This window comes from Osmerus eperlanus, chromosome 5 (genome assembly GCF_963692335.1).
Source record: "Osmerus eperlanus chromosome 5, fOsmEpe2.1, whole genome shotgun sequence".
Classification (NCBI taxonomy): domain Eukaryota; kingdom Metazoa; phylum Chordata; class Actinopteri; order Osmeriformes; family Osmeridae; genus Osmerus; species Osmerus eperlanus.
The window spans coordinates 1,659,590-1,730,694 of NC_085022.1; the positions used below are offsets into that span (position 1 = coordinate 1,659,590).

General features: G+C 47.3%; 3 protein-coding genes and 1 long non-coding RNA gene across 4 annotated transcripts in view; 2 read left to right on the forward strand and 2 right to left on the reverse strand.

Annotated features, from left to right (window-relative positions):
- Window positions 1–3,055: 3,055 nt before the first annotated feature.
- On the reverse strand, window positions 3,056–28,670 carry LOC134020772 (Golgi apparatus protein 1-like). The gene is made up of 26 exons (XM_062461004.1): window positions 28,116–28,670; window positions 25,036–25,065; window positions 24,653–24,739; window positions 24,345–24,560; window positions 22,557–22,760; window positions 22,025–22,096; window positions 21,736–21,922; window positions 20,808–21,022; window positions 20,570–20,691; window positions 20,347–20,448; window positions 20,058–20,211; window positions 18,099–18,236; window positions 17,491–17,577; window positions 17,111–17,173; window positions 16,837–16,950; window positions 16,163–16,251; window positions 13,850–13,967; window positions 13,657–13,749; window positions 13,389–13,526; window positions 8,125–8,248; window positions 7,899–8,041; window positions 7,642–7,743; window positions 7,277–7,384; window positions 7,050–7,170; window positions 6,524–6,630; window positions 3,056–6,346 (listed from the first exon to the last, which is right to left on the reverse strand). Exons 1-26 carry the CDS (start codon window positions 28,554–28,556, stop codon window positions 6,179–6,181), a joined length of 3,543 nt encoding a protein of 1,180 aa, XP_062316988.1. The 5' UTR covers window positions 28,557–28,670; the 3' UTR covers window positions 3,056–6,178.
- A 3,165-nt stretch (window positions 28,671–31,835) lies between these two features.
- Window positions 31,836–52,048, reverse strand: tdrd12 (tudor domain containing 12). Its single transcript, XM_062461036.1, has 36 exons — window positions 51,885–52,048; window positions 51,313–51,366; window positions 51,013–51,177; window positions 50,704–50,840; window positions 50,343–50,462; window positions 50,168–50,223; window positions 49,904–49,989; window positions 49,578–49,797; window positions 49,326–49,399; window positions 49,138–49,235; window positions 48,960–49,022; window positions 48,822–48,873; window positions 47,589–47,728; window positions 47,420–47,500; window positions 47,242–47,325; window positions 47,048–47,108; window positions 46,591–46,770; window positions 45,671–45,853; window positions 45,007–45,160; window positions 44,663–44,790; window positions 43,206–43,397; window positions 42,742–42,870; window positions 42,502–42,619; window positions 41,961–42,100; window positions 41,171–41,385; window positions 40,623–40,704; window positions 40,113–40,294; window positions 35,296–35,503; window positions 34,811–34,903; window positions 34,348–34,559; window positions 33,318–33,379; window positions 33,093–33,186; window positions 32,905–33,018; window positions 32,574–32,727; window positions 32,340–32,412; window positions 31,836–32,242 (listed from the first exon to the last, which is right to left on the reverse strand). The coding sequence occupies exons 2-36, from the start codon at window positions 51,349–51,351 to the stop codon at window positions 32,169–32,171; spliced, it is 4,263 nt and encodes a 1,420-aa protein (XP_062317020.1). The 5' UTR covers window positions 51,352–51,366; window positions 51,885–52,048; the 3' UTR covers window positions 31,836–32,168.
- Window positions 52,049–52,459: 411 nt separating this feature from the next.
- Window positions 52,460–53,724, forward strand: LOC134021746 (uncharacterized). The gene is made up of 2 exons (XR_009930551.1): window positions 52,460–52,621; window positions 53,236–53,724. It is a non-coding gene; the product is annotated as an uncharacterized LOC134021746 (long non-coding RNA).
- Window positions 53,725–59,373: 5,649 nt separating this feature from the next.
- LOC134020750 (ankyrin repeat and BTB/POZ domain-containing protein 3-B-like) overlaps window positions 59,374–71,105 on the forward strand; it is a 60,899-nt gene continuing 49,167 nt past the window's right edge. The window contains 1 exon segment of the mRNA XM_062460963.1: window positions 59,374–60,472. Coding sequence (XP_062316947.1) covers window positions 59,608–60,472 — 865 coding nt within the window. The 5' untranslated portion in view covers window positions 59,374–59,607.

The following is a 71,105-nucleotide window of genomic DNA, read 5'->3' on the forward strand; positions in this document are numbered from 1 at the left end:
AGGGCTGGAGGGTGCCATGGAGAGCAGTCACTCTGCCAATGCAGCCTGTAAATACCAGCTTTTTAAACATGTTTTTCTTTGCATAAGTTTGAGATAGTATTGAGTGAACAGAATAGCGTATAGTGCAATTAAGGCAGCATCAAGGAATCTTTTTTTTTGGGACCACAAACATAAATCACTTTCACAAACTGCTCGGCTCATGACTATATTTATTGTTTTGTGTCTATGGTGTTTGTGTACACATACTAGTTTGTTTCCATTGTACCCTAAAGTGGCACCACTACACAATAAACATGTATCCACCAACTAAGTTGTAATTAAAGGTTATTATACCAAATACTTGTGTCTTCCAAGTCATCATTTTGTAAAGAACCACAACAGATGCCTTTAAATTAACAAAATGCTGTGCTGTTTGACAAACTGTACAGCATTTAACAGCTTTAATGTCGAACCTGATTGTTGTTCCTAACAGTTGGGTTGGCCCCATTTCTCTGGATGACGTTCTGTGCTGAAGATCCTTTCACACAGACAGCTAAAACACGTTGAAAAGCGGTCAGGGTTGACGAGCGGGAAGAAATGTATCACTACAGTGTCACACACACGCACGCACAGACACACACACACACAGGAGCTGCCTCACTATCTGACAGATGTCTGGAGAGTGGCTTACACACACACACACACACACACACGATCTAGACATCTAGAATGTCACAGGTCTGCACTTCACATGGCTACCTCTGGAGTGTGGATATTTTGAGCCACATGCATAAAGCCATCCTTTGTGTATTCATAAGGATCCACACACGGGGCTGTCCAGTACTGAACGTGATCAAGGTAGAGCTGAACATCTACAGAGGCCCTGTGAGGCCCTGTGTCCTGAGACCCACATGAGCTCTACAGAGGCCCTGTGAGGCCCTGTGTCCTGAGACCCACATGAGCTCTACAGAGGCCCTGTGAGGCCCTGTGTCCTGAGACCCACATGAGCTCTACAGAGGCCCTGTGAGGCCCTGTGTCCTGAGACCCACATGAGCTCTACAGAGGCCCTGTGAGGCCCTGTGTCCTGAGACCCACATGAGCTCTACAGAGGCCCTGTGAGGCCCTGTGTCCTGAGACCCACATGAGCTCTACAGAGGCCCTGTGAGGCCCTGTGTCCTGAGACCCACATGAGCTCTACAGAGGCCCTGTGAGGCCCTGTGTCCTGAGACCCACATGAGCTCTACAGAGGCCCTGTGAGGCCCTGTGTCCTGAGACCCACATGAGCTCTACAGAGGCCCTGTGAGGCCCTGTGTCCTGAGACCCACATGAGCTCTACAGAGGCCCTGTGAGGCCCTGTGTCCTGAGACCCACATGAGCTCTACAGAGGCCCTGTGAGGCCCTGTGTCCTGAGACCCACATGAGCTCTACAGAGGCCCTGTGAGGCCCTGTGTCCTGAGACCCACATGAGCTCTACAGAGGCCCTGTGAGGCCCTGTGTCCTGAGACCCACATGAGCTCTACAGAGGCCCTGTGAGGCCCTGTGTCCTGAGACCCACATGAGCTCTACAGAGGCCCTGTGAGGCCCTGTGTCCTGAGACCCACATGAGCTCTACAGAGGCCCTGTGAGGCCCTGTGAGGCCCTGTGAGGCCCTGTGTCCTGAGACCCACATGAGCTCTACGGCGGCACCAGGGACCCCAGTAGTAATGTAGTGCTGTCGCTTGGGTTGAGACTCCATAAATCCATGCTACTAAGGTATCTTGGTGGACAATCCCCGCACACAAAATATATGGTTGTTAGTTCTCTGCTGTAAACACAGACGTTCCTTAACTCAAGACCGCTAAAACCCAGTTAGGACTCCACACTTCTGATCCTCCTGCTGCACCGTAAATGCTGTTTGTACCTCGCTTTGGAGAAAACCAACCAGTCAAATGAACCATGTGAGGCGAAGTTACACACTTTCACCCCCGACAGTAAGGTGAGTACATTGGTGTAGGTTCGCACAAAACTGTCAAAGGAGCAGGCAGAACAACACCATGAAAAACAGCAGCCTAGTCTCATCCTCCTGTGGTTCACCCTGACCTCCACAGGCAGGGTCAGGATGGTAGGACATGCTGATTCCAGAGACATACAGTGGGATGTTTTACAAATATCATACTTCTCACAGCTACAGTGCAGAGTACTTCACAAGGCAAGAACCACTCTCATGTATAATGGATCTGCTATAATACAAAAAATGGCTTTCACACACGAGAGACTGTGCTGTGAAGGGACTGTGCTGTGAAGGACTGTGCTGTGAGGGACTGTGCTGTTAGGGACTGTGCTGTGAGAGACTGTGCTGTGAGGGACTGTGCTGTGCTGTGAGGGACTGTGTTGTGCTGTTAAGGACTGTGCTGTGCTGTGAGGGACTGTGCTGTGCTGTGAGGGACTGTGCTGTGCTGTGAGGGACTGTGCTGTGCTGTGAGGGACTGTGTTGTGCTGTGAGGGACTGTGTTGTGTTGTGAGGGACTGTGTTGTGCTGTGAGGGACTGTGCTGTGCGGGACTGTGCTGTGTTGTGAGGGACTGTGTTGTGCTGTGCGGGACTGTGCTGTGTTGTGAGGGACTGTGTTGTGCTGTGCGGGACTGTGCTGTGTTGTGAGGGACTGTGTTGTGCTGTGCGGGACTGTGTTGTGTTGTGAGGGACTGTGTTGTGCTGTGAGGGACTGTGTTGTGTTGTGAGGGACTGTGTTGTGCTGTGAGGGACTGTGCTGTGCGGGACTGTGCTGTGTTGTGAGGGACTGTGTTGTGCTGTGCGGGACTGTGCTGTGTTGTGAGGGACTGTGTTGTGCTGTGCGGGACTGTGCTGTGTTGTGAGGGACTGTGTTGTGCTGTGCGGGACTGTGTTGTGTTGTGAGGGACTGTGTTGTGCTGTGAAGGACTGTGCTGTGCGGGACTGTGCTGTGTTGTGAGGGACTGTGTTGTGCTGTGCGGGACTGTGCTGTGTTGTGAGGGACTGTGTTGTGCTGTGCGGGACTGTGCTGTGTTGTGAGGGACTGTGCTGTGCTGGAGAGCAGGAATAAGCACAAGGGACGGTACAGTAAAAAACTGCAGATTTTACTATTAACAAACTGTCCAATGTCATCTGTACAGAACTAACCAAAAAGAAAATTGTAACAAAATCCAAACTAATAAAATGCACTGATGAGCCGTTACATGGCATAAACAAATTTGAAAAGCAAAAGACCTCCATACATTTGTACACAATTACAAAAAAACATTTTTTAATTCTTAATCATGTGTAATAGTCTTTGTTATGGTCAGTTTTCTTTTTGACTTTATGAAATCTTCCCACAGACCAAGGAACAGTTAAGTACTGATAGATATATAGAATGACTTGACGATATGTAATGCTGAATTTGTAGCACGAGAGTGTGCTGGTAGAAAACACCATGTTCTTCAAACTTCGTCCTTGAAGTCTTGCGCTGTCCCAGGGTTTGACAGCTTCCAGGGACTCACACACTCACACCTTCAGCTTGTTTAGTTTTAGAATCCTGTTTCAGGAGGGTGAGGGAAGAGGTGCAGACATCTGTACACTTGGTGCCCCTCTGGGATTGTCAAGAGTAGGCACGCATTGAGAGATCAACATGAAACAGTACAGCATACAGAGGCCATTTTACAAGCAAGGAAGTGATCGAGTCAACATCAAAACAATGACAATGGCAACTGACAGTTGAAATCATTTAACAGATTACTTTTTTTCCCCATTAACTAAGAACACAAAACTGGAAGAATCTGCAAAAGTGACGTTGACGTGTAAGAGAATGGCTGTCCTACATTCCATCTCAAGGGAATTAGTCATGTTTGACTAAGCGAGAACTGGGCAGGTCCTGTGTATGAACTGGGCAGGTCCTGTGTATGAACTGGGCAGGTCCTGTGGGCAGGTCCTGTGTATGAACTGGGCAGGTCCTGGGCAGGTCCTTCCTGTGTGTTTTAGATTTCAGTAACTGGCTTCAGATGGCCCAACCCCCCGATGACCCTGGATCCTGCATCTGCCCCATCAGCTAGCTGGAATGAGGAAACTTAGCAGGCAGTAAGTAAAGGCAACAAAAGCAACATTCACATCAACAAAATGACTGACAAACGTTGACCATTAGTAAACAAATAAATAAGGCTATGACCAAACAATATATATATATATATATATTCATAGATATAAAAAAAAGAAAAAAAAGTGCAATGGTTCCAGTATCATTTTAAAACAAAATGTTCACATCTGGTATCTTTATTTTTGTTGTTATTTGCAATTGTTTTACCCCCTCAACCCAACCTGTGTTCAGTCTCCTGGTGACACCCTGCTGCCCTCGTCTGGCCTGCGTGGTCCCCTGGGGAGCAGGGCGTGGTCCCCTGGGGAGCAGGGTGTGGTCCCCTGGGGAGCAGGGTGTGGATGCAGGACAGGGTAGGAGCACTACCCCAGCACACCCCTCGGGGTCCAGGCCACTCCCTCGCTGAACTCAAACTGGAGTGAATCGTTCTAGAGTTGAAATGCTTACAAACGTCCAAGTACCTTTTGAGGGCAAACCCTTAGGGAGCCTGCTGTCCCAGCCCTGTGCTCCTGGCTAACACTCCCTACCACAGCTCCTGTTGAATTAGCGCTCATGCTAACCCAGTCATGGTGCGAGGCACCATAGCGCTCCCATGCTAACCCAGTCATGGTGCGAGGCACCATAGCGCTCCCATGCTAACCCAGTCATGGTGCGAGGCACCATAGCGCTCCCATGCTAACCCAGTCATGGTGCGAGGCACCATAGCGCTCCCATGCTAACCCAGTCATGGTGCGAGGCACCATAGCGCTCCCATGCTAACCCAGTCATGGTGCGAGGCACCATAGCGCTCCCATGCTAACCCAGTCATGGTGCGAGGCACCATAGCGCTCCCATGCTAACCCAGTCATGGTGCGAGGCACCATAGCGCTCCCATGCTAACCCAGTCATGGTGCGAGGCACCATAGCGCTCCCATGCTAACCCAGTCATGGTGCGAGGCACCATAGCGCTCCCATGCTAACCCAGTCATGGTGCGAGGCACCATAGCGCTCCTATGCTAACCCAGTCATGGTGCGAGGCACTATAGCGCTCCCATGCTAACCCAGTCATGGTGCGAGGCACTATAGCGCTCCCATGCTAACCCAGTCATGGTGCGAGGCACTATAGCGCTCCCATGCTAACCCAGTCATGGTGCGAGGCACCATAGCGCTCCTATGCTAACCCAGTCATGGTGCGAGGCACCATAGCGCTCCTATGCTAACCCAGTCATGGTGCGAGGCACCAAGGCAATGTGGAGGTGGCAACTGAAATGTTTACGCCGCTAGTTCTACCAGTATAGATATTATACATGACCACTATAATAATACCTTTTCCAGTGTGAGTGCCTGAGCATGAGGCTCAGTCTTCCCCTCTCACAGCAGTCCCTGGGCACATCATATCATACATATCAACAACTCCTCGCACACCGCACACCCGCTACAGGACTTGAGGCGTGAATGGAGAAAATCAATACTGACCATCCACACATCAAATACCAGCGCGCACAAACAGACACAAACGCCCCCAAGTCTTGGAAAACTTGGATCAGAAGAAGAAGCTGTTAGATGTTTTTCTTTCTCCCATAATCCTTTGTGAGAACCACCTTCACCCCCGGGAAGCTGGAGACCCCACCGCAAGCAGACAAGCAGGAAACTAAAGCATCTATGTGAGAAGTCCAACAGAAAAACTGCACACACAAAAAAAATATTCACAATGAGTAAACAATCGTTCATGGTGACTCAGACGTGGTCTGAGCATGTGGTCGGTTTGTCTTCAGTCAGCCTGCAGGACGGCAAGGAGGGGGGAGGGGGGCTTAGTCACTGCAGCGCTGGGAGACTCAGCTGGGAGACCTGGGGAGGGACGGACGCAGTCCCAACACGGCCCTCCAACTGCAAAGCTTGGAGTCAAGAACCTCCCTCTGGCTCCCAGTCGTGTGTGGGGAAGGTTAAGAAGACCACAAAGATAGAAAGAGCTAAAAAGATAGAAAAGGGCGGGAGGAGGAGAGAGGGAGGTGGGAGAGATGCTGGAAGGACAGAGAGCCTTTCCATATTGGTGGTTGTTCCTGATCATCTTCTTGGGGGGGCCGGGGGACCCCGGGGGCCAGTCCTCTACCTGGGGGGCCGGGGGCCCCGGGCCAGTCCTCTACCTGTCCTTCAGCTCCTGTGTGACGCGCTTGGTGATGCGTCCGCAGAGCAGGCCGAGCAGGAACAGCACGCTCACGCCCAGACCGATCATGGCCAGGATGTAGTTCTTAGAGGGGGAGGTCATCACCTGCATGGCCAGGTCAGAGAAGCCCTCAGCTGGGGCCACCTGGAGAGGACGGGGAAGGAGAGAGAGGGAATGAGGGCAAGAAGGTTTTAGGACCCAGGATACTGGATGGTATCTCAGGAAGAACCCTTTATACTTCTGCTTTATTCTGTCTTGCCATCCATGTTCTCTCTCTGTGTGTGTGTGTGTATATGTGTGTGTGTGTGTATGTGTCCTCACCTTGGCTGCGTAGCTCCACATGTCCATGCGATCCTGCAGTCTCTTCTTACACTCCGGCTGCAGACGAACACGTTTGTCCTGGAGAGACTCCATCAGACAGGACATCTCTGAAACAGAGACCACAGATGGAGAGTGAATGTGTGTACACCCCATTTAATCATGGACGGGGTTGATTGCACACACGTATGTGTGTGTGAGCATGTATGTGGGTGTGTGTGAGAGAGCGTGCGTGTGAGTATGTCAGGTGAGTCGGGGAGTCAGGTGGCTGAGCGGTGAGGGAATCGGGCTAGTAATCCGAAGGTTGCCAGTTCGATTCCCGGTCATGCCAACTGACGCTGTGTACTTGGGCAAGACACTTCACCCTACTTGCCTCGGGGGAATGTCCCTGTACTTACTGTTAGTCGCTCTGGATAAGAGCGTCTGCTAAATGACTAAATGTAAATGTAGTATGTGGGTGTGTGTGTGTGAACGTGTGTGTGAACGTGTGTGTGCGTGTGTGTGAGCATGTGTGTGTGTGTGTCCTCACGGCGTCCTCGTCCAGGGGGGATGGCAGCACAGTGGTGTTTGATGTCCAGGGCGCAGGCTGTGTGGAGGACCGGGTCCACAAAGATGTCGGCTTTGCTCTCCTTCAGGATGTTCAGCACCTCCTGCTCCACAGACGGAGGGCACAGGTCAGCGGAGAGGAGAGGTGAGAGGTCAGGATATGCACAGGGAGGTCAGGGTAGGGGGGTGTGTGTGAGAGCGAGCAGGCACCTTTTTGCAGCCCTCCTGTTTGATCTTGAGCAGGTTGACCTTCAGACACTCCTCCACCTGACCTGTCTGCTCCTGCGCTGCTGCCTCCTCCGCACACAGACGGGAGATCTGGACACACACAGACACGTGTTCACTCCCTCCGTTGTCTAGTCATTACATGGCCTCATTTCTTCCTCAGCTAGAGAAGCCCTGATTAAAGAAGCTAGCGATGTTTCTGGAGCTGAGATGAGGTGAGGAGTAATGAGGTGAAGGGTGGTGAGGTTAGGTCAGGTGTAGTGAGGTGGGGTTAGGTAAGGTGGGGTGAGGTTAGGTAAGGTGTGGGGTAGCGAGCTGAGGTAAGGTGAGGTTAGCTGAGCGGGGTTCACCTCCTCAGTGCAGTGGATCTGGAGCTGAGGGTCTAGTCTGTAGTCCAGAGCTGACTCCTGGAGAACCACCCTGATCTGGTCCTCACAGTCCGGTGACAGACGCTGCAAACACACACGCAAAACACACACTTAGGTAGGGACACACGCGAGTGGAGACACACACTCGTACAGTACGAGTACTAGACTATAAAAAACAAAACATTTACAAGTGCACAAGAAAACTCCAGCCTGCCCTGCCCTACCCCCGTGATGGTCACCTGGTCGGCGTATTTGAGCTTGAGGCAGGAGATGACCTGGCCCTCCAGCTCGCTGTCTCCTGCAGCCTTGTTCAGGACACTCTGGCAGAACTTGGGGATGTCGGCCTTACACGACTTCCTCAGGACTGGATTCAACCTGTAGTCTGCAGCACACAGGGGGAGACGGGTTAGAGTGGGTGTGCGTGTGCATGTGTGTACATGCGTGTGCGTGTGTGTGTGTTCACACCTGTGTTCTGGGTGATCTGTCTCTTGGTGATCATCTGTTTACACTTGGGGTCCATCAGCTCACTGTTCTTGTTCTGCTTCAGACACTGCAGCATGTTTTTGGCATCGGCCTCGGTGCAGAATCTCTGAGAAACACACACACACACCATTTCAGAAGGTAGTCCACAGCAGGCAGCAGCAGGCCCCGTCATGCTGTGTGGAACCCCAGCTTCACAACGCTGTGCTGTAGCTCTGGTCCAGCAGCAGTCTCCTGGGTCAATGTGTCGCCCACAGATGCAACGCTGCAATCATGGTCAGACTGGGAGAGATCAGAGATCTAGATCCTTCTACAGTACGGCTGCTTCATCCTTGAGGTTGGACGTGTGCTGGACTGGAGAACTCTGCTGGTACATGGAGCTGGAGAACTCTGCTGGTACATGGAGCTGGAGAACTCTGCTGGTACATGGAGCTGGAGAACTCTGCTGGTACATGGAGCTGGAGAACTCTGCTGGTACATGGAGCTGGAGAACTCTGCTGGTACATGGAGCTGGAGAACTCTGCTGGTACATGGAGCTGGAGAACTCTGCTGGTACATGGAGCTGGAGAACTCTGCTGGTACATGGAGCTGAAGAACTCTGCTGGTACATGGAGCTGGAGAACTCTGCTGGTACATGGAGCTGGAGAACTCTGCTGGTACATGGATCTGGAGAACTCTGCTGGTACATGGAGCTGGAGGGGCCGGGGGTCAGGTCTCTGCCTGGGTCCTGCATAGTAGTAGTACTTTCTAGGTCCTACACAGTACAAGTACTGTATAGTAGTAGTACTGTGTAGTAGGGCTGGGCGATATATCGAATATTAGCGATAATATCGCAATAATTTTGACGACAATGTAAAATTTGAAAATATTGTGAATATCGAATATAAAAAATAAAGCTGGTCCTTGTGTTACTTGTGTTTTAAGATCACACACACACACAAACTGAAAATTGCACTCGTACATGCACTCTCTCTTTGTCCTGTCACATAAGGACGTCTGCATGAATGGTTCCATGTGAGGTCCATTTTGTCAAGTTGCAAGTACCATGTTATTGCAACTGCTTAAATTTGCACTACACATTTTGTACTTCGTACCAATAGCTTTTCTATCTAAATTGTTTTTGTTGTTTTCTAATTAGGGGGAAAGGAAAATCATGTTTTTTTTATTATTTAAATGCAATGCAAACATATCGAGATATATATCGAATATCAGATTTTTTTGGACAATACTGAGATATAAACATTTTTATATATCGCCCAGCCCTACTGTGTAGAAGTACTGTAGAGTAGTAGTAGTACTGTATCGTAGAAGTACTGTGTAGCAGTAATGTATAGTAGTACTACTGTGTAGTAATACTGTATAGTAGTAGTACTGTGTAGTAGCAGTACTGTGTAGTAGTAGTACTGTGTAGTAGTAGTACTGTGTAGTAGTAGTACTGTGTAGTAGCAGTACTGTGTAGTAGCAGTACTGTGTAGTAGCAGTACTGTGTAGTAGCAGTACTGTGCAGTAGTAGTACTGTGTAGTAGTAGTACTGTGCAGTAGCAGTACTGTGTAGTAGTAGTAGTACGGTGTAGTAGCAGTACTGTGTAGTAGTAGTACTGTGTAGTAGCAGTACTGTATAGTAGTAGTACTGTGTAGTAGTAGTACTGTGTAGTAGCCTTGGAGGCACTAAGAATATTTCTACTAGCCGCTGCATAACCCCAAACACAGCTCTGGAACTGGCTAATATTCTACCCGCTGCACTAGAAGTCCTTGACGTCCCAAATAAATCATTAAATACTAAAATGAGGGATCTGAATTTGGTTCTTCAGCTATCCCTAGACTCTGTTGCCCCTCTCAAACCAAGGAAAAGAAAGGACAATAAACTGGCTCCATGGTATTCAGAGGAAACCCGCACTCTTAAGAGGTTCACTAGAAAACTAGAACATAAGTGGCGTACCACTAAATTGGAGGTTTTCCGCCTGGCCTGGAAGGACAGCCTAATGGAGTACAAGCAAGTCCTCATTAGGTCCAGATCAGATTATTTCTCTAGGTTGATTAGTAAGAACAAACACAACACTAAGTTCCTATTTGACACTGTTGCAAATCTCACTAAGAAAAGTACACTCTGTGTTAGTTCAGATTTCTCTCCCAATGATTTCTTAGATTTCTTTGACCAAAAAATTTATGCAATAAGGGACAAACTACAGACTAGTCCTGGAGGAGTGGCCATCAACACTGAACTTTCCCCTATACCAAGCATGCTGCATGTTGAGGCTCTCACTCACTTTAACCCTATTTCTATGGAAGCGTTCATCGAGCTGATAGACTCCTCGAAACCCACTAGCTGCCTTCTCGATCCTCTCCCTGCCAAACTCTGTAGGGAACTTCTCCCTATTATTGGACCACCCATGCTTAGTATTATTAATGAATCTATTGTAATTGGCCAAGTCCCCAACGATTTCAAACAAGCTATTATTAAGCCCCTTCTTAAAAAACCAAACCTGGGTCCAGGTTGTCTTAGCAACTACAGGCCAATTTCAAATTTGCCATTTATCTCCAAAATTTTAGAGAAGGCTGTGGCACAACAGCTCACTGAGCACCTCTCCTCAAATCAGCTTTATGAACCTCTCCAGTCTGGATTTCGTCTCCACCACAGCACTGAAACTGCATTAGCCAAGGTAGTCAATGATCTACTGTTAGCCTCTGACGCGGGTTCTTTCTCTGTCCTGGTTCTTCTAGACCTAAGTGCAGCTTTTGACACGGTGGATCATGAGATTCTCTTGGAACGTATGGAGAACTATGTTGGGATTTCTGGTACATCACTTCAGTGGTTTAGATCGTATCTATCCGATAGATCACAATATGTCCACTATGATGGCTGCTCATCCAGGAGCTCCACTGTAAAATACGGAGTACCACAGGGTTCAGTTCTAGGCCCTCTGTTATTTTCTCTCTATATGCTGCCTTTAGGAAACATAATTAGAAGCTCTGGGGTAAATTTTCACTGTTATGCAGATGATACTCAGCTATATATATATATATATATGTCTATAAAGTCTGGAGAATTTCCACATGCTATGGAAAAATGTGTTTCTAGGTTGAGAGCTTGGATGACTGCAAATTTCCTTCTTCTAAATTCGGATAAAACCGAGGTTCAAATTTTCGGTCCTAAAAAATATAGAAATAATTTTTCCAATCTGACCTTAGACCTAGACGGCGTCAAAGTCTCTCAAAGCCAGCTAGTAAAAAATTTAGGAGTCACAATGGACCCAGACCTTTCTTTTGAGTACCATATTAAGCAAATTACTAGAACTGCATTTTTCCATCTACGTAATATTGCCAAAATACGAAAATTTCTCTCAAAGGATGATGCCGAAAAACTAATACATGCATTTGTTACGTCCCGATTGGACTATTGCAATGTGTTGTTCTCTGGCCTCCCAATTACCCACCTAAAAAATTTACAGCGGGTGCAAAATGCTGCTGCTAGACTATTGACCAGAACAAGAAAGTTTGATCACATAACATCTACTCTTGTCTCTCTACACTGGCTCCCTATCCAAGCCAGAGCTGACTTCAAAGTTCTACTACTAACCTACAAATCTCTGCATGGATTGGCACCACTGTACCTCTCCGGTCTCCTTGCACCCTATTGCCCCGCAAGGACACTTAGATCTCAAGATGCCGGCTATCTGGTGGTTCCCAAAATTAAGAAAAAAAACAGCTGGAGGTAGGGCGTTCTCATATAGAGCGCCTCTTCTCTGGAATAAACTACCCGTCTCAATTAGGGAGTCTGATACTGTTTCGACGTTTAAAATTAGGTTAAAAACGTTATTGTTTAGTCAATTCTACGACTGTTAAAGGTAAGTATGTTACTAGTTGGAGGCAACGGGGGACGGGTTGTTTCCATCCTTATTCTTTAAGTATAACTTATTTTAGAGTTCTCTTCCCCTGGAACAGATTTCATTATCCAAATGAGGGGGGCTGTCGCTGTCTTGGTGTGTGGGGTTGCATCAAATTCCCCTTTTTTGCTCTGTTAAATTGCTGCACCAGTCCACACTTGACCGGTGGGGATCTCGTTCTATTATGACTGTAACTGTTAGCTGCTCCTGGCATTCTCTAATCCCTGCTCTCCTCTCTCTGTCCCCCCCACACACATCCCTTGTGGTGTGGGGGGTTTGAGTTGTCAGCACCTGCCTGGTCGTCGGTCAGCCAACGCTGGACCTGGTCGCGAGTCTCCCGGTCCTGTCCTACATCTATAAAGTTGAATAATGGATTTTGGTGTTTTAAAAACCCATCGACACTGTATGACTATGTTTAGCCTGTGTTCTGCTCCTCTCTCCCACCAACCGTCTCTGGAAGAGGGGATCCCTCTCTGAATTGCTCCTCCCAAGGTTTCTTCCATTTTTTTTCTCCTGTTGAGAGTTTTTGGGGAGTTTTTCCTTGTCTTCCTTGAGGGTTTAGGTTGGTTGAGGGGCAGTTCTATGGGCATATGTGAAGCCCTCTGTGACATGCTTGCGTGTAAAAAGGGGTATACAAATAAATTTGATTTGTAGTAGCAGTACTGTGTAGTAGCAGTACTGTGCAGTAGTAGTACTGTGTAGTAGTAGTACTGTGCAGTAGTAGTACTGTGTAGTAGCAGTACTGTGTAGTAGCAGTACTGTGCAATAGTAGTACTGTGTAGTAGTAGTACTGTGTAGTAGTAGTACTGTGTAGTAGTAGTACTGTGTAGTAGCAGTACTGTGTAGTAGCAGTACTGTGTAGTAGCAGTACTGTGCAGTAGTAGTACTGTGCAGTAGTAGTACTGTGCAGTAGCAGTACTGTGTAGTAGCAGTACTGTGTAGTAGCAGTACTGTGTAGTAGCAGTACTGTGTAGTAGCAGTACTGTGTAGTAGCAGTACTGTGTAGTAGCAGTACTGTGTAGTAGCAGTACTGTGTAGTAGCAGTACTGTGTAGTAGCAGTACTGTGTAGTAGCAGTACTGTGCAGTAGTAGTACTGTGCAGTAGTAGTACTGTGCAGTAGCAGTACTGTGTAGTAGCAGTACTGTGTAGTAGCAGTACTGTGTAGTAGCAGTACTGTGCAGTAGCAGTACTGTGCAGTAGCAGTACTGTGCAGTAGTAGTACTGTGCAGTAGCAGTACTGTGTAGTAGCAGTACTGTGCAGTAGCAGTACTGTGTAGTAGCAGTACTGTGTAGTAGCAGTACTGTGTAGTAGCAGTACTGTGTAGTAGCAGTACTGGCAGCGTGGAGGTCTACGCGGTGCCTACCCTGATCATCTGCTTGCAGACCCTCATGAGCTGGTAGTCCATCTCTGGGTCCAGCATCTCCACCTCCTGCAGTCTGAACACACGGCGGTGACAGCGCTGGCTGAGCTGTTTCTTGTTCTCCTTCAGACACTCGATGACCTGCGCGCACACACACACACACACACACGCACACGCACACAACCAGAGGACAAATATGGGAATTACTTGACTAAAAAACAAGAGAAAGGAGAGCGAGAGAACGAGAGGGGAGAGACAAAGCGAGGCTGACCTGAGCGTTTCCGAAGGCCACGTTCTGACACAGCCTGGTGATGTCCTGCTTACACGAGTCGTATAGCTCTGGCTCCAGACGGATGTCCTCTGACTGACACCACAGCACAGTTACAACCAGCCCCTCACCTCCACCTCACACAGTGTGTGTGACGTGTGTGTGTGATGTGACGTGTGTGTGTGTGTGTGTGTACCATCTCCAGCTCCTCCACCCTCAGCTGCTTGCGACACCTGACAGACACGCGCTGCTCCCGGGCCTCCTGCAAGGTGTCGTTCCTCACTGTGGTGCTGAGGCACACCACCACATCCACCCTGCACACACACACACACACACACGTTAATACACCACCACATCCACCCTGCACACACACACACACACACACACGTTAATACACCACCACATCCACCCTGCACACACACACACACACACACGTTAATACACCACCACATCCACCCTGCACACACACACACACACACACACGTTAATACACCACCACATCCACCCTGCACACACACACACACACACGTTAATACACCACCACATCCACCCTGCACACACACACACACACACACGTTAATACACCACCACATCCACCCTGCACACACACACACACACACACGTTAATACACCACCACATCCACCCTGCACACACACACACACACACGTTAATACACCACCACATCCACCCTGCACACACACACACACACGTTAATACACCACCACATCCACCCTGCACACACACACACACACACACACACACACACGTTAATACACCACCACATCCACCCTGCACACACACACACACGTTAATACACCACCACATACACCCTGCACACACACACACAAACACACACGTTAATACACCACCACATCCACCCTGCACACACACGTTAATACACCACCACATCCACCCTGCACACACACACACGTTAATACACCACCACATCCACCTTGCACACACACGTTAATACACCACCACATCCACCCTGCACACACACACACACACACACGTTAATACACCACCACATCCACCCTGCACACACACACACACACACACACACGTTAATACACCACCACATCCACCCTGCACACACACACACACACACACACGTTAATACACCACCACATCCACCCTGCACACACACACACACGTTAATACACCACCACATCCACCCTGCACACACACACACACACACACACACACGTTAATACACCACCACATCCACCCTGCACACACACACACACACACACGTTAATACACCACCACATCCACCCTGCACACACACACACACACACACGTTAATACACCACCACATCCACCCTGCACACACACACACACACACACACACGTTAATACACCACCACATCCACCCTGCACACACACACACACACGTTAATACACCACCACATCCACCCTGCACACACACACACACACACGTTAATACACCACCACATCCACCCTGCACACACACACACACACACACACACACACGTTAATACACCACCACATCCACCCTGCACACACACACACGTTAATACACCACCACATCCACCCTGCACACACACACACAAACACACACGTTAATACACCACCACATCCACCCTGCACACACACGTTAATACACCACCACATCCACCCTGCACACACACACGTTAATACACCACCACATCCACCTTGCACACACACGTTAATACACCACCACATCCACCCTGCACACACACACACACACGTTAATACACCACCACATCCACCCTGCACACACACACACACGTTAATACACCACCACATCCACCCTGCACCCACACACACACGTTAATACACCACCACATCCACCCTGCACACACACACACACACACACGTTAATACACCACCACATCCACCCTGCACACACACACACACACACACGTTAATACACCACCACATCCACCCTGCACACACACACACACGTTAATACACCACCACATCCACCCTGCACACACACACACACACGTTAATACACCACCACATCCACCCTGCACACACACACACGTTAATACACCACCACATCCACCCTGCACACACACACACACGTTAATACACCACCACATCCACCCTGCACACACACACACGTTAATACACCACCACATCCACCCTGCACACACACACACACACGTTAATACACCACCACATCCACCCTGCACACACACACACACACACGTTAATACACCACCACATCCACCCTGCACACACACACACACACACACACACACACGTTAATACACCACCACATCCACCCTGCACACACACACACACGTTAATACACCACCACATCCACCCTGCACACACACACACACACACACACGTTAATACACCACCACATCCACCCTGCACACACACACACATTAATACACCACCACATCCACCCTGCACACACACACGCACGTTAATCCATCCAATCACATCTAACTACTGATGGATGTGAGTCCAGGAGGAGTGACTGGTCTCCTGGTAGGTGAGGAGGCTCACTTCTTCTTGATGTTGGGACACAGTTTGAGCACATCCTCCTTGCACGCCATCTTGAACTTGTAGGAGAAGCGGAAGTCCTTGATCTGGATCTGAAGCACAGAAGGGAGAGGGGAGGGACAGCCACATGAACGAGGGCATGGACAGCCACATGAACGAGGGCATGGACAGCCACATGAACGAGGGCATGGACAGCCACATGAACGAGGGCATGGACAGCCACATGAACGAGGGCATGGACAGCCACATGAACGAGGGCATGGACAGCCACATGAACGAGGGCATGGACAGCCACATGAACGAGGGCATGGACAGCCACATGAACGAGGGCATGGACAGCCACATGAACGAGGGCATGGACAGCCACATGAACGAGGGCATGGACAGCCACATGAACGAGGGCATGGACAGCCACATGAACGAGGGCATGGACAGCCACATGAACGAGGGCATGGACAGCCACATGAACGAGGGCATGGACAGCCACATGAACGAGGGCATGGACAGCCACATGAACGAGGGCATGGACAGCCACATGAACGAGGGCATGGACAGCCACATGAACGAGGGCTCGACATGAAACACTTGTCCAGGACAGTGTGACAAGTACAATGCAGCAAAACATTGTCAAGTGTCAAGTGAAAGAGACAGAGACAGACAGAAAAAGATAGACTCACCAGTTGGAAGTGTGTGACGCCCACGACACACTTGTCATTCATCTCCTTCTGGTGTTTATTCTGCACCAGACACTCCATCAGGTCCCCTGTGTCTATCTGGTTATCAGCCACCTCCTGAGGGGGGGGGCAAGCTGTTTAGCTTCAACAGAAAGGTCATTTTTAAACACGTTACTGTGACCCTGTTAGAACTACGACCTTCTGACCCTGTATACAGAAGAGGCACCGTGGGTGTGTAGCTTTGGGTGAAGGCGTGAGCAGGGTTAGAGGTACTCACGTGACAGTGGGCCTGGATGACAGGGTCACAGGCTCTCATCAGCAGGGTCTCCATCTGGATGTCCTGAGACAGAGACAGAGTCAGCGAGAGAGACACACAAGTTCCTTCAACTGGCTCACTCATCACACTTGAATCCTCCTGTAGCGATCAGAGTAGTACATATGTTAACAAGACATTTGTGTGGGTCTTACCTCAGATCACAGTTCATTCCTATCGTAGTGATTAAGTATCTTTAGTAGGACAGATTTCTGACCTCAGAGGAGTCCCTATCTCTGTGTAGGTTTGACCTCAGAGGAGTCCCCATCTCTGTGTAGGTCTGACCTCAGAGGAGTACCTATCTCTGTGTAGGTCTGACCTCAGAGGAGTACCTATGCTCTCACCTCAGACCAGAGCTCAGTCAGGTTTCCTGCCACGTCTCTGCACTCTGGGACGAGGTCTTCCAGGTGGTCCTGCAGGCAGTCCAGCTCCTGTAGGTCACATCACAGCAGGACACATCACAGCAGGTCACATCACATCACAGCAGGACACATCACAGCAGGACACATCACATCACAGCAGGACACATCACAGCAGGACACATCACATCACAGCAGGACACATCACAGCAGGACACATCACATCACAGCAGGACACATCACATCACAGCAGGACACATCACATCACAGCAGGACACATTACAGCAGGACACATCACATCACAGCAGGTCACATCACAGCAGGACACATCACATCACATCACAGCAGGACACATCACAGCAGGACACATCACATCACAGCAGGTCACATCACAGCAGGTCACATCACAGCAGGTCACATCACATCACAGCAGGACACATCACATCACAGCAGGTCACATCACAGCAGGTCACATCACAGCAGGACACATCGGTCAGTCACACAGGGAGAAAAGCCAATCACCTCAAACACCTTCAAACATTGACCAACTGACATGGCTCTGCGTGCGTGAGCGTGAGTGTGCGGGATCCCACCTGGCCAGCCTCTGTCTTTTCGCTGCACCACTTCCCCAGGTCAGTCATGCAGCGTCTCTGCAGCTCAGGGTCCAGCTTCACGTCCAGCGCCCTCTGGTGGAGGATACGCTGAACCTCCACCTTACAGTCCCTGGACAGCTGGAGAGGGGAGGAGGAGATGGGAGGTGGAGAGAGTCAGATCAGTGCTGTGTAACAACAGATATACAGTACAGGGAGAGGAGGATAGTACAAGCTTCACATTAAGAATGATTGATTTTGTCTTTTGCTGTGTTAATTAGGTAATCTGGAGAAATCATGTCTCCAATCATGTCTCCAAAAAAAAAACCTTGATCCTCATTACACAGCTGTATAATCCTCAATTTCAGTTCCACCAAATCACTTCCCTTTGAATTAGCCAGCAGACACAGTCCTGGAAGGGTAACATTCCCTGATCTGATTAAGATCTGTACCAATCAACCATCATCACCAGACTGCAGCCTTACTTACATCAGAACCATGTTCTGTGGTGAGTTCACCTGGACACCTTTCAGAAGGACATGATGGACACAGTACTGAGAGACATTGTTGTAATCAGTTTTCTACACAAATATGGAAGATACAAGAAGTGAAAAACAACCTTCTTAGTAACCACTGTATGTGTGTGTGTGTGTGTTGAGCAATATGTGTGTGGAGCAGCGTGTGTGTGTGTGGGTGAGTGTGTTGAACAGCATGTGCAGTGTTTCCGCTATGTTGATTTTTCCGTGGCGGCCCGCCAAGGCTACATTTCTGCCCCCACGGTATCAGAAATAGGACTGTACAAAATTTTAGGCCGTCTATCAGCAGTGATTGTTAGAAAGCGAATCGGAGGACTGCACGGACACGCGCTTCACAGCGCAGTTGAGATTGCGTGTGTGCGTCCTTCAGAACTGTAGAGCTAAGTCGTATAACTTATGTTGTCAGTTAATTTAAGGCTGTTATTGTATTAGTCTATAGTTCTTGCTAATTTAAATTAAGTTAACTGGTGATTTTCGTTGTTTGTAGGCTATTCTTCCCCTGCTAGCTAAATTGCACATGTCGATTCAATAGCGATTGCTGCCCTTGCGCACGTTTGTATTTTAGGTGCATTATTATGCTGAAGTCGTTTTAATTAATAGTGGGTATATTGTTATTATTAGCTACAGAATGCTTCGCCTATCAAGATCAAATGAAGCAGGCAGTGTACATGCTTCCGAGTGGCCCCTTAATCGATAGGCTAGGCTACTGACCATTTACAATAAGTTACGTCAATTATTAATTGGCAGCATTTATGCCATTTAGAACATACTTTATGAATGTAAGGTGTCATTAAGTAGCCTAACATTATTTCTTTAGGGGAAATAGGACAAACATTTTGTGCAATATTACATTAGCTATTAGACCATTACATTAACCTGCTCCGAAATATAGGGTTAGGGTTAGCACTTTGTTTCGGCCGGGGGGGGGTGAGTGTGTGGGTGAGTGTGTTGAGCAGCATGTGTGTGTGGAGCAGTTTGTGGGTGTGTGTGTTGACAGTGTGTGTGTGTGGAGCAGCGTGTGTGTGTTAAGCAGTGTGTGTGTGTGTGTGTGTGTTGAGCAGTGTGTGTGTGTGTGTGTGTGTTGAGCAGTGTGTGTGTGTGTGTGTGTGTGTGGAGCAGCGTGTGTGTGTGTGTGGAGCAGTGTGTGTGTGTGTGTTGACAGTGTGTGTGTGTGTGTGTTGACAGTGTGTGTGTGTGGAGCAGTGTGTGTGTGTGTGTTGACAGTGTGTGTGTGTGTGTGGAGCAGCGTGTGTGTGTGTTGAGCAGTGTGTGTGTGTGGAGCAGCGTGTGTGTGTGTGTGTGTGTTGAGCAGTGTGTGTGTGTGTGTGTGTGTTGACAGTGTGTGTGTGTGTGGAGCAGCGTGTGTGTGTGTTGAGCAGTGTGTGTGTGTGGAGCAGCGTGTGTGTGAGAGCCTGCAGGGCCCTACCCGTCGGCCCTGCTCCTCAGAGCGGTAGGCGTGGCGGTAGAGGCAGGAGAACACGGCCCCAGGGGGCATGACCTCGCTGGTCTCGTTCCAGCCGTGCGTGTGGCACAGACGGGACGCGTCACCCTGGCACTTCTTATACAGGACCGGGTCCAGCCTGGGGACAGCAACACACACTGGAATAATCCTGACATCTAACAACTAACAATAACCTATACTAAGATGAACAAGTGTGTGTGTGTGTGTGTAAGGGCAGCAGTGGATCTGGCTGAGGGGAGATCACATGACTCACTTCCAGTCTCTGGCGATGAAGTACTGCAGTTCCAGCAGCCTGTGTTCACAGTCCTCCAGCATCTTGTCAGTGTACAGGTGCTCCATCAGACACGACAGGATCCTACACACACACACGCACGTCAGGACAGGCAGAGCCGGACAGGCAGAGCCGGACAGGCAGAGCCGGACAGGCAGAGCCGGACAGGCAGAGCCGGACAGGCAGAGCCGGACAGGCAACTCACATGGGGTCTCCGTTACGGATGTGTTTGCAGGCGGTCTGGATGACCGACTCACAGGCCTCGTTCAGGGCCCGGTCGATCCTGTAGTCAGCCCCCGGGTCGGCCTCCTGGATCAGGTTCTGGAGCTGAGGAACGAGGAACCACACAAGCCATCAACAACACTGACACTGACTCCCCCTGGGGTGGTGGTGGTGGGGTGGTGTGGCGTGGTGGGGGTGGTGGTGTAGTGGAGGGTACTCACGGCGCTCTGGCAGAGGGTGTCGATGGCGCCCGTGTTTCCTCGGCCCACCTTCATGAGGCAGTGCAGGGTGCGCCCCTTGCGGTGCAGCCCGGAGCAGTGGGCCTCGATCTCCCCGCGACACTGCAGCACAATCTCAGGGCTCAGGGAGAAGTCCTCCATCAGCATCCTCCTGTAGTCCAGCATCTCCCCCTGGCAGTCCCCGCTCACCGTACGCCCTAGGGGGAAACACACACACACAGTTAGTTCTGTAATGTGCTGATAGCATGTGGTGTTAGGCTGGAACAAAGTCCTAAACTGAAACCAAGTCCTAAAAATGTACACAAATAAACAGGAATTTATACAGAAATAAACAGATACAATAATGGAGGGATGAGAGGAGAGGGAGGAGGAGGAGAGGGAGGAGGAGGAGAGGGCGTCACCTCTGTGGACGGCTGACTCCAGGCAGAGCAGCAGGTAGGAGAGGGAGGAGGAGGAGAGGGATGAGAGGAGAGGGAGGAGGAGGAGAGGGCATCACCTCTGTGGACGGCTGACTCCAGGCAGAGTAGCAGGTAGGAGAGGAAGGAGGAGGAGAGGGAGGAAGAGGAGAGGGAGGAGGAGGAGAGGGCATCACCTCTGTGGACGGCTGACTCCAGGCAGAGCAGCAGGTAGGAGAGGAAGGAGGAGGAGAGGGAGGAAGAGGAGAGGGAGGAGGAGGAGAGGGAGGAGGAGGAGAGGGAAGAGGAGGAGAGGGCATCACCTCTGTGGACGGCTGACTCCAGGCAGAGCAGCAGGTAGGAGAGGAAGGAGGAGGAGAGGGAGGAGGAGGAGAGGGAGGAGGAGGAGAGGGAGGAGGAGGAGAGGGCATCACCTCTGTGGACGGCTGACTCCAGGCAGAGCAGCAGGTAGGAGAGGAAGGAGGAGGAGAGGGAGGAGGAGGAGAGGGCATCACCTCTGTGGACGGCTGACTCCAGGCAGAGCAGCAGGTAGGAGAGACGAGCCTCGCGGGCGCGGGGCAGGTTGGTGTCCATGCTGCAGCGGTACTTCCTCAGGTCAGACTTGCAGGCCTTGGCCAGCGAGTAGCTCACCTTGTAGTCCTGGGCGATGAGCTTCTGCCTGGTGGTCAGTGCCTCCCTGCACTGAGACACCACAGGTTTTTTTATTTATTTGTTATTCTTATACTTATATTCTTATACTATCATCTTACATTCATAGAAGAATATTCTTATATTCAGACTCACCCGTTCAGACATGGCCTCTTCAAACTTGTGGTTGAAGAGACACTTGTACACTCTGCCCTCCCCCGCCGGAGTCTGCAACACAAACACAACACTACATCTCTACCCAGGACCCTGGTCTAGCATGCACCAGTCTACATCTCTACCCAGGACCATGGTCTAGCCTGCACCAGTCTACATATCTACCCAGGACCCTGGTCTAGCATGCACCAGTCTACATCTCTACCCAGGACCCTGGTCTAGCATGCACCAGTCTACATCTCTACCCAGGACCATGGTCTAGCCTGCACCAGTCTACATATCTACCCAGGACCCTGGTCTAGCATGCACCAGTCTACATCTCTACCCAGGACCCTGGTCTAGCATGCACCAGTCTACATCTCTACCCAGGACCATGGTCTAGCCTGCACCAGTCTACATATCTACCCAGGACCCTGGTCCAGCCTGCTCCAGTCTACATCTCTACCCAGGACCCTGGTCTAGCCTGTCCCCCTCCCTCTGATCTGCAGCAGAAGGCAGGTTTCTCTCCACTCACGTTTTCACAGAAGTGCTCGCGGTCCTCGCGGCAGGAGAAGTACAGGTAGCGGTCCAGGTGGAAGTCGTCAGAGGAGAGCTCGGCCACGCGCATGATGGACTTCTTACAGTCGTCCCTGATGGCGTGAGCCCCCGGCTGCTCCTCCGCCTCGTGCACCAACGCCTTCTCCAGGCAGCCGATCACCTCGCCCTGGGAGTGCAGGTCCTGGGAGAAGCAGGGAGGGAGAAGCAGGGTTTAGCTTAGTGGGATGCTCATGATTAACCGTGTAACCATCACAACACGAGTGTTTACGGGTTAATACTATCGGTTAAACAGTGTTGCCAATTTAACGACAATGTGGCTAGATTTAGCAACTTTTCACCTTCCCTAGTGACAAAAAGTTTGTATCTAGCGACTTTCTGCTACTTCGGGAATCTCCGTTGTTGTTGAGCAGCAGCAAAATTACTGGAACTGTACTTCCGTGATGTTATAGCCGCAAATCATGCAGGTACAGCCAGCGCTCTCAGATTCAATGCGTTTTCGTTTTATCAATCTGTTTTGTTGTTTATGGTGCTTTCTAAAAATCAACCCCTTATGGGGGCAAAAAACATTTGATGTATTTTTTTCATTTATGGTTCACAGACACTCGTCCATTCTAAATTTTTGATCTTGTCGGTAAACGGTTGTTAACGAGCGTCGGTTATCGGTCACACCCCTAGTTTAGTGGTTAGAGCATTTCACTGCAGTCCTGATGGGAAGGTTTAGTGGTTAGAGCATTTCACTGCAGTCCTGATGGGAAGGTTTAGTGGTTAGAGCATTTCACTGCAGTCCTGATGGGAAGGTTTTGCTCTGGCACGTCAATGCCGTCAATCACCGATTTACCGACCGGTCATTCAGAAATAAAAGCCACGAATAAAATACCATTAGTAGCATTGTTGGGAGAAAGAAACTGTCAGATGTGGTAACGGTTTAGTGGAGAGTTAGACTTGGGCTAACAGCCCCAGAAAACCTCAGACGCCTGAATATTACCAACTCCTGTAGACACAAGCTGTGTTGAAGCACAGGGTGCCAAATAACTGTAAAAACAATCTAACAAATCAGAAAGCAGCAAAACACACAGAGTGCTACCATTACCTCTGAACTCACACACGCTGATTCATACTAATCTGAAGCTTTGCTAAAAGCTTTCCCAAACTGTCCTAATCCACTGTGATCACTGTGAGAAGAATGTATGTTCAGACTGAATCATAACTACTTTCTGTTTTCAGAGTCAATCCTACAGTTAGACCCTACTGCTGGTATAACAGTTAGACCCTACTGCTGGTATAACAGTTAGACCCTACTGCTGGTATAACAGTTAGATCCTACCTTCTGCTGGTATAACAGTTAGATCCTACCTTCTGCTGGTATAACAGTTAGATCCTACCTTCTGCTGGTATAACAGTTAGAGCCTACCTTCTGCTGGTATAACAGAGCCTACCTTCTGCTGGTATAACAGAGCCTACCTTCTGCTGGTGTAACAGAGCCTACCTTCTGCTGGTATAACAGAGCCTACCTTCTGCTGGTATAACAGAGCCTACCTTCTGCTGGTATAACAGAGCCTACCTTCTGCTGGTATAACAGAGCCTACCTTCTGCTGGTATAACAGACCCTACCTTCTGCTGGTATAACAGCCTACCTTCTGCTGGTATAACAGAGCCTACCTTCTGCTGGTATAATCTTATTCTGGAAATTAGAACAGCACCTTCCTTGTCCATTTTTAAAGTGATGTTAAAGACCTTTGTCTTTGACCTTGGTATAACAGCCTACCTTGTCCCCGGTGCTGATGCTGCCACAGTGCAGGGTGTTGATGTCTTCGCGACACTTGTCCATGAAACCGCAGATGAGCCGGTAGTTGCTGAAGATGATGGTGGCCATCTTGGTGATGTACTGGTTGCAGTGGTACTCTGTGATGTTGCTGCGGTGGTCCACCAGACAGGAGACCAGGTAGCCCTTCCCCCTCTCCTCCACTGCACACTCCTTAATCTGCACCAGGGGGAGGCACAGAACATACAACATCAAACACGATACAGGTGACAGGTAGGTGACATGCTGAAGCCTGCAGCACACCATCTCACCTCAGGAATGGTGCTCTTGCACACCTCGACAGCCACAGACTCAAACTTGGGGTCAGTCGTCAGGTTCAGCTTGTAGTTCCAAAGGAGCTGGAAGACGTTAAAATATTGAACAGAAAATATAGCAAAAGAGAAATAAATGAATAAGTCTGGAAAGCAGCTATTCCCAGAGTCTGTCACAAAACCACTTCAGAGATAGGATTTTATTTGCAATGCTTTTAAAACCTTACTGAAACAAAATATAGGCTTTGAAAAAGCAAGCAAGCCTCAGAATGAACTGGCTGTGGAAATGTGTGAATTCAAATAATCTTTGACAGACAATTTCCCAAACGTAGTAGTCGTACTGACAGGGCTGTTAAGAGAAGGGAGGGAGTTCAAACACTTACATGACTGCAGTCAGCAGCTATATCTGGTTCCTGGAGGCAGGGGGAGAGAGAGGCAGAGAGACGGGCAGAGAGAGAGGGGCAGAGAAAGAGAGAGAAAAAGGTCAGTCAATGTGAGTGTAATGAAGGCATTTACTGTAAACGCCAAAAGATGTTCTCATCTGTCAGCGAAACATACAAGTTCAGCAGATTCTTCTCACAAGAACACATTCACTTCCCCATCATCGCAAAGATGTGCACTGGCGTTTAGGACCCTCACAAGCAGTAAAAGCCTCCAGAATCTGACCCATATAATAGGCAGTAAAGATGGTGAGCACTTGTCAAAGCAATCAACAAGCTGATGTCTTACTGAGCCCCAACATACCTGACACACCTCCATTCTGAACCAACCTCCGAGTCTAGGACCACCAAACAGACAACAGCTTCCCCCTCACAGCTAAACTAACCACTGCGTCTCTGAGAACATCTCTGGAGGATGTGAAAGCCTTGCTATAAAAAGGCAGTCGTGCAGAAGGCTGGGCATAAATCTTAAATCAATCTATGAAAGAGCTACAATGGTATATTTCTTCTAATCTAGCCATTGTTGTACTGAAATCTGTAACCCATCAAAAACCGTGACCAGGGAACGCTATTCTATGGCTTGCCAATATTAGTGTAAGGGTTAGGACTCAAACATTTACTGAACAGTACGGTAAGCCATTAGATGGTTAATGCTTAATGGCTATCACATGTATTTGTTTAATATGCAGACGTTGGGCTGTTAATGCTGCTTTATAGAGCCAGCTATCCCCCCTTCCCTCTGTCCAGATGTTGTTCTCTCAAACCACGTCTCACTTCCAAACCTGCAGAACAAACATTCAGCTAATGGTCAGGCCCCTCTCAAATACCTCCTCAACACTTCATCACCTAGGACTCTCGCTTTGTCTTGTCAAGAGTATACTTGTATAGAGGCTAGATTGATTGAGAGAGAGACAGAGAGAGACAGAGAGAGAGAGAAGAGCTAGAGTTAAAAAGAGAGAGGGAGGGAGAGGGGTGAAAGAGGAGAGAGAGAGGGAGGGAGAGGGGTGAAGAGAGAGAGAGAGAGAGAGAGAGAGAGAGAGAGAGAGAGAGAGAGAGAGGGGTGAAAGAGAGAGAGAGGGGTAGGGAGAGGGGTGAAAGAGAGAGAGGGAGGGAGAGGGGTGAGAGAGAGAGAGAGGGGTGAAAGAGAGAGAGGGGGAGGGAGAGGGGTGAAAGAGAGAGAGGGAGGGAGAGGTGTGAAAGAGAGAGAGAGAGGGGGAGGGAGAGGGGTAAAAGAGAGAGAGAAGGAGGGAGAGGGGTGAAAGAGAGAGAGGGGGGGAGGGGTGAGAGAGAGAGGTTAAAAGAGAGAGTACTAGAGAGATACTGTTTCTGTGGCTCCACCGTTGCTTTGGCAATATGAACATTTGTTTCTTAATGCTAATAAAGCCAATTGAGTTGAATTGAAAGAGAGAGAAGGACAGAGAAAGACTATAAAAGCAGGCCAGTCAGTTCCGTAGACATCATGTGTCCTGCGCTTAATTTGGGGAACTGTCTAACGAGGCCTAATTGACGGCCTCTGGTGGCCTGCTGATCAGCTCCGGGGTCAGAGCTTCCTCTATACTCTAGGAGCATGTCTAACATGCTGAGGAATGGAGCTTATATGATTTGCTGAGACATCCTTCTACTCAAAAAAGCATCCACACAGACTTCTGATTTGAGTGGACGTGTTAGTAAAGGGTACTTAGGTATTTTAATATGCTTTGGCCTGCACCTCAGCACTACATGGAGCTTTGACAAGGGGCCACGGAGCTGATTAAAATGGAAAATCCAATCAAAGCCAGAGCTGACCCTGGCTTGACCTCTGTGTGCTGCGCTCTGTGAGGACGGCAGTCACATGCATCCTTTTAACCACCAATCCTGTCAGATCATTATCATCAGGATGTTCTGTGAATAGAAGGTCCGGCCTGCACAGCCTGCGAGGTGTAAGTCTTCGTGACATTTCTCAAATCACCGTTCAAAAGATGCTTAATTACTGAAATGATCACAAAATGTACAACTACCTAGTGTTCATTGGCTAACTCTAGTCTAAATGTGTTGACTTTCAGAAACTTCTCTTGCAGCAGTCATGCATTTCCTCCATTTTGGTTGAAAGGTTTTCCAACACAGGAAGCCACAGTCAACCCAGGCCTTCTCCACCCTGCTTCATGACAACCACGTAAACAAAACCACAACTGCCAGGACTACAGACACAGAAAAGGCTGGAGGCAGGAACAGCCCACTGCTCCCTACACCACTAACAGCCCAGGGCCCAGACATGCCTCCCAGCTCCAGGGAGGCCCACTGAGATGGCCCTGTACAGAGACTACTCATTCAGAACATTGGAAATTAGCCCAGTTAAAACAACAAGGGATATAAACGTTCAAAACCTTCTAGGTTTGCTAGGTGACATCTTCAACCGTAAAAGCACTCTTTACTTCAGCCATGCATAGTCTGTCCAGACCTGCTAGGAGGCATCTTAGAGTAAGACACTAGGACAATAAATCTTATGACCCCTGAATTATAGATTGGATGATCTATATCTACAGAGCCTTCTAACAAGACGATACAAGGACATTGGTCACTTCTTTTCATAGATCACTGGTCTTCACCTGTATTGTCACAACAGACAATTTATGTTAATATTCTCCAGTCCAACATGCCAATAGCTAATTTGGGCTATTTTTTTTGGTCAGATCTACGTTACCCGGATCACTCCCCATCTAGCTAAGCTTGCTTAGTACATAATTACGCGCACAGCTCAATGCTTGCCATGTTGTAGCTAGCTTCTAGCTATCTTGCACAAACTCCTGGGACACGACCTGGAATACAATACTGGATTACGATTGTAAATACAATTAAAAGGCTTTACCTTCTTAAAATAGCATGCTAAAGTAAACTACAAAGCTAATGTTATGACACCTTATATAACAAGCTAATTCAACAAATCTGGTTAACGTTAGCTAGCAGTATCTAAGATAGCTGGACCTGCCAGGCACACCCAGGTATTCCCATTGCATTGTATGATGTCAGCTAGCGAGCCACCGCACCTCTTTCCTCTCCTGAAGACACTCAAGCACGGCCAGGTTGTTGGTCCACGAATTTTTTGGACAAAGTCTGGTCAAGTCATCCCGACAAACTGGCTCCTCCGCCAGCTTCCAGCCGGTCGTGCGCTTTCGGAGTGGCGAGGCCGCGACTACAGAACTCTTGTCAACAGGCTCTGCGTTTGCAGCAACCGGTGCAACTCCAACTTGTTTTGGAGCATTATCTGCACTAACGGCAGGTTTGGCGATACCATTGCTCTGAAATTTCTCTCCTCCGACGGTATGCACGTACAAAAGGATGGACATCAAGAGCAGTAGAGGAGGAACACGTCTACAAGCCGCCATCTTCGGATATCTAGCTAGCTTGGATGGCTTGTTAGCTTGCAGGCTTAGTTCAGAGACGTTCTTGAATACGTCGGTGTGTGCGCTGTTGGCATTCTCCAGCATAGATGTACACGTTCTAGACTGGAGTCTCCCACTGAGAAAAAGACAAAAGATGTGATCTCGTCTCTACATTTCTGTTGGTCAAACTCGTCACCCTATAACACCTTTTTAAAATACACGTCGCTCAGTAAATGGCAAACGCCATCTAGAGTAGAGTTTACTCAATTTGCATTGTCTTTTATGAGATTGCCGCTGTCCTTGTGGTTATAATTTTCACGTAATTAGGATTACGTCGTCATTGCTACATATCACTGCATTTTCATCTAATTATCTCAATAAATAATTCACAATATTTTCTTCTGTGTCCATTCCTCTGACACGCTGCCGTTAATTAGCTCTACAGATCGCAATAGTTTATCCAAGCGTTATTTAAATAAAAAAAATGTTAGATTAACGGACGGTCTTTGGGCTGCTACAAGGTAGCCTAACTGTTCGTTGGCTAACGCAAGTGGCTACTAGTAGCTAGTTACTGCTCAATAAAAAACGGAAACATGAATCAGAAAAAAGTACATTCGAACAACGATCAACAACAAAGTCGTAAATGTACGCGTTTTTATTGTTGCTACTGTATGAATATTTGGCTTTATCACTAGTTGGTCATCTAGTTTAAAATTATTATTATATAAATTAGGAAATTATTGGACCAATGCGATATCAATATTGTATTCTGGTTGTTGATTGGTTATGGAAGACGTCCTTCATTGGAGTATTTGGCCAATAACAGATTAGCAGGACAAAACATGAAAGCACTTGAAATTAGGGTGACCACCCGCAGGCCCGTAACGGAAACACATGAGGCCCCCCCGCAGAATAAGCCTGAGAGCCCCCCCCCCCCCCCCCCCCTATAATAAATGCAAGATATCAAAACTCAAGCTTGTCTTGTGAGGGAAATTTATTCAATAAGAAAAAAACGCTCAAACAGAGCATATGTTACAACAACATAACAAATAGGCCGCCTACATATAGTTGATACTTTCTACAGGTTTGCAGGTGAGCCTACACATGTGCGCGTCTTTTAGCATATCTGTGTGCAAAGTCTTTTACCACACTCTTTACATCTAAACTGCGCGCACGTTCATTTTCTATGCTAAGGATGGCCAGACCTGACAGCCTCTCTTGTGACATGGAGCATCTGAGATATGTTTTGATCAGTTTCAGCTTGGAAAATGACCTTTCAGCGCTTGCGACAGTCGCGGGTATTGTCAGAAATAATTTGATGATGGTGTGAATCTTGTAGAAAGCAATGACTGTACGTTTTACACGATCATAATATATAACTGAAATACAATGACTTATTGTAACTTTGATTATGCTTTTTTGTATGTTTAAATAGTCAAACGCAATCGCTGCAACTGCATACGTTATCATGTTTGCTAATAATGTCAGTTATGTAATATATTTTATAATTAAGCACTTTTTCTACTTTCTCTTTTTTTGTAGTTTCACTCCATTTCAATGTTGTCAGCTTGATAGGAAGTCAATAAAGGAACAAGGCTAATTTTCCTGGCTCTTGGAAAGGAGGCTCGCTGTTAACGCTAGGAAGCACAACACAGAGCAGTACAGCTGTCAAAGTATAACGTTAGCTACTGGTAGAGTAATGTTAGCTATAGCAAACAGTACAATACCTGTCTCTTCTGGCAGATGAGTGCATCCTTCACCGGCTGGTCGAAAAAGACTTGTAATTTTGGGAAGTTTGGCATTTAATTTAGAAATGTTCTGTTTTGAATGCCGCTTTTGGGCACCGGTTTTAAATGTGCGTTTATTTTTCCTACTACGCTACAGTTAGCTACCTATTTGCAGCGGGCTCGCCGGTCTGTTTGACCATCTGACCTACTTCGTCATGTCACTTACCTAGCTAACAAAGAAAGCACAATTAAATATACTTTTCTTTATTTTTATATCAACTCTGGAAACACAGACAAGACAATAAGACATCCCATGAAATTCAAATTGGATAAAAAAAAAAAACGAGGGGCCTGCCACGCGAGGCCCCCCATCCCTGCAAGGCCCCCCCGCGGTGCGGGGGCTGCGGAGGTAATCTTTACGGGCCTGACCACCCGTCCCGCTTTGCGTTGTACCGCACAGCATTTCACCTTTTCTCGCACGTCGCATATTGAGAAAATGTGCCGCATTTTCATCAGTCTTTGTCTCAGTTTGTTTTTAATTATCATATTAAGAAAACGTATGCGTTCTTTTGCATTTTTTATAAAGTATTTTATTTATTCTTTTTGTGGCGTAGTTTTTCACCTATATTTAACAGCGCTTCGTCAGAATTACAAATATAACAGCCGTTTTTAAAATCCGATCCAATGGTTGAAAAGAAAAGAGTACACACGGTCACTATAGGTTGTGACTGCTGTCAATCAAAATGTGGAGCGGTGATTCGTTCCACGTGTTAACTGTCAGAAAACAAATGGATAATTCGGTAAATTAAATTCACATCCTTTCTAAAAATAAGAATTTTTGGTTTAATATATTCTTAATCTATGACTGTCGATGAATTAATTTTAATGTTTTATATTTTATTTGTTCATTATTTTAGTTGGACTTGGTCAGAACTGTTTCAAAAATAGTTATCTGCATGATGCCTGCTGCCTATGGGCTCAGTGATGTTGAATTTATATGGCATCTAAAATTAAGACATGTTATGTTACATTGTGATGTAATGGTGTTTTCTGAAAGGTACTAAAGAACAATGCATAATACAAATGTTTTTATTAAGTTAGATAGACATTATGTATGTTTCAGGTTATGTTTTAGTGTTGGTAACATTTCCCACCTTTTTCCCACAAACTTAGTAATCATCCCACATTTGGTTTGTTTGATGGTGGTCACCCTACTTCAAATTGATACGAGATCCCGCCCTAAATATAACTTGTAATGTCAGAGCAATTTGGTTGTGTTATGAAAAATGTAAGCTTCATGGTAAATAAATAAACATGGAAATGAGCTGTGATAGGTAAGGATCACAGTTGTTTCACTTTAAAGATTTTCGCAGAGATAAACGAAACGAAAAACAGAGTGAGCACTGAAGTGATCCATACTTGCAGCTAACCGCGTTAGTATCGGGCATCATGATGGTTCTCTACCTCAGACTAAGGTGTTGAGTGATGCTAATGGGTGGAAGTCTGGAAGTCTGCATGCAAATAATGCTCAGCCAAGTACCAAACGTGAATTATTTGTTGTACAAGTACTGTGGTGTCCTTTCTAACTTACCGTACAGCACTTTGGTAAATGTTTTTTATTTTTTACATGTAAAAATAAATGTGACTTGACAGGACATTTTGACAAACTTTTTAATGGAACTTCATCTCTCACACTGAATAAAAATATCAGGGCAATATTTTGTGAGATGAATTAATGAATTAATAAGACTGTAAATTCCAATCCTAAATTCCATTCAAATATAATAATAATAATGTTCATGTTGCATTTGAATGTCTCTACTTACAAGAATTACTATGATGCAAACTAATCAACTCAAACTGTTGTGTGTTAAACAATGTCTGGATTGAAACACTCAACTTGAATTAACCCTCAAATTATAAAATGTTGAACTGTCGATACCAATACCATCTTCATTAGCACAGGCTGTCAGAACATGAAGCAGCCAGTTTAGTCACTCTCACTGCCACTGGCTGAACTCACATAGCAGCCGTCCTCCCCTGTGCCCTCCACAAACCAGTGACCTGAGCACACAACACACACCACACACACAGAGGTCAGAGTGATTATAATATCATTCAGGTTTTGTGTCCTACCATTATATATCACATACATACATACCACTTCTTACTGAACCATTTGGAGTTTCGCTCTCATCCTCAAAGTGGTCAAAGTCCAGACTGACAAAGTTACTCTGTTTAAAAAAAATTAAAAGCCACTCGTTAAGGAAATGCAGAAAGCCCTGGCTTAATGTTGCCATTTGAAAACATTTAAACATACATTTCTCCCCCACCTTTAATGAAAGTGATGTTGTTGTGGAGTGCTACTCTTTGAACAGACGAGTCAGCTGTTTACCTTTCGCTTGAGGAGCGTATCCCAGTCTCCTCGCTCCCTCTTGACCAGCGTGATGACCGGCTCATTGCACTTCATTTCCCATGAGCACCTGTCTGCAGCCACCGGGAGGAGGAGCTCCAGGTCGGCACGGTAACGACTGTTGTTCACTTTGGCACTACAAAGAATACACTCATCTGTCAATCTAAAAATGGATTACCTGCCAACTGAACGGTAACTATAGCAAAAAAAGGTAATCAATGAACTGACTTAGAGCATCAAGAGCAAGGGTGAATGCATTCTCTGTTCTGTCACGTCAACACTGTGATTCTCCATCGTGTGTTTCCATACTAACCTGTACACCACTCTCTCTGGGAAGAACTCACAGGACTGGGCCACTGGGTTGGTGAGCTTGACACTGATAACAACCACGTCTTTTCTCTGGAACCACTTTACCTGAGGGTGTAGGCTGGAGAAGAAGCAGTGAGTTGATGACACACAGGTGTTTACAGAAGACAGATGATTAGCTTCAGACACTCGTACCTTTTAGGAGCGTCTACTTTGATGGCCCCCTGAAAACCTGTGACGTTAGCAACCTTCTCTGCTTTGACTACGTGCTTCGTAGCTGTGGAATGACCTGATGGAACAGCATGAAGTCTAGTTAGTTTCTGTTATTAACATACATCTGATTAAACAGAGTACCACACTGAACAAGTGATATTGTTGTGGTAGATTACAAGACCTATAGAGATATTATGGTAATCATACCATTTCCCACCGCTGAATGGACAGTGGAAATCAACTGTTTGAATTCCTTCATGTCTGAGTTCCTGAGTGAAAAAAATTGCCTTAATTACTATTCACAGTCTGTCCAAGACTTTTTAAACAAGTAAAAAAAAAACTTTGAAACAAACACAATGGGTCTAAAAGATGACTTAGTCAACTTAACATCAACAATGAACTTAGCAGTGTCTTTATCATCAATCAAACATCCACTGGTGCAGTAATACTGAACCAGATGTACCAACACTAGTCCCATCCCTGTCCAAACCCTTCACGTTTTCAACACAGCTACGCCATCAGCAGCCGATAACAACATGCCAGACCCAGTTAAGACGACCCAGGGTGGGAGGCCAGACCCAGTTAAGAGGACCCAGGGTTGGATGCCAGAACCAGTTAAGAGGACCCAGGATGGGAGGCCAGAACCAGTTCAGAGGACCCAGGGTTGGATAGGCTTGAGAACAGTGCACACCTGGACACGTACCCGAGAGTCCGGGCAGCATGTTTCAGGTTGGCGATGAGGCTGTTCCACTGTTCAGCATCTGGACGCGTGTCCTGGGTAGTCACAGCTGCAGCAGTCTCACCTCCATGGGTCTGGGGTGGAGGTTCTGCTGGGCCCTCCCTATGGGTCTGGGGTGGAGGTTCTGCTGGGCCCTCTCTATGGGTCTGGGGTGGAGGTTCTGCTGGGCCCTTTCTATGGGTCTGGGGTGGAGGTTCTGCTGGGCCTTGCTTCTGAGACGAGGGAGGACCTTCAGATCCCTCCTGGCCACAGCACAGGACAGCACAGCACAGGCTCTCTACAGCCGCTCTCCTCCTACAGATCACAGCCTTCTCTGCAGCCTGTCCCTCAACATCCACGGTTACCTGGGAGCCCTCCAGGCTGCACACACACACGCACACACACACCTTCATGAGCTTTTGTGCGCAGCAGCGCTGTATGGCTCTGAGGATATCTCAGGACACCATGTACGAGTTGTTATCCTGCTGCAAGGCTCCCGGCTGTAGCGCTCTCACTCACCCTGTCATCTGAGAGCCCTCCTCCTCCTCCCCCTGCTCCTCCTCCTCCTCCCCCTGCTCCTCCCCAGCCGCAGGCTCGGCCCGCTGGGTGAGCTCCCTCAGCAGGTCCAGGTGTTGGGGGTTGGTGGTGCCCATGCCAGTGTTGAGGATCTCAGTGTGGACGTTGTGCTCGTGTATGAAGGTCTTCAGGGCTGGCAGGCGGGTCATCCTCACCTCAGGGCAGCACAGGCAGTGTAATTTAGTTACCATAGAAACCAGGGGCACAGGTTTGTTTTTACATGTGTGTGGAGCAGCTTTTCCCCCCAAATAACAGAGGATGTTAAATACAGTTATTTTCTTAAGAAGTGTGGGGCGGGGGACAGATATAACGTTTCCAAAAAGTGGTAGGGACCTAATGAAACCTACGCCCCTGATACAAACAATGAACGCCATCTGGATTTGTGAATGAAACTATCGGAGCATACCATGGGATCAACAAAGATGGTGTTTCCCAGACTCAGAACAACTTTGGCTTGGTGCTGAAGGCCTCTGACCTTCTGGCTGATGGCTCTGGTCACCTGTTGAAGGCCAACCCACAGTCAACCAACTGTCCATCAACTGAGTCATGGTGGCTCACATGAACATGAGTTGGCTTGATGGAATTACAGTAAAATAAACAACTGAAAGAAAAATAACTTAGACATTTTTGCGACTAAATTAGCTATCATTCCTAGCTAAACGGGTGTGTACAATACCACTAGTGTTGCCAATTTAGTAACTTGGTGGGCGACTTTTCACCTTCCCTAGCATCAAAAAATAGTATCTAGGGATTCCCCCCCCCCCTGGAACTGGGTGTGGATGAGGGGAACAATTTGGTTAGAATTTACATCGTCACATAATCTAGCAACTTTTAGCGACTTATCAGAGAGCCAATAGAAGGTTTTCTGGGGCAACATTGAGTAACACACACCTTAGGGTTCCAGTCCACCTCCCCGTCGATGGGCTTCACCCTGCACAGGATGATCTCCAAGGCCTGGGGAGGCAGGCTGTGGAACTGGGGCGGCAACTGCAGCAGCTGGTGACCCTTCACCTCCTGCTCACGCCCCTCGTCCAGGAAGCGAGCCTGAACGCTGCAGAACAGACGCTCGCCCTGCTCAAGGACCACGGTCACCTGCACCCTGGGGGAGGAATCAGGCACGGAGATAAGGTGGTGCCACACACAACACCACGGAAGTCCTAATCAAATATCTGTTGAATTTCATGTTAACAAGTGCAGTAGTCTCATTAATAATAATAAGACTTTATTTATATAGCACATTTCATACAAGAATTGCAGCTCAAGGTGCTTTACACAAATCAATAAAAACAATAATACAAGTACTACAAATAATAAAACCCTTCTGAGGCCGCAGTTTTTGCTGCAATCCCACAACCCAGTCTTTGCGGTATCTCGAGCCACAGTCTTTGCGCGAATCCAAAAAATCAATAAAAACAATAATACAACTAATAAAAGTTATAAAATCTTTCTGAGATAAAATTTGTAAAATTTGTTGGTAAAAAGATAGGTTTTAAGCTGCCTTTGAAAATGTCTAGCGTGTTTGCTTCCCTAATATTTATGGGTAAAGTGTTCCATAGTTTTGGGGCGTAGTTGACAAAGGCCGCATCACCAATCTTCTTCTGACTGCTTCTGGTGATCTCTAATAGGCCTGCATCTGATGATCACAGTGTTCTAGCTGGTGTGTAGTTAGTAAGTTAGTTAGCAATGTAGCTAGGTCCTTGTCCATTTAGGGCTTTGTATGTGAGGACCTTAAAGTCAATTCTGAAGGTAACGGGGAGCCAGTGTAAAGTAGCTAGGACTGGACAAATGTGTTCTCTCCTTTTGGTTTTGGTTAATAATCTAGCTGCAGAGTTTTGAATGAGCTGTGGTCTTTCAGTGGTTTTCTTGGGAAGAGTTGCGAAAAGCATACTACTGTATACAGTAATCCAGCCGGCTGGCTATAAAAGCATGAATTAGCTTCTCTGCATCATTTTGGTTTATGAATGGTCGTACCTTCGCTATATTCCTGAGGTGAAAGAAAGCTGTTTTGGTCACTTTATTAATGTGAGAGATGAAATACAAATCTGAGTCCAGGATTACAGAGACTTGTCCCCTCTGGTTTAAGACAGGGGGTTAAACCTCCTAGATTCTTAGTAAGCATCTCTCTTTTGGATTTGAGGCCACAGAGTAGAACCTCAGTTTTGATCTCATTTAATTTAAGAAAGTTATCATTGATCCATTTGTTTATTGCCGACAAGCAGTTGGTAATGGAATTTATGGCCGTTGCATCTTTGGGTTCAGCGGATATATACAATTGTGTGTCATCTGCATAGCTATGGAAATCTATATTATGTTCTCTGATTATGTCGCAGAGTGGTAACATATAAAGAGAAAAAAGTAATGAACCTAAGCAGCTTCCTTGAGCAACCCCGTAGCAGTTCTCATGTTTCTTAGACATATGGTCTTCTAAACTAACATCAAACTTCCTTCCTCTGATATGTTTTCATCCAGTTCAATACACTGTCCGTGAACCCAATCTTTTCCAGTCTATTGATTAGGATGTCGCGATCAATGGTATCAAATTCTGCACTGAGATCTAACAGCATAAGTATAGAGACTTTATTCGCATCTGAGTTTAGTCGGAGGTCGCTAATGTAGGGCTGTATTGGCTGAGACCTGAATGCTACAGGCCCTTTGTCTCCGTTCACGGTCTTTTATTTGCACAAAAGGGACAGTAATGTTAAAATGACAATCACACTTTAATGACACACCTCTGGAGAGGTGGACTCAACAGTTGAAGAGGAAGGTGAACTGAGGAAGACTCTGAAATTATCATTACAAGTTGTGTTCTTGTAAATATATATCTAAACAGCTTTTAATGTCAGGTTTGATATGATTTGGTTTCTTATTTTACATTCTAGTAATACTTTTAATGTTGTAACATGTATATTTACAGGGTTTACAGAGTTTGTGCATGCAGTAGTCCAACATGTGTTTACATATTCCCTTGTCTTGCAAAGGCTTCACACTTGGTCTACTGCACACTTGAGTAAACCGGTGATGTCCAATTTGAATTTGTATGCGTTAGACAACCTTTCTTTCATATGGCTGGTGTCCCTATTTTCGTATGCAGGTTTGGGTGTATATAGGGAGAAGTTTTACCAATCACTTTGAGTTCTGTTTACGATACAGCTCTGGTGCGTTAGGTGCTTAGTTTCATTGTGAATACCTTCGTTAACGATTGCTCTGAAGGTTCTGTATTTGATTATGTTTCATTATTATTGTATTGATTATCTTACTATTTAGATAATAATCATTGTGCATTTTAAGTTACTGGTTCTCCTTGTACGTATCTATCACACTAAGGCGGTGAAAACCTTGATCTAGTTGGGTTGATACGGCTAATACTGGTTATAGACATACACTGTCAAAGTAGGTTTAACTTAAGGCCTCTGAGTCACTGAGTAGGCTTTTCATGCTCTGAAGTAATACTGTAGCCTCTGGGGGTCAGTTTACATACTGTGATGGTGGTTAAGTTCGTATCCATAGTAGAGATAAACGCCTGATTAGTGAATATGCTTACTTTAAAGGTCCCATGACATGAAAATGTCATGTTCCCCTAGCCTGCCTTTGGTCCCCCAGTGGCTAGACATTTTGAGAGGTGTAAACCAGGCCCTGGGTATTCTTCTCCGCCTTTTTTACTAATAAATGGAAGGTTTGATATTGGTCTGTAATTTGCAAGTGTACTGTTGTCTAATTTGGGTTTCTTTAATAGGGGCTTTCCAACAGCTGTTTTGAAGGCATCTGGGAAGACGCCCGTTCTAAGGGATGTGTTTATAATCTCTAGCACCGGACCTGAGACACTATCAAACACTCGCTTAAAGAATGTTGTGGGAATAGGATCAATATCTGAAGTTGTAGAGTTACATTCGCTGACGATTTTGGAAAGTTCACTTAGTGTGATACATGTAAATGTACTCATAGTCACGTTGCAGGATCTACTGATGTCAGTTTCACCACAAGTAATGATACTAGCTCTGATATAAGTTATTTTGTTCTTGAAGAACAGAGCAAACTTCACATTTAACTGCTGAGGATGGAGGGGGGGCAGGGACAGTGTTTAGCAGTTGGTCAATGGTGGGTTTTTTTTTTGGATAGTTTTGTTATAGGTTGTTAGTTTATCTTTACAGATATTGTAGTGGATAGTGATCTTTGTTTTTCTCAATTTTCTCTGCTGCACGGAATTTTCTTTTTTGTTCACTGACATTTTTTTTTCTCAGCCATGGTGAGGTTCTGCTTGTAGACTTGTTTTTGGTTTTCAGTGGTGCTACAGAGTTTAACACAGATAATAGTGCATCATTGAGGTTCTCTACCATTTCATTCAGAGAGCATTCATGATGAGTTGGCTCATATAGAGCAAACTGCTCAGAACATGTCAGCTTCATCGTCTAGATGGCTTCTTTGGACTAAGAATTATTTTGTGTTTTTTGTTAAGATGATTTCCAAATCAAAAAGTATAAAATGATGGTCTGAGAGGAGTAGATCAGTTATTGAAATATTATGGATGTTTCGTCCAGTTGTTATTACTAGATCTAGTGTGTTTCTGTGCCGGTGTGTTGGGTCTGTTATGTGTTGAGTTAGATCGAGACTGTCGAGGAGATTTAAGAGCTCAATAGTTCTTGGGTCTGCCTTTTTATTTACGTCTCCGTTTAGAACTATTTTGTCATATCTGGTGACAGTGATAATAGTTCAGAGAATTCTTGTATGAATATTGGCGAGTGCTTGGGTGGCCGATATATAATAACAAAAAGTATTGATTCAGTTTTGAGCTCTATAGCAAGATATTCAATTGATGTAATCAATGTAGTTGTCAAAGTCATTGACAGCTACAGTAAACGTTTGATTGCAGTGACTGTCTCTAAAGGTTATGCAACTAACTTATTAGGTTGAGGGTCCCATCATTTTTGTCCATGCCATTTTCATTAGTTTTATTATTTACAATATTTCATCGGAAAACTAAATCAAAAGTAAAGTCCGATTTCTATTAAACATGCAACTAACATCGGTGGATGCCAGTTTCAAGTTATTTCAGAGGAAATGATGCGTTCATCGTTTTTTGTGGAGTGGGTACCAACAAACTGTCGCAAGTCTATTTTTGGCCCTTTCGCTGCTTTATTGGAGACAGAGACAGTCAAGATACGACAGGAAATGTAGGATAGAAAAGGGATAGGCCGGCTGTGTGGTGTACTAACCTGTGATAGGCCGGCTGTGTGGTCTACTAACCTGTGATAGGCCGGCTGTGTGGTGTACTAACCTGTGATAGGCCGGCTGTGTGGTCTACTAACCTGTGATAGGCCGGCTGTGTGGTGTACTAACCTATGATAGGGCGGCTGTGTGGTGTACTAACCTGTGATAGGCCGGCTGTGTGGTGTACTAACCTGTGATAGGCCGGCTGTGTGGTCTACTAACCTGTGATAGGCCGGCTGTGTGGTGTACTAACCTGTGATAGGCCGGCTGTGTGGTGTACTAACCTGTGATAGGCCGGCTGTGTGGTGTACTAACCTGTGATAGGCCGGCTGTGTGGTATACTAACCTGTGATAGGCCGGCTGTGTGGTGTACTAACCTGTGATAGGCCGGCTGTGTGGTGTACTAACCTGTGATAGGCCGGCTGTGTGGTCTACTAACCTGTGATAGGCCGGCTGTGTGTGGTCTACTAACCTGTGATAGGCCGGCTGTGTGGTCTACTAACCTGTGATAGGTTTCCTCCTCCTGTACACAGTAGAGCCCGCCCTCCAACACTTCCACAGCCATCAGTTTCTCTGTAGCATAGTGAGCAGCCATGTTAGCTGCCAGGCTCTCATAGCAGTCGTCTATCCCACTCACAATGCGACCGCAGTACTGGGACGCTGTCTTGATGTACAAGGGCAACACCTAGACACGGACAACCAGGCAAACATTAAGGACTACAGTCATTCCCATGACAACCAGGCAAACATTAAGAACTAGTCATTCTCATGACATTGAGGCCCAGTGTCCCAGACATGGATTAGGCCTAGTCCTTTAAGTGACAGAGAGATTTGATGAAGATCTCCACTGAAAACGTGTTTAGTGTAGGACTAGGCTTGTAGCCTTTTGTGTAGGAATTATAAACCGCAAAGCTTGTTTAATGAATCAGCACATCAAAACACAGAAGACAGAAAAACGTGATACATCATGGAAAATGTTGTGCCAGGCAGCAGGCGCTGTAGTGTTGACCCACCACTATGCTGCCGGACGCAGGGTGCCGGGGCTGGTCCTGGGAGGGGCAGAGGCTGTGCCTGTCTGGACACGCACTGCTGTCTCTGGGACAGGGAGGCACAGGGCTTTTAGCATCATCAGTGCATCAGGCATTTTCTTGTCCGTGAATAAACACACTAAAGAAAAGTTTTACATGAATTTCTGCTAGGAGTCCAGTGTGTGTGACCTTGCGAGACAGCTAGGTTCACGAGACCACGACCACACAAGTATGCCCTCTTGCCGTTTGTGCCCAAACCACAGGGGTTCAGACACGCCAGCGTCCCACGATGAACTACTGGCAGCTACGGGGTGGTTGGAGTTAGCCCGTGATAAACAATGATAGACAGATGCTTCATCCAATCACCTGCCTAGCATTTTTTGAAAGCACCTGCCCTTTTCCAAACAATTTCCAAGGACAACTTCCCAGATGGGCATGAGTGACAAACCATCTGGCGAGTCAGGCTACTAATATATCTAACATCCACACAGCAAAAACCACACCCGGTGCAGTTACGTGGGGTCAGGACTTGCCTGCAGAAGCCGTAGCTCTTGAGGTAGGAGCAGAGAGGCCGGCTTGCCCTCTGCAGCTCCTTGGCCTGCCCCACGCCCCGGGCGAAGTGGAGCAGCTCGGGGGGGAGCACCGCGCTGGTGCGCCTCAGGTAGCGCAGCACGCCCGTCACGTGGCGGCTGTTCCTCTCCGTCAGCAGCAGGATTGACTTGGGGGGCGAGGAGGTCCTGGCACACTCCTGCTGGACCAGCGGCGGGGGAGAGAACAGAGACAAACTTAGAGACTAAGAGTTTAGTCACTCTCACTGCCACTGTCTGAACTCACATAGCAGCCGCCCTCCACAAACCAGTCACCTGAGCACACACACACACACACACCACACACAGTGGTGGTAGTCCTGTACACCAGAGAGAGAGAGATGAGGAGTGAGAAGAGATTACATCTGAAAAGTGTTCTGCAGGTGCAGCACCCATACGGCAGAGAGAACAAGCCCACAATCCAGACAGAAGGCTGGAAAAACTCTCCTGCCTGTTCCATAGTTAAGACTCAGACTCCCTTCTCTCTACGAGGGAACAGAAGAGTATGAATATAGAGTATTAGGCGACACTAGGGCATCTCTTCAAATGAATGGGTCGTTATCAAGCTCTGGAGAAGCCGGGTAATGACTCATTAATTTGAATCAGGTGTGTTGCAGCAGGGAAACATCTAGAACACGCAGGGCAGGGGGGCAGGAGGACCAGGGTTGAGAGAGGACACGCAGGGCAGGAGGGCAGGAGGACCAGGGTTGAGAGAGGCTGCGCTGGTGTGACCCACCTTGTCGGAGCGGTTGCAGAAGTTATCCACCATGCAGGCCAGGCGGGCGCCGAAGCGTCGAGGGGAGAAGGGGAAGCTGTAGTGCACCACACACGAGGCGTCCTGGATGCCCAGGGCCTGCAGGCAGGCGTCCGTACTGACTGAGGGGAGGAAGAGGATGTGGAAGACTCAACCTGAGACCAGGTAGTTTCATTTGAGGTACAGAAATTGGAGTTTGTTTCCGACCCATCGCACTGATGTTTACAATGTTCCTCTAGAAAAGTGAAAATGATTCTAAATCGTTAACTCTGAACCACTATATCAGTGGTTTTCTCAACCCTGGTCCTCAAGTATCCCCTGTCCTGCACGTTTTAGACGTTTCCCTGCTCCAACACACCTGATTCTAATGAATGGGTCGTTATCTAGTTATGCAGAAGCCTGCTAACGACCATTCATTTGAATCAGGTGTGTTGGAGCAGGGAAACATCTAAAACGTGCAGGACAGGGGGTTGAGAAACACTGCACTATATAATGAGCAATAGCTGTTTGTTTATGTATTTACCCAGAATGACATGAGTTCCTGGGCCAATTTCTTTTCTCCACTGCTCCACGACAAAGTCAAACTGGTAGGTCATCCCCTCGTGAGCTTTCAGGGAGAACGCTGATGTTTTGTTTACAGCCTGTTGGAGAAACACAGCGAGTGCAGACAGACTCAGTCAGACTCAGTTTAATCCGAGACACAATCAAGCTGTGCACATGACCCTGATGGACATGATGAGAGGAAGTGATGCGAGCGCTGTACCTGGAAAACATGCTCGACCTCCTCAGGAGAGCTGGTGATGATGAGGGTCTTCTGAGGGACACCAGGGTTTAGATCCAGCGCCCCCAGCAACACTGACACCTTGGTGCAGTCCAGAAACAGCAGGACTATCTGGGCACAGCAAGTACAGTTATATTGATCAAATTAGACATTTTTATATATTTGTAAAAATGAATTATAATGTATATAATTTTGAAGTATTTTTTGAACCTACTATATTAATTAACTTAATTTCAAAGTACACATGTATGAATCAAACATGCCAAGTTAGATCCTTCCCTGAACCAACAACAAAAAACTAAACGATGGGGAGAGAGAGAGGATTAGAGAGAGGATGAGAGAGAGGATGAGAGAGGATGAGAGAAAGAGAGAGGATGAGAGAGAGAGAGAGAGGATGAGAGAGAGGACGAGAGAATGGATGAGAGAGAGGGGAGAGAGAGACACACCTGGTGCACATTGCCATAGAGAGCAGCCTCCTCCATCACCGTGATGACAACACAGGGTTGGTTCATGTAGCTGAGCAGCAGTTCCTCCATGCTGGGGCTCCAGCGCCGGCCCACGGCCACGATCTGTCTGGGGCAGGACACCCGGTCCTCACTGGCCGTCACCTTCTGGAAGTACTGCAGGATGCTGCTCATCTGGGTGAGGGAAGCAGGGGCCCGTGAGGGAACATCTGTGTAGCTCTGCATCACAGAGGTTTACAGGGCGACGCACTACGTTGTGATCTTACAGGGCGACGCACTACGTTGTGATCTTACAGGGCGACGCACTACGTTGTGATCTTACAGGGCGACGCACTACGTTGTGATCTTACAGGGCGACGCACTACGTTGTGATCTTACAGGGCGACGCACTACGTTGTGATCTTACAGGGCGACGCACTACGTTGTGATCTTACAGGGCGACGCACTACATTGTGATCTTACAGGGCGACGCACTACATTGTGATCTTACAGGGTGACGCACTACGTTGTGATCTTACAGGGCGACGCACTACGTTGTGATCTTACAGGGCGACGCACTACGTTGTGATCTTACAGGGCGACGCACTACGTTGTGATCTTACAGGGCGACGCACTACGTTGTGATCTTACAGGGCGACGCACTACGTCGTGATCTTACAGGGCGACGCACTACGTTGTGATCTTACAGGGCGACGCACTACGTTATTATCTTTGTAACGAATCACACCCGGGCAGGGTTGGTGTTCATCAGTTAAGTTTAAAGGTCCCATGACATGCTGTTTTTATATAGGCCTTGTGTTCCCCTAATACTGTATCTGAAGTCTCTTTCCCGAAATTCAGCCTTGGTGCAGAATTACAGCCACTACGAGCAGTCCTACAATGAGCTTTCCTCAGGACGTGCTGTTTCTGTGTCTGTTGCTTTAAATGCTAATGAGGAAGAAATAGGTTTGCAAGCCATGATGTCTCGAGGAAAAACCAATGTTGCGCTCACGCGGTCGTAGCTCATTTTTTCATTGGTGGGCCAAATTCTCTGTGCGGGCAAAGCAGAGAAAGGGGAGGTAACCTTCCCTATTGTGACGTCACAATAGGGGGATTTTCAAAACCGAGCGTTTGAGCTCTCATTTCTCATTCTCAAAGGCGGAGAAGAACACCCAGGGCTTGGTTTACAAATTTCTAGCCACTGGGGGACCAAAGGCAGGCTAGGGGAACTCATATTAAACAACCTCCTAAAGTGAAGTTTTCATGTCATGGGACCTTTAAAAAAACATCAGTAATAATAATAATTTATATTCTATAGTGACTTTAAAAGTTGCATCTCAAAGTGCTTTACAACTACAAAAATATACGATGAATATAAAGGAAGATAAAAAAATAGAGTGACAAATACAACTAAATATATATATTTTTTAAATAGTAAAAGCTAGAAGCAGCTGTGTGACCTGCTCTGGGGCGTGGGAGAACAGCTGGTCGGCCTCGTCCAGCACCAGGTGGCACAGACGCAGGAACAGGAAGCAGTGCACGGCCAGCAGGCGTGCCAGGCTGAAGGGAGTGGTCACCACAACCAGGCCTGCTCACACCGGGGGTACAGGAAGAACAGCCGTCAAAACCACCCCCGTTCCTGTCTCACCTGGAGAATCACGCTTCGATAGGGAGCCATGTAGCCGTCTAGGGAGTGCACTTCGCTGAAACCTCGATTGGATTGTGATGTGCGTGTTCCCTGGTGGCTGTGTTGCTCTGGCTGTGAGTGAGAAGTGTTGTGGTTCCCCTGTGGGGACACACTCACAGTTCTTGGGGATGTGGACAGCCTTGGCCTCGTCCCTGGCCTGGCCCACCAGCACCACCGTGGGGTGCAGGCTCTGCAGGCTCTGGCTCTCCTCCAGGCAGTTGTACACCGTCTGGGCCTTCCCCCAGCCAGGACACAGGATCACCGCCATGGGCTGGGGGGGACACCGGTAGGAAGATAGAGATGAATTAGGTGGCTGATATGGGACACTGGCTGGAATCTGCTTTCATGCTAACGACACAGTGCACACACGGCTGGGTTGGCAGAAAACGTTGGGTAGAAAACCACTGTCAGGTCCCTTACAGTGAAAAATAGCATCTACAAAGACCTTTATGAATTTTTGTTATTTTCTTCAGATCCTAGATTACATTTCTGGAATTTCTTCCAGAGGCTGTGAGGGTGCAAAGATCACTGTCAGATTTCTAACATGATGAAGTCTTGGCTGCAGCATCACTACTACATATTAGCTCCTCTAACACTACTGATGTTTATAAATCACATCTTAAGACCTTAATGTATATGTCTGTGTCCTTGTGATAAACATTAGTTATTCTGGTGCCTTATTTGTCCTTAGCTGACTGCACAGCACTTTGGCTAAACACCTGATTGTATTTCAATCTGACTTGACTATGGGCCGTGTTTGCTGTGGAACGCGTCCACCCACCCCGGAGCGAGAGGAGGAGCTGAAGACAGAGATGAGCTGCATGTGGGTGAGCAGGGGGGGCAGGTAGGTGAGGGGGTCGTCCCCGCTGTGGGAGATGAGGACCGTGTCACAGCCCCGCGCCACCGCCGGCCAGCTGTATCCCTCCGCCAGCGACAGACCGGAGCGTTTCCGTCTCTGCAGGATCTGAAGGAGATGGCGGATTAATACCTGCTTCTCCCAACCCATGTTAGTGTTTATGCAACCTTTTGTGGGGTGTTTATTTTTAAGGCATTTCTGCTTTATTGGGACAGACAGTGAAGGATGACAGGAAACGTAGGGGAGCTAGAGAAGGGAGGACATGCAGGAAAATGCCTGGGCCGGATTCGAACCCAGGCCCCTATGGTAAGGGCCTGGGTTCGAATGCATTTGCCTCTAACATACGCACTAGGGGTGGGGGAAAAAATCAATTCTAATTGGAATATAAATGAGTTTACTAAACTGCCAGAAAAACAATACATTTCAAGGTTTTGATGCATTGAGACTTTTTTCTTCCAACACAACTGCCTATCACAGTCAAATAGAAACAAGTAACACTAAACAGCAAACTGGAATCAAATGTAAGCATATATTGAATCGAAAAAATCGTGAATCGATTTTTAATCGAATCGTGACCCCAAGAATCGAATCGTGAGGTAACAATTCCCACCCCTAATTCACACTGACTTTGAGCCAGAAAACCCCCTATCCTTATCCGGTGATGACACGCCACGAAGGACAGCCTATTCGCTGCTGCTGTCATTTTAAAGAAAAATCCACCTGTTTACATTTGCTGCACTGAAACGAGTGACAGCTCATCTCATTACACGGTCAGCTCTAAAGGTCAGCTGATGTGAATGCTGATGCAGACAGAGAGCTGCAAGGCTTCCTGCACGTCTGCATACCCGTCTGTAGGAGTCTAGGATGGGAGCGCTGGCCAGGCTGGAGCAGGGCTCCATGGGGAAGGCCGAGTGAACCAGCACCCCAATCCTGACCGGGTCGCTCTCCTGGTCGGTGGTCCTGGTCTCCTGGTCGGTGGTCCTGTCCTCCTGGTCGGTCCTGGTCTCTTGGTGGCCCCTGCTCTCCTGGACACCAGAAGGCAAGGCTGACAGTCACACATGGAGGACACCGTGGAAAGTGGAACACTTTCACAAACATTACTTGGGTCCTGAGCAATATACCCGCTGATTTTAAACATCATACAGCGCCCGGTTCTAGAGATAGAGACACACACCTGCCTTGATAGAAGAACAAGCTTAAGTGTCCCACAATATTCACCCTAAAGGTGTGTTTGTGTTTAGCGTATGGCAGAGAAATGGTCGGTTGTTGATTAAGCTCAACAAGTTAAATGTTAATGCTCACAGTGGCTTCAGGAGAGTCTAGATCCAGCTTCAGAGGATCAGGGTTGAGAAACTGCAACAACCTGTGCAGAACGATAGAGGGACACAGTGAACAGAGAACTGAAGAGAGAGAGACAGAACTGGAGAGAGAGAGACAGAACTGGAGAGAAAAAGAGAGAGAAACCGAAACAGGAAAAGAAGGAACATCAGACAGACCGTGCGCAGGCCAGCTCTTCCTCTATGGTTTCCTGCTGTGTGGGGGTCTGGGTCACAGGGCTTCCAGCCACATCACTGGCAGCACTACAATCATGTGGAGGTCAAATTAGAGGTCAGTTCAAGAAGACCTTGCTACATCATTATCACCCCATTCCAACTGACTGTCTAAATAACACACCTCAGTTTAACACCCTTCACTTCCACAGCATCAGGGTTAGGGCCACTTCCAGGCCATTGGACTGCAGGGCTTCCTCCGTTACTGCAACAAGGGGACGGGAGGTGACTGTTCCACTGTGTTGTAGAAGGGAGGTGGACCACCACCAGCAGGGGTATATCTGTGGACTCACCACCAGGCAGGCATCTCTCCCTGGGTCTGTGGAGCAGCCTGGCCAGGCTCTCCCTGGGTCTGTGGAGCAGCACAGCCAGGCACTCCCTGCTCTGGCACCGTCTGGGTCACTGGTTCATCTCCCTCCTCATTCTCTCCAAACTTCAGATCGGAAAACAAACATGAAAACGGCACTTCCAGAGAGTGGTGAAGTTACTGAATCAGAGCAGATATACCGTATTTTTCGGAAATACAACCGCGGCTTGTACCCCGATTTTACAGTTTTCTTGTGGTTGTATGGCTTATATTTCGAAGCAGCGTATAGCCCGGTTTTAGAACAAAAAAGTGGCTTTGTCCCAAGATCTCTACAGACCGTGCAGCTAATTTAATGCTCAACACTGGAACGGGGGCTTATTGAAAGAGGAATTATTTATTGTGTCGTCTCAGTTACACTATCAGGGCTTGGAAATACAGTGACTTGCTAAAGTAGGCAAATGGCTAGTAGAACATAACATTTCATTACATTTACATTTAATTTACATTTAGTCATTTCATAATAATTTCAGTAAATCAAACAGCTGCAAGACCCAGTGAAATGTTATATACAACTAGCAAACCAACGTTAGCTAGCATCGCAAACGACATTGGCTAATTCAACTTCGGTAGGCTATCCTCAGGATTTGCAAGCTAGCTAAACTTATACTATATCTAAAATAATTCTGTAGACATAACAACCGAAGTGCGTTACGGCATGTTGTAAGATCTCCTATAGCCTACTCGTGCATTGCTTGGTATCATTGTTCCCGTATCAAGTGTGGCATATATTTCAGTGCGGGTTAAAATCCGATTTTTCAAACACAAAGCTCCCATTCTGCTGGGGTGCGGCTTATAGAAAATGCGGCTTGTTTTCCGAAAAATAGAGCACAGTAGTGTCCAAAAGTCTGAGATCACTAATCAAGATGCTCGTTTCAAATTATATTGCATTACAAATGATAATCAACTTAACAATTGAAGTGAAAAGTTGTATCTTTGAAAAATTTAAGTTACATAATTTCTTAGTATTTGGTATGTCCGACTTTTGCTTTAGTGACAACGAGCACAAGCTGGTGACCCGTGTTCTCAGTCTGATCTGACAACGTTCCAAACAGCTTCTTCTGATATTACAGAATGCTTTTCTCAGTATTCAAGCCCCCACTAAATGTTGGCTGTGTTCAGACTTTGAGGCTGTGTTTGGGGGCAGTCCTGCTGCTCTTACGGTGGGAACGTCCCTTCTTGCGCTCAAAGCAGGATTCAGAAACTTCCGGATTCTGTCGAAGTACAAACAAAAGGAGAAGAGTTACATGGGATTTCAGACTGATAGCAGAAGGGGGAACATGCTGGTAGCATTATTCACCTTAGCAGACTGATGTTTTTGGAGAGCTCTGTCACCAGAGAGGAATCCGTTTCCTCCTCTGTCCTGAGACCACAGACAAACAGACCAAACAGGATCAGAAACAGTCCTGTTGTCTCCTACATCACACTCTGGTTTACAATACAGGGCTAAGACCGGGGGAAACAAAGCCAAAACATACTTTTTGTAATCTCCGCCTTTCTCCGTGTTTGTCCTGTTGCGGCTCTTTGGCGCTCCCTCCTTGCCTCCAAGAGAAGGCCTTTGTCTACGGTCTTGGTTCTTCAAAAACAAAAACAAGTGTGGGCTACTGTCAAGGCGTTAGGCTGGTAATACTGAATCATGTTGAGTACTTTGTTAAGTTACGCTCACTTCAGACATGTCTCCAGAAGCTTTCATCTCCTCTTGGCCTGAAGCTGGTCCTACTCTGGGCTCTGAGACACGATCTGACACGGGAGCTGGTCCTACTCTGGGCTCTGAGACACGATCTGACACGGGAGACAGTAAAACAAAGGCTCTCTCAAAACTGCTGTTCCTATAAAACTACACAGCTCTGTTTTTGAAAAGCTACACTTTAGAGAGATGCATGTGTTGGAAGCGTGTGGTCTAAGCAGGGTGGCTCACCATCGGGTAGAGCTGGGGGGATCTGCAGGGGAGGAAAAAGAGATGAGAGGGACCGTGCGAGGCACCCGCTGGTGGCCAGGAAGTTGTCTGTGTCCTGGAAGATGTCACAGCCCAGCACAGCAGGGGGCTGTTCCGCCAAGCCACTCAGAGCCCCGCCCAGGGTCTCCTCACTCGTGGAACACGCAAACTTCTTGGTGACCAGGTCGTCGTTCGCACATATCTGGGTGGAGTGGGAAAACCCCTGTCCGTAAGTCTGAAGAACCGCTCATCGTTTTTATTTAGCAACCACTGGAACAGTGGAACTGGAGACGTTGTAGAAGCCTCACCTTCACGTTCCTGATAGTCAGGTAGAGCTCAATGGCTGTGGAGCCTGAGAGAGTCTGCAGCAGCACCGCCTCCATCTGTGTGGAAGCTACAGGCTCAGAATGGAACAGAAATGAAGAGGTCCGTTTAGAACAGTGGAAGTGTCAACATAAGGAAAAGAAGTATCAGTATTCCTAGGTATTGCATGTTGTTGAGAGTTCGTTCTGCATGTTTATTGAAAGTTTGATGTATAGGTTTACCGATTCTTTTTTTACTTTTTTTTATACCTTGAAGGAGGTTGTGCAGGTATCGTGTAGCAGAGCTGTCCCACTGCATTGACGGGCTACAAGAAAAACAAAACACGGATAGCGGGTGGGAAGATGCTACCATGTCACTTCCTTCAAATAGGAAAACAATTATTCAGGCACAACCATTGACAGCCTAGTCAGCCGGGAGCCTTACACAAGCACAGCCTTCTCCTCACATATGGACACCTGCAGCCTGAGGGGGTGCAGTCCAGACAGGTGGTACTTCCTCACCCAGAAAGGCAGCTGCAGAAACTTCTCCAGTGGAGCTCGGACCCTGAGCAAAGAATTGTCGCTGTCAGATCATATCACACCTTTGCTACACAGTCTTGGAACTACCACTCATATTGCGACAAGATAACATAGTTGACAGTTGAAGGGCCATTCTGTATAATGAGTTATGCTAATGTAGTTAGCAGTTGAAGATCCATTATGTAGACTGAGCTCTGCTAATGTAGTTTGCAGTTGAATAACCACGACATAGACTGCGCTATATAAGTGCTGGTGCCTGGACATACTCATCTGAGCGAACGATGATGCGTTCTCCATGGTCAACCAGGAAGCACATGGCCTGCCTGCCCACGGAGCCCAGGAGGAGAGACTCCACCACGGCTCTGCACCACTTCTTACAGGCCGAGAAATACACCACGCACACCTGGGGTGGAGAAGCAACACCGACCGGTGGTTCAACATCTCAGGCACGCGCTGCTTTACTGCAGTATGCACACGCACTCTCGCTTGGACATACAAAGTTCTGCAGAGGACATTGCCAAGGCAAGGAAAATACCCGCGAACTACTTCGACAAGCGATAAGTAGCGATAATTACCTGGCCTGCCGCTAGGGAGGTGGGCTTGATCTTCTGAATGTCTTGGTTGACCGCGTGATAATAGAGATTCATGTTCACTTGTAATTCACCGTATTCTTTCGGACTCTCAATGGGAATCCCTGGACCCTTCACGATCCGCCCCCAAAGACATGAGGGATTCTCGACCTACAAAATAAAGCAAATTCTGAAAATCAAACTATGTTGATAGTTATTAATCTTGTTGTGTAATAGTACAGTTTATGAACAACTGAGTGGGTAGGCATTTCAAGCCCTGGTATAAAATCTAGAGGCAGACATTACCTTCAAAATGGCTATTTCAATCATTGATGAGGCGTTCATCAATAGCTTGGTCCACTGCAACAGATCACAGAGCAAGTTGTTTAGCTCATACGAAGTGGATCGACTCGAGTATAAAAGCAAATGTCCTTTTTGCCGGTTGATTGCATCTAGTCAGCGTGCAGAGAAAAACTTCAAGCAATGGGAGCTAGCAAGCAAGATTAATTAGGCTAACTGACCAATTTAATGCATGTAGTAAGTGCCTGAAAAAAAACATTGGCTACTGAATGTGGAAAAAGACCCCCTCATGTTTCCGCGGGATCCGTGCTTCGACCACATGGGCCTTAGTCTAGCAATATGGTATCTCGGTCTGAACAAGACCGTGAAAGCGTTCCAACCGGTTAGCTAGTCATGAACCGAATCATTAACACACTGGCCAAAAGGTAGCAAATCACCACTGAATAAGATGGGTAACTTAAGTTAGCTTCTTTTTTGAATTTGAGTTAGCTAGCTTAGCACGCTATTATTGGTAGCAGTAGCCTACACCAAGTGTGAGATAAGGAGCGACCTTCCATAAATCCAACAAGCACACCTACCAGAATCGTGCAGCAAATACGGAACTGTGGGTTTTTATCGTTCTTTTATTCAAAATATGTTATACCTTTAAACTATAAATACTATTGAGTAGTTTTGTTTGGAACACGAGTCTGGTTGAACAGCCAGGTAGGTAACTCGGACTGCGCCAATTACGGTGCGTGTCCACTATAGCGTTATTTAAAGCTCAGCTCCGCTTGCCTCCCCACAATGCACCACGCAAGCGTTAACGCCTGACGCCCGGCTTCAACAAAAATGAAAGAATTTAATTCAGCAACTTCTATGTTCTGTCACATTCTCTCTATGGCCCCGGGAAAACCAAGACCTGCAACGCAGTTAGATTGTGATGGCGAGCACAGACGCAAAAGTGTTGAGTACAACATGGATCGAGTTTACCATAAAACAACTCTCTCTACGTTCTTCCAAAGCCTGGTTCTTATGGCAAGCCGTTTTATCATTTAAAATGATGGATATCAACAATTCGAATTCTTGATATCCAAAATGCAATTCTGGATATCAAGTTAGCATACATTTGCGTAATTAAAGCTGTAAACCAATGGGTAGGGGAGTGGGGGGAGTTAAAAAAAAACGTTGCGTACACTACGCAAAAGTTGGGATTCTGTTGGGTTTAGTCTGCTCGTACCGTAGCAGACGGGTTGGAAGATGTCTGTGCAAGTGTTTGTAATGAAAAAGTCTCATAATCTCATAAGAAACCTACGTGGACCACCCAACAAAAGAGGTACTGTACTAGTTTTGGCTTTTATACTTTGTTTTGTTCGATAACTAGCACTACAGTCGAGCTAGCAAGCACACGTTAATGCTACTGTACTCTAGCTAGCTAGGCTAGCTCATCATGAAACGTGAAAAGATATGAATATAATAGACTATACGAGTCTCCAATCCTGTTTCTGAAGAGCTACCTGCCAGTAGGTTTAAGGTCCAACACTAGTACGCCTGATTCTAATTATTATCTGGTTGATCAGGTAACTCGTATCAGGTCAAATGAGTGTTGTTGGATCAAAAACCTACAGGCAAGTAGGTGACACAACGTCCTAATTTCCCCAGACATGTCGTCTTGATGTGTGGGATGTGGAACTAGGGTCAGTTACAATTCTGATGATGGTATTGTTTTTAATCTAAGTCCTTTAATATGTAACTCTGGACAAGCTAGTTTTTTTATTCATTTGAAGGCTCCAATCAGGGCATACATTTTATCTGTGACACTGCTGGGAGGGTGAGTGACGGTGATGAGGTAAAACAGAAAGACTGCAGACTCAAGACTGCATAGAAGTTGAATACCCCTGATCTAAAAAATGTTCCCTCTTATTTCTTTCTCTTATTTATTTATTGTAGGTGGCCCAGAGTCCTTGGATCATGACTACCTGGCCTGACAACACCAAGCTGACCTTGTCCAAAGCCGCTGTCCACAGCCCACATGGTGGACCTTGTCTACCTGGTTGAACAGCTCGTCTGGATTCAGTCTGAAGAAAGGACACAGTTCACCTATGTTTATTGAGCTGCTGGTCTTCTGAACATGCACACATATGAATGTGACTTTAAAGGTAATCCAATCTGATCTCACCAGCAAAAGCAGAAGACAACACCTCATACTCCGACTACTATTTGATTGATATTTGATATGTCAGCAACGTTAGATCAGAGGAATGTTCCCATATTGTGTACAAACTTTTACCTTTACATCTCATGTGCTAGGGATAAGTAGTTATTAGAGGGGGCAGGTATCAATGTAATGTTTTATGTGAAGCTATTAAATAAATCCAAAGTCACATTTATATTGTACGAATTATAATCACTTTCTTTTAATAAAGTTTGTTTGCAATACACCATCTCCATTGTGTTTATTTCATTGTATTCATAAAATTGATCATATCTGCATTTATCTTACTAGCTAATGAATTGTAGTGTGGCCTCTAATTATTGTGGCTGTCTATTCTGTTGCTGCGGGTTCTCCATTGCATCATCACTGTGGGGATGAGATGGGTTGTCCATGATGGCCATCAGCTACTCTCAGCCTCCTTCTCCAAGCTGTCCAGCATGATCCCCAGCAGAGAACTCACCTTTGATGAAGAAAGTGTCTTGTTCGTCTTCATTAACGGAGACTTAAGTTCAGTTCTGTATTTTTGTATTCTTATAAGTGACTAGATGTATTATTGATCTGCAGATTGGGAGAGAAAACAGACCTCTGACAATAAATGACGGCACAACACCAGGCTTAGGTCTCAATCATGTTTCCCAGCTTCAAAAGTCGGGGGAACGTGTTTTATAGGGTCAAATAAATTCAACATGGATATTGATAGTCAGGTATTAATGGTGTTACAACAGTCACAGAGAAAGATTCCCAGCTCCCAGCCCATGACCACTCAGGGCAGAGAGAGATCATAGGTGGAGCTCTCCCCGCCATCACAAGGGACGTTCACCCAGTACTTTCTCGTGACCCTGAACATCTATTCAACCTGACTACACACAATCTACTCTTATCAATAACAAACTCACATGACAACATACTAAGTATCCAATGACTAGTTCTATTGATTTGTGAAAGTTGTATTGATTAGTGTATAACTTAAGTACATGGGAAATCCCATACATGCATGTACAGTGAGACAGACACAGTGATGCAATGTGTGTCCAAGTTAGGACTGTAATTGGAATGCTTCAAGTTCAAGTCTTTTATTTGTCAGGTACACAGAACAACACAAGGTTAGACTGGGCACTGAAATTCTTAAGACAAGACAACACAAGCACCTGGCATAACATAACATATAAGTACACAGATCATAACTTACATCTATGCTGAGCTTAAATAAGTGAAACTTTCTAAATATGCAGATAGCAATAAATAATCGACTATACTAACCCTAATACTAAAACTTCCTAAATATACAGATAACAATAAATAATACACCATACTAACCCTAAATGCACATAATACCTATTACAACCCTACAACCTATTCTAACCTAGGTGGAGTACAGTACAATAGTGCAAAATTGCAGATCAGTGACTATGTCAATGACCATACAGGAGCCTGATGGCGAAGTACAGTGAGGTACAGTAGTGCAGTGTTACTGATAGTGCAACCAGTACTGAAAGTGACAGTGTATAAGTGACTAGTCTGCAGTGAATCAATGTCCATATCAGTGTCCATTCAGAAGCCTGATGGCCCTTGGGTAGAAACTATTGTCCAGTCTGCGTGTGCGCGACCGGATGCTGCGGTAACGCCTGCCAGAAGGCAACGGGGTAAAGAGACTGAAGGATGGGTGGGAACAGTCTCTTAGAATCCTGCCAGCTTTCCTGAGGCATCGTGTGTGGTAGGTGTCCTGTAGGGCTGGGAGCTTCCTGCCGATGATGAACTCAGCAGAACGGACCGCACTTCGTAGGGCCTTGCGATCACTGTCTGTGCAGCTCCCATACCACACTGTGATGCAACCAGTCAGAATGCTCTCTATAGTGCATCTGTAAACGTTAGTGAGAATGACTGAGTCCATACCAAACTTCTTCAGTCTCCTCAGGAAGAAGAGGCGTTTACGGGCCGCTTTGACCACCTTGTCCGTGTGAACTGACCAGGTGAGGTCGTTGCTGATGTTCACCCCGAGGAACTTGAAGCAGTTGACCTTCTCCACTTCAGATCCGTTGATGAGTAGGGGTGCATGCTCCTCCTCCTGCCGCCTCCTATAGTCCACAATCATCTCCTTGGTCTTGCTGATGTTGAGAGAGAGGTTATTGCCCTGGTACCATGATGTCAGGGTATCAACCTCCTCTCTGTAGGCTGACTCGTCACTGTCAGAGATGAGGCCCACGATGGTTGTGTCGTCAGCAAACTTAACAAGGAGGTTGGAGCTGTGCGTTGCCGCACAGTCGTGAGTGAACAAGGAGAACAGGAGAGGGCTGAGCACACAGCCCTGGGGGGTGCCTGTGTTGGTGATCAGTACGGATGAGGTGCGGTCACCGATTCTCACCACCTGTGGCCTCCCCGTCAGGAAGTGGAAGATCCACTTGCAGAGGGAGGTGCTCAGTCCCAGGTCCACAAGCTTGGAGACCAGTCTGGAGGGGATGATGGTGTTGAATGCTGAGCTGTAGTCAATGAACAGCATCCTCACATACGTATTCCCTTTGTCCAGGTGGGAGAGAGCGGTGTGCATAGTCAGAGCGATGGCATCGTCTGTAGACCTGTTGGACCAGGGTGGGGGGCAGCGAGGAGCAGATGAATGATTTGACTAGCCGCTCAAAGCACTTAACCCTTGTGTTATCTTCGGGTCATTCTGACCCATCAGTCATTGTGACCCACCGTCGTATTGCGACAAATTTACCTCATACAAAAACAAAGTGAAGCATTTTCTTTTAACTGTCGGGCTGTCTCAGACCCCCCACATTGGAATGGTTAAAAGAAAATTATTTGTATTTGTTTTTGTATTGGGTAAAATTGGGTAAACACAACGATGGTTCGTTATGAACCTTTGGGTCATGTGACCCGAAGGCAGCACGAGGGTTAATAACACCCATTGGAAATGCCAGTCCTAGGAATTAATGACTGCATCTTTTGTTATGAACTGCATCATTTCAACATATTTGTGAAATAATAAAACACAATGCCTGCCTTTTCCCTCCCTCATGAACAACATAGGCCATACTTATGTAAAATGAGCTGGTTTTGGATTGTGTTGGACGGTTTAGCATCTATAGCTCCAAGAGGAAAGTTTAGTAGTTTTATTACAAATAATTGAAAGCTTAATGTATGCCAGTAGTGCTTCAAATTATTGGGTGGTATAGTCTCATAAATTTTCGTGCGTATGTTACTCGTGTGTACCTGCTACTCGGAGCAGGTACACATTTGAACAGTAGATGGCGTAGTTCTGCCAATTTAGTGGAATTTAATCTGAACCCAGATAACGATGTTACACATACAATACATTCATAAAAATAAAAAAAGGACAATGATTACGTTTTTTGGGGTCTCAAAACATCCAAATTCATCCATTTTCAAAATCAATGTTGAACTAAACCAAACGCCAACGGATGGCAAAGTCTACAATGGCCGCAGTGGGCAACGCTCTTAGCGTAGAAAATGTTACGCCTTTGCAAACAGAATTTACGTAGCCTGCCTACTCCCGCCCACATGAAAGTCATTAGCATACATTGTTGATATCCAGAATTCAATTCTGGATATCAAGAATTCGAATTGTTGATATCCAAAATGCAATTCTTGATATCCAAAATTCGAATTGATGATATCCAAAATGCAATTCTTGATATCCAAAATTCGAATTGTTGATATTCAAAATGCAATTCTTGATATCCAAAATTCGAATTCTTGATATCCAAAATGCAATTCTTGATATCCAAAATTGGAATTCTTGATATCAAAAATTCGAATTTTGGATATCAAGAATTCATTGGTTAAATGATAAAACGGCTTGCCATAGAGTCTGGAGCAAGACGGCTAATTTAGTCTCTTTCGCCTTATTGTCGTTGAGAAATCTCAGATTTGATTGCAGTTTTTGCAAGTTCAACATGGATTATAGGTCGAAAGTTCAATGAACGAGTATGTCCTTTCGATTTCTTACATGGTGATTCGTTGTTGCCCATAACATTAGCATTCTGCTAATGAATGCTGATTGTATGACGTCAATTACATTTTAAAAGGCTTTTTAGAACAAAAAGGGACTTAAAATCTAACACCCAGCAGTGTGTACCTTATTGGCCTCCTCTTTCGAATGCAACATTCAAATTACTCGACAATTATATCCTGAGAAGTGGATTTTGAGGGTTATAGCTCCATAGACCTCCATTCATTCTGCACTCGCCTGTGGGCGCCCTCGTATGGAACCTCGAGTGGAACCAGTTCAGAAGCCGGCAGTTTCCCGAGAGTGGCAGATCTCCCCTTATAAGACATTCTCTGGTGGTTCTCAACCCTGGTCCTCAGGGACCCCCTGTCCTGAATGTTTTAGATATGTCCCTGCCCCAACACACCTGATTCTAATGAATGATTAGTTATGCTGCTATTTTCATTCTGCCATTTCCCTTCCTCCCCCCTCTGGTCTGATCTGGGTCCTCGGGTCTGGGTAAGGGTCTGGTCTGGGTCCTGGTCAGGGTCTGTGTCTGATCTGGGTCTGGTCTGATCTGGGTCCTCTGGTCAGGGTCTGGGTCCTGGTCTGGGTCCTGGTCTGGGTCCTGGTCTGGTCTGGGTCTGGGTCCTGGTCCTGGTCTGGGTCTAGGTCTAGACTTGGGCTCTTTAAGGTTTTCATGTTTTGTGCACTAGGGTTCACTGTTGCTTCAATAATGAAAACTCCTGTGTAAGTACTGCACGTGAAAGACACCACCACCCATGTTCCTCAAAAAAAAACATGTTTTTGTGAATCTTATTATCCGATTTATATTCAAACTTTGCTTGAGTGCTACATATAAAACATTCCACAAATTTAAATACACATTCAGAGTGGTATGAACACCCTTCTCTTCAGAGTGGTATGAACACCTTCTCTTCAGAGTGGTACACCTTCTCTTCAGAGTGGTATGAACACCATTCTCTTTGTGGTATGAACACCAGTTTTTTTTTTTTATTAAAATGTCCTCTTAAGTTATAACCCCCCTAAACATTTTTTGTATGTTGCCAGGAATTTTTATTTCCTCAAAGCCTGATAAAGCAGAATGTTAATGAGTTAGTGTTTCCTACATTTACAATCCTCATGTCTCTTTTTCGTAGGATGCACAATGAGTGCATGATGCTTTTGGACATGTACACACCTCTACACAGTCATTCAGACACTGAAAACATTGTGCAACACTGATCTTCACCAGGGGATGTTGTGATGTGCTGCTTTGTGACCTTCCTCTTGATGTCTGTGTTCTCACCATGCAGTATTTCTAACCAAGCAGTGAGCTGTTTATCTGTCCCCAAACTCTCTCTCTTTCACACACAAACACATACTGTAGAATTAGTGTCATCTGGTGAGATCAGGGAAGTGGCTTTCGACAGGCGAGTTTCCTCTGTAAAGGCAGCTCTCTCCACACGACCTTGGGAGCTGGTTCAGTTGTGGTTCCTGCAGTCAGCTCTGTTTCCTCTGCTTCTCTCTGACCGGGAGGCGTAATGCATGTCATCCATAATGAATGGCCTTGAGTCATGTTACCGTCACACTCGGACAAGCGTCGAGGTTCTCGTCTTGTATGGGCCAATCAAGTGCGCTGACACCAGCCTGTGTCTATGTAAAACAGTTTGTTAGTCTACAGAACCACACTTAGACGATGCATATCCCTCAAAGGACCTCTTGTGACACGTGGACCGTGTGACAGGCGATACTTATTAACTCGCCTCCAGAGAGGGGATCCAAAGCTCTCTGCCCCAGTCAAGTACGAGTAGCCTGCTTTCAGGGAAATGGTGAGACAAGCCGTCATTCAAACGCTTGTGTTATTCTAAACAGTTACTGGATTGGCTCCTGGCACGGCTCTGTATTCCATAGCCCCGCCTCTAACTGTCAAGATCTTGACTGCGTAATATTGTGAGCGCTGTTGCAGTAGCCTACTGTGCTGAGATGCGATGAGCTCCAAGTTTTTACTTGAAGGTTACTTTACCGAACACGACTCGTAGCGGAGATCACAGAACGGGAGAACAAAGCCTAAGAGGTTTTAAAGCCCTTTATATTTATTACGTCGTGAATTTATTTTAAACACTATTTTCAAAGCCATCTTGCAGTATGAGGAGCAGATATGGCAAGGAGTAGCAAGTCCGTGGCGCGGACCCTGGAGGATTTGACGCTTGACTCGGGTTATGGTGGAGCCGCCGACTCATTCAGGTCTTCCACTGCGTCGCTGTGCTGTTTCGAGGCACATGCACCGAATGCGTATGGGGGGAATTTTTGGCATTTAACCGACTCGATGCACAGTCGACACAACAGCCTAGACACGGTGAACACCGTGCTGGTGGAGGACTCGGAGGCGCTGGAGTGCTCCGGTCAGTGCGCGAAACTACCGGAGTTGGAAGACGTGCCATGGACCCTGGAGGAAGTGGAGAGCGCTCTGATCCGGGACGAGGAGCTGAGGCAGGGGCTCGTGTCACCGGAGGTATTGGCCCATCTCTCGGTACTGGTCAGCCGCGCGCTGGTGAGAGTCGCCAAAGAGGCACAGCGTCTGAGTTTGCGTTACGCCAAATGCACCAAATATGAGATTCAAAGTGCCATAAAGATAGTACTGTCGTGGACTGTGTCGATGAACTGCATCACCGCGGCGCTGAGTGCCTTGTCTCTGTACAATATGAGCACAGAGGACAAGTTCAGCCGCGGGAAATCGGCCCGGTGCGGCCTCATATTCAACGTGGGGCGGTTCTTCAGGTGGATGGTGGAAAGCAGGGTCGCGGTCAGGATCCACGAACACGCTGCCATTTACTTGACAGCGTGCACGGAGAGTCTGTTCCGAGAGGTGTACGCGCGGGCGCTGCGCAGTGCGCCGGGGGAAAAAGATAACGGCATCCCGAAGTTTACCGTGGAGGCGTTAGAACACGCCGTCAACAACGACGCAGAGTTATGGGGGACTCTTCTGCAGTACCAGCACCTGATCTGCGGGAAGAACGAGAGTGGTGAGTTAGCGAGACCTCAGAGCCAAATGTTGTGTAATCATCTGTCTGTTTTCACAACGTGGAAGTGTTTGGGCCTGTCAGTAGCAGTTGGCGTCATGTTCAGCACGCACAGAACATTCGAGGCTGTGTCTCACCGGTCATCAGCGCATTGACATACCCCCAGTGTATCAGTGACAGGGTCATGCTGAAGACCATCAGAGATATCTTTAAACTCTGTCCTCTGGCCTGGTTTTGTCCAAGAATTATGAATCACGTTTACAGTTGTTAAGCTATAACCTACAGGAAGTTCTTAAACTGCCATGCTCATGTCCACACAACATCTCACCTCTAACCTGTGGGAATACACCCTGGGTGGAGTTTAGTGGGTAGAGGGGTCTGATGAGTTAATACGATGTTAGTGTTTCCCAGACTGTTGCCCCTGACTCCTGCTGGTCCAGGACTGCAACAGCACGGTCAGCTGTGAGAGGGTGTTACTGTGCTGAGGGAGGGAGGCAGGCAGGCAGGCTGGGAGGCAGGCACGCTGGGAGGCAGGCAGGCAGGCAGGCAGGCAGGCAGGCAGGCAGGGAGGGAGGCAGGCAGGCAGGGAGGGAGGCAGGCAGGGAGGGAGGCAGGCACGCTGGGAGGCAGGCAGGCAGGGAGGGAGGGAGGCAGGCAGGGAGGGAGGCAGGCACGCTGGGAGGCAGGCAGGCAGGCAGGGAGGGAGGGAGGCACGCTGGGAGGGAGGCAGGCAGGCAGGCAGGCAGGCAGGCAGGCAGGGAGGGAGGGAGGGAGGGAGGGAGGGAGGGAGGGAGGCAGGCACGCTGGGAGGCAGGCAGGCAGGCAGGCAGGCAGGCAGGGAGGGAGGGAGGGAGGGAGGGAGGGAGGGAGGGAGGCAGGCACGCTGGGAGGCAGGCAGGCAGGCAGGCAGGCAGGCAGGGAGGGAGGGAGGGAGGGAGGGAGGCAGGCAGGCTGGGAGGGAGGCAGGGAGGGAGGGAGGGAGGGAGGGAGGGAGGGAGGCAGGCAGGCAGGCAGGCAGGGAGGGAGGGAGGGAGGGAGGGAGGGAGGGAGGGAGGCAGGCTGGCAGGCAGGCAGGCAGGGAGGGAGGGAGGGAGGGAGGGAGGGAGGGAGGGAGGGAGGGAGGGAGGCAGGCTGGCAGGCTGGCAGGCAGGGAGGGAGGCAGGCAGGCAGGGAGGGAGGGAGGGAGGGAGGCAGGCAGGCAGGGAGGGAGGGAGGGAGGGAGGGAGGGAGGGAGGGAGGGAGGGAGGGAGGGAGGGAGGCAGGCAGGCAGGGAGGGAGGGAGGGAGGGAGGGAGGGAGGGAGGCAGGCAGGGAGGGAGGGAGGGAGGGAGGGAGGGAGGGAGGGAGGGAGGGAGGGAGGGAGGCAGGCAGGCAGGCAGGGAGGGAGGGAGGGAGGGAGGGAGGGAGGGAGGGAGGGAGGGAGGCAGGCTGGCAGGCTGGCAGGCAGGGAGGGAGGGAGGGAGGGAGGGAGGGAGGCAGGCAGGCAGGCAGGCAGGCAGGCAGGCAGGCAGGGAGGGAGGCAGGCAGGCAGGGAGGGAGGCAGGCAGGGAGGGAGGCAGGCACGCTGGGAGGCAGGCAGGCAGGGAGGGAGGGAGGCAGGCAGGGAGGGAGGCAGGCACGCTGGGAGGCAGGCAGGCAGGCAGGGAGGGAGGGAGGCACGCTGGGAGGGAGGCAGGCAGGCAGGCAGGCAGGCAGGCAGGCAGGGAGGGAGGGAGGGAGGGAGGGAGGGAGGGAGGGAGGCAGGCACGCTGGGAGGCAGGCAGGCAGGCAGGCAGGCAGGCAGGGAGGGAGGGAGGGAGGGAGGGAGGGAGGGAGGGAGGCAGGCACGCTGGGAGGCAGGCAGGCAGGCAGGCAGGCAGGCAGGGAGGGAGGGAGGGAGGGAGGGAGGCAGGCAGGCTGGGAGGGAGGCAGGGAGGGAGGGAGGGAGGGAGGGAGGGAGGGAGGCAGGCAGGCAGGCAGGCAGGGAGGGAGGGAGGGAGGGAGGGAGGGAGGGAGGGAGGCAGGCTGGCAGGCAGGCAGGCAGGGAGGGAGGGAGGGAGGGAGGGAGGGAGGGAGGGAGGGAGGGAGGCAGGCTGGCAGGCTGGCAGGCAGGGAGGGAGGCAGGCAGGCAGGGAGGGAGGGAGGGAGGGAGGCAGGCAGGCAGGGAGGGAGGGAGGGAGGGAGGGAGGGAGGGAGGGAGGGAGGGAGGGAGGGAGGGAGGCAGGCAGGCAGGGAGGGAGGGAGGGAGGGAGGGAGGGAGGGAGGCAGGCAGGGAGGGAGGGAGGGAGGGAGGGAGGGAGGGAGGGAGGGAGGGAGGGAGGGAGGCAGGCAGGCAGGCAGGGAGGGAGGGAGGGAGGGAGGGAGGGAGGGAGGGAGGGAGGGAGGCAGGCTGGCAGGCTGGCAGGCAGGGAGGGAGGGAGGGAGGGAGGGAGGGAGGGAGGCAGGGAGGGAGGGAGGGAGGGAGGGAGGGAGGGAGGCAGGGAGGGAGGCAGGGAGGGAGGGAGGGAGGGAGGGAGGGAGGGAGGGAGGGAGGCAGGCAGGGAGGGAGGGAGGGAGGGAGGGAGGGAGGGAGGCAGGGAGGGAGGGAGGGAGGGAGGGAGGGAGGGAGGCAGGGAGGGAGGCAGGGAGGGAGGGAGGGAGGGAGGGAGGCAGGCTGGCAGGCAGGCAGGCAGGGAGGGAGGGAGGGAGGGAGGGAGGGAGGGAGGCAGGCAGGCAGGCAGGGAGGGAGGGAGGGAGGGAGGGAGGGAGGGAGGCAGGCAGGCAGGAGGGAGGAGCAGGGCTTCTGAGTCTCTGTTGCTCCTGCAGGTGTGTGTAAGTGGGGCCGCCAGGCTGTGTGTGTTATCATGCTTCACCCAAAGGAGGACAGAGAGGAAGTGAAAACACTGCCTGGGTCTCTCTCTCTCTCTCTCTCTCTCTCTCTCTCTCTCTCTCTCTCTCTCTCTCTCTCTCTCTCTCTCTCTCTCTCTGTCAGTTCAGTTCAGTTCAAAGGGCTTTATTGGCATGAAAACAACAATTGTTCATATTGCCAAAGCAACGGTAGAATTACAGAAATATTAATCAATGTAAATCATGGCCTTATATATACTTATATTTCACACACTCACATACAGAGACACACACGGCAGTTTAACATATACAGTGTATCTACACCACACAGGTGTACAACTTGTATCCATGTTATTATTAGTCAAGTTGGTATATTATTAATGTTGCCAAATAATCGGTATAAATAAATAAATAAGTAAATAGATACACACACACATATGTATATATACATATATATATGTATACGCATACACACATGTATGCACACCCACACGTATATATACACACGCATATACCCATACATACACATACATACGCACATACAGGTTATATAATGATAATAATAATAGTAAAAATCAAATACTAAATTTGAAATTCTGAAAAATTACAGTAAAATTTAAACAAAATATTAAAACAAAAATTAAAACATGTTATGTTTGCCATATTATAAATTGTCCTCATTGTGGCTTTCTCTAAAGCCATGACAGGCTGATACATACTTTGCTGCTAAAATACAGCAGTTAGGTTTTTCTCCCAATAAATAAACCAGTCTCTCTCTATTTGTTACATTTTCAAATTCCTTGTATATGCTGGTAATTTTGGGGAAGTATTTGGTTCGAATGTCTGTATAGTGGTCACATTCTGTTAGGAAGTGGAGCTCTGTCTCCACTTCTCCCTGTGAGCAGACAGAGCACAGCCTCTCTTCTCTGGGCAGCCATGTCTGCCTGTGACGGCCTGTCTCTATGGCCAGGCTGTGCTCACTGAGTCTGTATTTAGTTAATGTCTTCCTTATTTTTGGTTCAGACACAGTGATCAGGTATTCTGCCATTGTGTACTGTCTTTTTAGATTCAAATAGCATTCTAATTTATTTTGCTTTAGTGTAACTTCTTTCCAATAAACAATGTACTTTTCTTTTTGCTGTTTTGCTATTTGTTTTGGATTAATAAGGTGGCTGCTGTCTTGAGGCTCTGTGGGGTTTGGTGAGCAGAGCCTCTGGACTAGCTGGATGAGAGGACTCTTATCTGGCTTCATCTTTTGGCATAGAAGGGCTTTGTGGTGGAAGGTATTTTCATCACTTTGGCTAAGGTGTAGGTAGAATTTAGTTGCTCTTTTTTGTATTTTGATGATTAAAGGATACACTCCTAATTCAGCTCTGCAGGCATTGTTTGGGGTTTTGCGTTGAACTCTTAATATGTTTTTACAGAATTCTGCGTGCAGGCTTTCTATGGGGTGTTTGTCCCACTTGGCGAATTCTTGGTTAGTAGGTGGGCCCCAGATTTCACAGCCATATATCGCAATGGGTTCTATAATGGATTCAATAATTTTAAGCCAGATTTTGATTGGGATGTCAATTTTAACATTTCTTTTGATGGCGTAAAAAGCCCTTCGTGCCTTGTCTCTCAGGTCATTTGCAGCTTTTTGGAAGTGGCCTGTGGTGCTGATGTTTAGACCAAGGTAAGTATAATTTTTGGTGTATTCTAATTGGTTGGTTCCCAGGAGGAATCGATATTTGGGATCCTGATTTCTGGTTCTTTTTTGGAAAACAAGAATTTTAGTCTTTTTTAGATTGACTGTTAGGGCCCAATTTTGACAGAATCTGTGCAGCAGGTCTAGATGTTGCTGTAGTCCCTCCTTGGTTGGGGACAGAAGCACAAGGTCGTCTGCAAAGAGGAGGCATTTGACCTCTGTGTCCAGGAGAGGGATTCCAGGTGCTGCAGACTGTTCTAGTTCCCTCGCCAGACCATTTATGTAGATATTAAAGAGGGTGGGACTCAGACTGCATCCCTGTCTTACTCCTCGACCTTGGACAAAGAAGTCTGTATGCCTTTGTCCAATTTTGACTGCACACTTGGTATTTGTGTACATTGATTTTATGAGGTCATATGTTTTCCCCCCGACTCCGCTCTCTATCAGTTTATATAAAAGGCCTTCATGCCAGATTGAGTCAAATGCTTTTTGGAAATCAACAAAGCAAGAGAAGATTTTATTCTTGTTTTGGTTAATTTGTTGGTCGACAATTGTTTGTAGGGTGAATATATGATCCGATGTACGGAAATTTGGTAGAAAGCCAATTTGACATTTGCTCAGTATATTGTTTTCGCTGAGAAAGTGCAGGAGTCTGTTATTAATAATGCTACAGAGGATTTTACCCAGTCTGCTGTTGACACATATCCCACGGTAATTATTGGGATCGAATTTGTCTCCATTTTTTAATATTGGGGTGATCAGACCTTGGTTCCAGACTTTAGGGAATACACCAGAACTGAGGATGGTGTTAAAAAGTTTTAGTATGGCCAATTTAAATTTGTCATCCGTAAATTTGATCATTTCGTTTAGTATACCATCAACACCGCAGGCTTTATTGGATTTTAGGTTTTGTATTTTATCTTGTAGTTCGTTCAATGTTATTGAAAAGTCAAGAGGGTTCTGGTAATTCTTAATTGCAGATTCAAGTAATTGGAGCTTATCGTGTATGTGTTTTTGTTCTGGGTTCTTATCTATGTACATGAAAAGCTTGGAGAAGTGGTTAATCCATATATCCCCATTTTGAATGGGTAATTCTTCATGTTGTTGTTTATATAGTCTGTTCCAGTTTTCCCAAAAAACATTTGATTGAATAGATTCTTCAATTACATTGAGCTGTTCTGTGATACATTGTTCCTTCTTTTTCCTTAGTATGTTTTTATACTCTTTAAGTGTTATGCCATAGTGATGGCGTAGTGCCTGGTTATCTGGGTCTCTGTGTTTCTGGTTAGATACATTTCTCAGTATCTTCCTCATGCTTTTACATTCCTCGTCAAACCATTTTTCTTTATAATTATTGGCCTTTTTGGGGTTTTTGTTTGAGGTTTTAAGATTAGATAGAGAGGCAGATATATCAAATATGTTGTTTATGTTTTCTATTGCTACATTGACACCTTCACTATTACAGGGGAATGTTTTGTTTAAGAAATTATCCAATAGAGATTGTACTTGTGGCTGGTGGATAGCATCCTGATAGGTTTCTTGGCTATCTTTCCGCCATCGGTAACGATTACTAATGCTATGTAGATTGCTTGTTTTAGATGATTCTTGATTAATTAATTCTTTGTTCATATACAGTGTGATTTTGCTGTGGTCTGATAGGGGGGTGGATGGGCTTACTGTGAATGCTCTGAGAGACTCTGGGCTGAGGTCTGTGATACAGTAGTCCACAGTACTACTGCCAATAGATGAGCTGAAGGTGTACCTTCCGTAAGAGTCCCCTCTTAGCCTACCATTGACTATATAGAGACCAAGGGTGCGACACAGTTGTAGTAGTTGAGACCCGTTTCTGTTAGTTATTTTGTCGTAGTTGAGTCTCACTGGGCACCTAGGGAAGCTGAGGCTGTCTCCACCAGGTAGATGCTTATCCCCTTGGTTGCAAAGGATGTCTGGTTGTTCTCCAGTTCTGGAGTTTAGGTCACCACAAAGCATTACATTTCCCTGGCTTTGGAAGTTGCTTATCTCTTCTTCTAATATGGAGAAGCTCTCTTCTTTAAAATAGGGGGATTCTACTGGGGGTATATAGATGGCACATAAGAAGACATTTCTCTCATTTGAGAGTATTTTGCAATCTATTTCAATCCAAATGTGAAATGTTCCTTTTTTGATCAATTTAATGCCATGACTTAGGTCTGACTTATACCAAATGAGTATACCTCCTGAGTCCCTTCCCTGTCTAACTCTTGGTAATTTAGTGGATGGGATTATTAGCTCTTTATAACCTAGGGGGCAACCAGTAGGTTCATCGCCTCTACTCCAAGTTTCCTGTAGGATAATTATGTCTATGTTTTTTACTTCTTTACTAAAATCTGGGTTTCTGCTCTTAAGGCCAAAAGTAGAGGACCTCAGTCCTTGTATATTCCAGCATGATATAGTAAAAGCTTTGTAATTCATAAAGTATTTCTAATATTTTGTTGTTATTATGCTATAAGATGCTGGCAGAGCATGCTGAGCATCTGTTGAATGTTCCTCATCTCGCAGGATGATGGGGCTTGGTGTGTTGCTCTACTCACAGCTTGAGCGTAGCTATGGCGGCCAGGATTGGGCTCTTGTTGTTCTGTGGATGGGTTGTAGAGGGTGCACTGGGGAGGATCAGGTAGGTTCAGGGGGGGCGGATATTGGGGCTGACCAGGGTTGGTTTGGGTAGAATGGATCGGGAGGTGGGGACTCTGTGACGGTAGGTATTCTGGTCCTGATGGAGTCTGTCTGTCTGTCTGGTGGTGCTGTAGTCTTGTGGGGGGGTTTCTGGCCGTAGGTCCTCTGTGTGCAGCTCCTCTTGTTGTAGCTCCAGGAAGACTTCTCCTTGCTCTGGTTGGGCTGTGTGGCCTTATGCTTCTCCTATGGGAGTTGTTGGGGTTTCGATTGAGCGCTACATCTTTGAGTGTCTTGGCGAAGGTAGGGATGACTGATTTGTAAAGGTGTACTTGGTCATACAGACAGTCAAGATCAAGTGTGGGGTGGTGGGCCAGTTGGACGTTAGGCTTGAGTGCACAGTCTCTGGATATGCTGGCATTAATCCTCTGGATGGTGGCAGGGTGGAAGTCTTTTCTTGGTAGCAGCGTAGAGATCACTACTCTTGAGTTGGGGAAAGTGTGTGTGGCTTTCTCTATCACACCTTTAAGTGCAGTGGCCACTTTATCTTGCAGTATTCTTAAGTCGTTAGTACCCGTATGAATAATTATGTGACTGGGGGATCCTATCTTTTCTTCATTCAGCAGGTGAAGGGCACCCTGGATGTTTGGACACCAGAGTTTTGTAACTTTGTGTTTCGGGAAGAGCTTTTTTTCTTCTATGTACTTCCCATTCGAGTCGATTAGGAGCACTATTTCTGGAATGTGTGTGTCCTCTGTAGGTGGTGTGGCCTCGGTATGGTTGTTGTGTTCTATGCAAGGGGCGGAGTTCAGCTGGTCCAGATTGATTTGTCCCATATTGTCGAGGTTATTGTCAAGGTCAGAGGTGGGTTGGTTTGTTCTTGGCTCTTTTTCTTGCCTCAGCTCTCTTATCTCTTCTCTCATTGCCGTCAGCTGGGCCTGATAGCTCAACCTTTCTTCCTGTAGTTCTTTCATTTCTATCCTTAGTGCAGACACTTCTCTCTTGAGGTCGTCCCTTCTTTCCTCTGCTTCTTGGTGATTGCTTACAGGCACTTTTCTCTGTTTTTCAGTGTTTTTTGTCTGTGATGTTTGTAGTGTGTTGATGAGTTCTCTCATTTCAACAAGTTCAATTTCTAGTCCCGTGAATCTCTCTCTCATGTCCATTAAAGAGGCGCAGAGTTTAGACATCCTCTCGTCACTGGCGTCGACTTCCACGGGAGTCTGTGTGGTCTCTATAAGGCCTTCAGGAGGGGGGGCATCGTCTGCACAGTCTGCCCCAGCCAGGATGAGGGGGATGTTCTCAGTCTTCTCCTGTTGTGCCTTCTCTTTAATATTTAAAAAGTCTTGTTGGAATTGTTTGATGTCTTTTCCTTGCACTATTATTGTTCCAGTTTTGTACAGGTTAATGTGGGCTATGTCTTTCTCTGGTTCTTCCTCATCTCTTATTCTTAGTTTCCAGCCATTGCAAATCCCTTCTTTTTTTGTTGAGGGGTAGTGCGCTTTAATAGCACTGTGCCAGGCGAGGGGCTGGTCACTGTAGAAGATTAGGTTGCTGACATCTCCAATTTTGTAGGAGTCGGCATATAGTGTCTCTGGGTTGTTTTTTAGAAGCTTTTGTTTGTATTGTTTTCGGCCATTCTCATTAGTAATATCCTTTGGATATAGTATGGATATTGCCTCCATACCAGGGGGGAGGGAATCCATATTCTAGTACATTTAAGGGGATATTCAATTGTCTGTATTTCACTTTTTTTCAGTTAGTTATTCTAACTAGTTTGCTCTGATTTGTTTGACAACAACTCACTGCGTTGTCATGGAGACGAAGGTGAACTGTTAGCTTGCTAGCTTGCTGTGGAGTTCTTCAAATTACTGTATTTTTCTTCTGTCCTTTTGCTTATAAAGATGTCCAACTTGTTCAGTATGTGTTCCTATACTGTTCTCCACCTTTTTTTCTTGTATAACTAGGTATAAAGATATCTCTTATGTATGGAAAACTGGACAGCTGACAGTTAACAGCTGTTGACTCCTTGGAACCTCTCTCTCTGTCTCTCTCTCCCTAAAGCTGTGTATATTTTTATAGCATCTCCGCTGTTTTCTCTCTGTGCTGAGGTCTCTGAAATATAAACCTCTGACACATTAAATATAATATATACACTTAAATTAAAAGTGCATATATTTCTCTGTTTGGCATAAATGCTGGTAGCGAGGTTTGTACACCAATTATCACCATTTAGCCATAACACATTTCCACTCTTCCATCTCTCCTCCTGCGTCAGCTGTTCTTATGCAACACAACAGCTCCAGGAGCGTAGACACTGTACCCTGTACTCAGAGGGTCTGACACATGGTAGGCCCCCTCCACACGCACACACACTCTCACACACACACTCTCACACACGCATACTCGCACGCACTCACACACATACACACATGCACAGGTTGTACTTGAGTAAGTATTTGATGGTTGACTCCCCCTGACCAAGTTTTCGCCCAGACAGGAAGTCTGTGATGTGGATCACCCTGACAGCTCCTCTGAGCAGGGTGCTGGTTCTGCTACTCCCTGTGGACCCTGACAGCTCCTCTGAGCAGGGTGCTGGTTCTGCTACTCCCTGTGAACACGTCAGAATGACCAAAGCAACCTGACTCTTATGTTTATGGACTCCTGCCACCCTGAAGGCAGAATGGGATTAAACCCTAGCTGGGAGCTTTCTTCACTCTGTGGTGTGTGAGTGTGTGTCCTGGTGAGTTTAGCCAGGCTTGGTTAGGTGTGTAAGGAAGGCTGGTTGTGTGTGTGTATGTGAGAGTGTGTGCGTGGGTGTGTGTGAGTGTGTGTGTGTGTGTGTGTGTGTGAGAGTGACTGCGTGTGAGTGTGTGTGTGTGTGAGAGTGACTGCGTGTGAGTGTGTGTGTGTGAGCGGTGGTGCCTGGCTCTCACTGTGGCTCTTCGTTACTGGAGTACCAGGCCGTGACAGGAAACCAGGGGAACACAGTCTGCCGCTCAGACATGCATACACACACACACTCTCTCACGCACACACACACACACATACATACATACACTCACACATACATACACACCCACACACGCATTTATTTAATTGCGACCACACATATAGTACTTGACACTGATGTAGGAATGCAAGTATACTGCTTTGCTGAGGTACCAGGCTGTACCAGACACCAGGGATGTAATATCTGTGTCTAGGGATATCAGACACACACACTCACACCCCCACCCCCACACACAGACAGAGGTCCCTGGGTAGAGTGTGGAGGGAGCGTTGGTGCTCTGTGGTGTCTGGTACGGAGGCCAGACGTGTGGGGATTAGGGCCCTTGGCCAGGGATACCCTGGACACTGTACTAAGACACTGAGCACCAGTTCACTCCACCCTGCAGTCACACACTGCCTGATTATTTAATAACAATCAGAACATTATTTACAAACCTTTTGAGGATTCTTCTAAACATTTTACTCGATTTTTCTCTCTCTCCTGCTG

Coding starts and splice junctions, on each gene's coding strand:
- LOC134020772 (XM_062461004.1), bottom strand. CDS start 28,556: ATGCTGGAGAATGCCAACAGCGCACACACCGACGTATTCAAGAACGTC. Junction 21,923..22,024: donor AAGAGGCCATGTCTGAACGG/GTGAGTCTGAAT, acceptor GTGGTGTCTCAG/TGCAGGGAGGCACTGACCAC. Junction 13,968..16,162: donor TGTCCCAACATCAAGAAGAA/GTGAGCCTCCTC, acceptor GTGTGTGTGCAG/GGTGGATGTGGTGGTGTGCC.
- tdrd12 (XM_062461036.1), bottom strand. CDS start 51,351: ATGAACGCCTCATCAATGATTGAAATAGCCATTTTGAAG. Junction 50,841..51,012: donor CCTCCCTAGCGGCAGGCCAG/GTAATTATCGCT, acceptor TCTCCACCCCAG/GTGTGCGTGGTGTATTTCTC. Junction 47,326..47,419: donor GTGAAGGGTGTTAAACTGAG/GTGTGTTATTTA, acceptor ACATGATTGTAG/TGCTGCCAGTGATGTGGCTG.